The following is a 71,665-nucleotide window of genomic DNA, read 5'->3' as shown; positions in this document are numbered from 1 at the left end:
CAACTACACCTACCTGAAGCTCAAGATGCCGGGCCCCAACTGGGTCATCACCGTCGGCCCCACGTACAAACACGCGTTCGAATGTGACGTGGAGTGCGTGGAGTGCGCCGAGGCCCTCGCCGAGTCCGAGGCCCTCATCGCCGACCTGGAAAGCCTCTCCAAAGAGGTGCCAGACGTGAAGCGCCATGCCGGCAACTTCGAGCCAGTGGAGACGGTCAAGGCCGTCCCTCTCGACCCCAGTGGCGACACCTCCAAGCAGATCCGGATCGGTTCCGAGCTCGACCCCAAATAGGAAGCAGTGCTCGTCGACTTTCTCCGCGCAAACGCCGACGTCTTTGCGTGGAGTCCCTCGGACATGCCCGGCATACTGAGGGATGTCGCCGAGCACTCGCTGGATATTCGGGCCGGAGCCCGACCCGTCAAGCAGCCTCTGCGCCGATTCGACGAGGAGAAGCGCAGAGTGATAGGCGAGGAGATCCACAAGCTAATGGCAGCAGGGTTCATCACAGAGGTATTCCATCCCGAATGGCTTGCCAACCCTGTGCTTGTGAGAAAGAAAGGGGGGAAATGGCGGATGTGTGTAGACTACACTGGTCTCAACAAAGCATGTCCGAAGGTTCCCCACCCTCTGCCTCGCATCGATCAAATCGTGGATTCCACTTCTGGGTGCGAAACCCTGTCCTTCCTCGACGCCTACTCAGGGTATCACCAAATCAGGATGAAAGAGTCCGACCAGCTCGCGACTTCTTTCATCACGCCCTTCGGCATGTACTGCTATGTCACCATGCCGTTCGGTTTGAGGAATGCGGGCGCGACGTATCAGCGGTGCATGAACCATGTGTTCGGCGAACACATCGGTCGCACGGTCGAGGCCTACGTTGATGACATCGTAGTCAAGACAAGGAAAGCTTCCGACCTCCTCTCCAACCTTGAAGTGACATTCCGATGTCTCAAAGCGAAAGGCATCAAGCTCAATCCCGAGAAGTGTGTCTTCGGGGTCCCCCGGGGCATGCTCTTGGGGTTCATCGTCTCCGAGCGGGGCATCAAAGCCAACCAGGAGAAGACCCCGACCATCGCGCAGCACCCCGAGCCCTTGCTGGGGGTACCCGGGGGCTGCACGCACCTCCGGGAAAGGCCATTTGTCACCGCCGACGTTCTGGAGCCCGGAACGTACAAGCTGGCCGGCGGTCAAGGCGAGGTCTACGGCAACGCTTGGAACATCCGACAGCTACGTTGCTTCTACCCTTAAGATGTTTTCAAGCTGTTCGTATACCTCGCTCCCACACAAGTCTCAGTCGTCAAGGAAGGGTCGGCCTCGCCTCGGCAGAGCCCGACCCTCCCTCGGGGGCTAAAAAGGGGGAACCCCTCTGCGTCAAGATTGGGTGTACCTCTCCGCATCCAAAATTTTCGATCAAAAAGGCTTTTGCGTTCTCCCGGCGCGAACGTGGGTGCATGTAAGTGGCAAGGCCGACTGAGCCGAGGAACTCCTATGCCTCCGGGTTAGGGACACCTCACTCATCACCCGCCATGAAAAATGACCCTACTCGGGAAGCCACCCTATTATTGACAGGCTAAGCCGGACACGCAAAATAAAAGGAAGAAGAGTACGACTTCATGCAATGAAAACAAAGTGTTCAGGCCTTAGCGGCCGCAGTAAGACACACGCACATCCAACAGAAACTGTTCCAACAAGAGTTAGGCGTCGCCATGGGAAGGAGCCGCGCCTTCAGCTCCGTCCCCGCCTTCGGTAAGGTCCATCTCGGCTTCCGGCGACGGCGCAGGGGGAAGGATCTTCGCCTCAAAGGTGGTCGCCAGCACTGCGCTCGGACCCGCGGCGACCGTGTCGAGCCGCTGAACTTCTGCCAGGGCAGCTTCGTCTTCGTCAGGAAGACAATACCCCTCACTAACCCGCTCCAGGTCCACAACGTAGTGGGAAGCGAGCACGGCGAAGGCCCGCCTAACGCCATGGTGTAGCGCCTCGCGGACTCTGCCGCGCGCGTGATCACCCAAGGCTTGAAGGCGGCTTTGAGGGGAGCTTCCTGAAGGGACGTCGCTGGAGCCAAGGATCCGATAAACGTCCGAGACGGCCTCGGACATGGCCGCGAGGTCGGCCTCCCTCTGCTCGGCAGCTCCGGCAAGCGCCTCGGCAAGCGCCTTGGCGGACTCGTCAAGGGCAGACTCGAGCTCTGCGAACAGCCAGAAGAAAGATCTCAAACACAAGCAGAGGAAACAGACAAGAACAAGAACCAGAGACGGCCAAGGCGTACCTCCGGCTCGGGCACGCTGCTCCGAGGCCGCGACCTGGGCTGCGGCTAAGTCGGCTGCGAGGGTTTCAGCCTGGCTTTCGGCCTCGGCAGCGCGGCCCCGAGATTGGTCCCGCTCCTCGACGACCTGGACGAACTCTGACCGCTGCCGTTGCGCCTCCGCACGCGCTGCTGCCGCCTCGGCTCTCAGGTCAGTGCAGAGCAACTGGAGGTCCGCTACCTTGGCACCCTGCTGAGAAAGGCGCGCAGTAGCCCCGGCGAGCGAGGTCCTCAGGGATCGCAGCGAGCCCCAGACATCGACCTCGCGGCGGATGGACGACGACTTGGCGGCGCTCCGATCCGTCAGATCCTGGGGGAAGGAAACGGGGCGTCACGAAGAACGCCTCGTTCACAGAAAAGAAAAGGTATGCCTGAAACCGTTACCTGGAGGATTTTGGGGACGTCCCTGCAGAAAACCTCCAGCGACGACCGGAGCGACCCCACCGTTGCTTCAGCACACTCGCGGAGCTCATCCCAGGACTGGTCCTCCTGTTCATCGTCGAGAATGAAGACAGGGTCCGAGGCCTCGCGGGTCCGAAACCGGAGCAACTGGCGCCGGGCCCCGGGGCTCCGCCGCACAGCGATGAGGCTGCCGCCCGGCTGGACGGATCGCGCCTCCACGCCCACCTCTTCCGAGGCACTGGGCGCCGACGCATCAGCCGTCTCGACGCCGGCAGCAACCGGTCGCTCTCCGACTGGGACGGCGGCGACTTCGGTAGCGGCAGGCGCCAGCATGGCCGGCACGTCAGGTGGGCTCGGGACCACGTCAGCGTCAGCCGCCTCCCCTATCACGATGGCCGCCTCGGCAGAAGAGCCAGCCTCGGGAACCTGCTCCACAGCGACAGGTGCCGCACGAGCCCCCTGCGGTGAAACGCCCTGCGAGAGGGTCGGCTGAACGACAAGGCCCGGAGCGGCGCTGGCCGCACAGGCCGGCGCCGTCTTAAGGGCCTTCCGGGGTGCCAGGTCGGTCTGGCCATGGCTTCGCTTGCTGAGGGAAAAAGGAAAATCACGGCCGAGACATATGAATGGAAAGCCAGGAAGAAGACATTCCGAGATACCTACCCGCTCCGGGCCATGATCCACCGCGCCTGGGGGGAAGTTTCTTGGATCCCAGCTCCCGGAACAGCCGCCAAGGTCTGCTTCGCCGGCAACTTCGGCGCCACCCTTGCTTTGGACACCCGGGGAGCAGATTGCCCGGGCACTGTCACGATGACTTGAGGGTCACCTCCATGCGCTACCGGCACGAGCGGCGGCTCTCGGGGAGCAGACGCCCTGACCTGGCCCCCTGGAGTCACCTCAGCTCCTCCGGCCGAGCGGTCAGGTGTCCTCTCGGGTTGCCCCCGTGCCTCGGACCGAGACCCCGACGCCCCGACTCCGGGGACTGACGGCGTCGGCCCGCTCGGGGGCTGGCTTGACGGCTCCTGGCCGCACCCCAAGCCGGGGCTGAGGCCGAGACGAGTGGCCATGTCGTCCTCCTCCTCATCATCATCGTCGTCGTCGTCGGGCGTTTCCGGCGACGGCTCCCTCGGGAGTCCCTCCCTCTCCTGCTGGCGACAGAGCTTTTCCAAGGCGTCTCGAGCCCGCCTCCGCTCACGGGCCTGGGCCTTCTCCGCGTCCTTCTTCCTCTTCTCCTCCTCCGCGGCGACCCGCCACGCTGCTCGGGCCACCGCATCCTGCGGAACCTGTGGCAGGGAAGGCTTGTGCCACCCCACCTCCTGAAGAAGGGGGGAAGGAAACCCGATCGTAAGAACCAGGAGCAACCCAATGTATGAAGAAGGAAGGAGCAAACACTCACCAGAGTCACGCACCCCTGGTCAGGGCGCATCCGAAGCTGGGAGAAGGCGTGGGGGTCCGGCTTCCCCAACGCAGCGGACACCCGCCATTGGAGGGCGTCGAAGGGAAGAGGATCAGGGGACATCCGCGAGCCCTCCCAGTCAGCCTCCGGGGTCATCTCTCAAAGCGACAGCCGTCGCTCCGCCAAGGGAAGCACCCTCCGACGGTGGATGGCGGCAATCACTCCCACAGCGGTGAGTCCCCCCTCCCGCAACGCCTCCAAGGCCTGGAGAAGGGGTCCGAGGTTCTTCTGTCTTTCGTGCGGGGTCCCGTGGCGCCAGGCGTCGGTGGCGGTGGTGACTACTCGCTGGGAGAACGGCGGGAGCAACTCGCCGTCGTTCCGGAGGTTGAACCACCGGCGCTGCCACCCCTTGTTCGAGGACGCGAGGATGGCAGGAATATACTGCGACGCCCGCGACTGCCTCAGCAGGAGGGTGCAGCCGCCGGCCCGCACCGCTGCGAGGACCTTCCTCTCCCCCGTCGGCGAGGCAAAAAGCTCGGCGAAGAAGAGATGGGTCCACAAATCCCAATGGGGGGCGATCCCCAAATACCCCTCGCACACCGCTACGAAGATAGCGGCCTGCGAGATGGAGTTGGGGGTGAGGTTGTGCAACTCCACCCCATAGTGGTACAGGATCGCCCGCATAAAGCGGCCCGCCGGCACACCGAATCCCCGCTCGTGGAAGGAGACGAAGCTCAAGACGTACCCCGACGGTGGGGATGGAGCGGCTCCGCCCACGGGAGGAATCCATTCTGGTCGCTGCTCATCGGTGAGAGGGCGAAGCAAACCCTCGCCGACCAGATCCTCCAGATCGCTCGCCGTCACCATGGAAAAGGGCCATGGATCGCGCGGCGAGATGATGGTCACCCGGTCAGCCATCACCAAACGGAAGGGATGGCGGCGCAAGGGGCAGGAAGGACGGTTTTCTCTTCTCTGGCTAAAGTCTCTCGGGTTGCGAAAACCTAAGAAGGAGGCAGGAAGCGGAGCGAAGAACCATCACCAGACCCTCTCCCAGGTATATAAAGACCAAGGTGAGACCGTTTCCAACGTTCCGCCCGGACCGAATGCGGGATTCAAAAAACGCGAAGCGAAACAGCCGTTCCTCGAACGGCTCGCGCACGCGCAACGGCCGCCCTGCCAACAACTCACCCCGTCGCATTAACTCCGCGGTGGGACAGACGGCGCTTCTGGCAGGAGAAGCGGGCGACGCTTCGCCTTCGCCGTAATAACCGCGCCAAAAAAGGTACGCCGCGTCGTTCGATTTCGTATCCTTTTCCGTTTTTCCTCTTTCTCTATCTCTTGCAACAGGGACCGGGAAAGGGGGATACCCCGAAAAAGATCCTTCCCCGTGGAGGAACCAAGCTCCGAGCCTCCTTACTGATCAGAGGTTCGAAGGCTGGCCCCCCGAAGTGTTTCAACAGCCGCCTCAGATCGCGTGGGCCCTACACCCACTACTGGTCAGAGGTTCGAAGGCCGGCCCCCCGAAGGGTTCCACGGCCGCCTCAGGCTACCCGGGCTCCACGCCCATTACTGATCAGGGGTTCGAAGGCTGGCCCCCGAAGGGTTCACAGCCACCTCAGACGCCGAGCGAGGGATGACCAGGGGTACGTTCGATACATAACCAAGGCTCGGGCTGCGCTCCCGAGGTACCCTAGGACATTTCCGAGACCAGCGGGAGCGATCTTGTAACGGAATCCCATCAGAGGGAGGCATCGAGCCCTCGGACCCCGTCGCCAGGGGACCGGGTCCGACAGATCACCCGCATGTACTTTTGGGCGTGCCTCTGGGCCCCTAGCCGACCCCTAACGAACGGGGCACGGACGTCCACTCGGATTACCCGCCTGCAGCTCACTAGAGACACCATGTTCGGCGCCCATCGAGGGCAACATGGCGCTTTCCCCCCCTCCTCCTTGCGGAAAGGCGACGCAGGGGCGTATGTAAAAAAGCCGAGTCTGTCCCTGATCGCCCTCTCGCCCTGTGCAGAGGCTCGGGGGCTGCTCTCGCAAACCCGGCTCCGGCCGAACCGTTGACAGCGTCAACATACCAGCCCGAGAACTTGGGCCCCGACCGTACACCCGGGCTACGACCAGTTCGCATGAGGGAACAACCAGATCCGCCGAAGCGTTACGAAAGGCATTAAGACCTCGGAGGAGTGAAACCACTCCTCCGAGGCCTCGGGGGCTACACCCGGCGGGTGCGCTCGCGCGCACCCACCGGAACAAAATGCAACCGAGAAAGGCTGGTCCCCTTGCAAAAAAGTGCGACGAAAGCCTCCAAGCGAGTGCTAACACTCCCTTCGAGGCTCGGGGGCTACTGTCGGGGACCATAATTAGGGGTACCCTCAAGACTCCTAATTCTCAGCTGGTAACCCCCATCAGAATAAAGCTGCAAAGGCCGGATGGGTGCGATTAAGTCAGGGATCAGTCCATTCGAGCGACTCGATCATGCCTCGCCCGAGCCTAGCCTCGGACTAGGGCAGCCGACCCCGGAGGATTTCCGTCTCGCCCGAGGCCCCCCTCCAACGGCGGACACATCTCCGGCTCGCCCGAGGCCCTGCCTTCGCTAAGAAGCAACCCTGACTAAATCGCCGCACCGACCGACCGAATCGCAGGAGCATTTAACGCAAAGGTGGCCTGACACCTTTATCCTGACGCATGCCCCCCCAGCAGAGCCGAAGTGACCGCCATCACTTCACCGCTCCACTGACCGGCCTGACAGAAGGACAGCGCCGCCTGCGCCACTCCGACTGCAGTGCCACTCGACAGAGTGAGACTGGCAGGCAGTCAGGCCCTACCAAAGGCACCATAGGAAGCTCCGCTCCGCCCGACCCAGGGCTCGGACTCGGGCTAGGTCCCGGAAGACGGCGAACTCTGCTCCGCCCGACCCAGGGCTCGGACTCGGACTAGGTCCCGGAAGACGGCGAACTCCGCTCCGCCCGACCCAGGGCTCGGACTCGAGCTAAGTCCCGGAAGACGGCGAACTCCGCTCCGCCCGACCCAGGGCTCGGACTCGGGCTAAGTCCCGGAAGACGGCGAACTCCGCTCCGCCCGACCCCAGGGCTCGGACTCGGGCTTAGCCCCAGAAGACGACGAACTCCGCTCCGCCCGACCCAGGGCTCGGACTCGGGCTCAGCCCCGGAAGACGACGAACTCCGCTTCGCTCGACCCCAGGGCTCGGACTCTGCCCTGGCCTCTGCCGAACGACCTCCGCCTCGCCCGACCCAGGGGCTCGGGCTCGGCCTCGGCCATGGAAGACAGACTCGACCTCGGCTTCGGAGGAGCCTCCACGTCGCCCAACCTAGGGCGCAGGCCAGCCGCGTCAACAGGAAGCGCCATCATCACCCTACCCCGAGCTGACTCGGGCCGCAGAGAACAAGACCGGTGTCCCATCTGGCTAGCTCCGCCAGATAGGCAATGATGGCGCCCCGCATGCTCTATGACGACGGCGGCTCTCAGCTCTCTTACGGAAGCAGGAGGACGTCAGCAAGGACCCAACCGCTTCGACAGCTGTCCCTCCGCCAGGCTCCGTCGCTCCTCCGACGGCCACGACATCACACCAGCTGGGTGCCAAGATCTCTCCGGCTGCCACATCGGCATGTACTTAGGGCGCTAGCTCTCCCCCGCTAGACACGTAGCACTCTGCTACACCCCCATTGTACACCTAGATCCTCTCCTTACACCTATAAAAGGAAGGACCAGGGCCCTCTTAGAGAAGGTTGGCCGCGCGGGGACGAGGACGGGACAGGCGCTCTCTTGGGGCCACTCGCTTCCCTCTCCCGCGTGGACGCTTGTAACCCCCTACTGCAAGCGCACCCGACCTGGGCGCGGGACGAACACGAAGGCCGCGGGATTCCCACCTCTCTCACGCCGGCCGCCGGCCGCCTTGCTCCTTCCCCCCTTCGCGCTCGCCCACGCGCTCGACCCATCTGGGCTGGGGCACGCAGCGACACTCACTCGTCGGCCCGAGGGACCCCCCGGTCTCGAAACGCCGACACCACCCCACCCCTGTAAAAAGTCTCAATGGCATGTAGGTTAAAGGTCCTTATTAAATAAAATGTGGGGTCAAGGTAAGTTGTATGCCTCATAATTAGGATGTCAACCTTAAAAATTTGTAGACTGGTTCTATATCAATTACTGAACAGATATGTAGACATAAGCCTGATATTCGCGTAGAACACAGTTCAGTACTACATTGAAAAAAATGATTACTACTTGTTTAACCGGAATGTTCATATATTTTAGTTAATAAAAAGTTGTGTAAACAAAACTTCATCTGGATATGCATCAGGGCAAATGTTGAAATCTTCCATACCTCATATCGATGAATTGGTAAGGATCAACACTCACAAGAATAATTGTTGACAGCGGAAGCTCCAATTAAGCTACAATAATCATATTTTAGGCATAATAAACTGGGTAGACCTAAATATAAATCGGTTCAGAATCAATGCTACAAAGATGTGAAGTGTCCCTTTTCTTTTTCTTCAGTCATACAAATGAATGATTCCAGTAAGTAATAAAATTTGTTCAGGTTGGGCGCAAGGTATATTTTGTTCCCTTAAAAAATGTAGCATTCAGTTATCTCAAAAACAAGTACAAATTTGATTATTAGCAGACATAAAAAATCTAAAAAGTACTCATATTTGAACCATGTTTGCTACTCTACCCGCAAAGAAGAAAAATAGACGCATCAACAGAGCAAGAAAAGTAATCCACTCACCATAGTCACCCCTAGATATGGTTATCGGTAACATAAAATAATTAGGCATAATATAGTACTTTCACCAAAAATAAGAAGCATCCATATTGTATTGCAGACTGGTATCAAATAAGATCAAAAAATGGCACAAGAAAAGATTTGTATATGGCAGTGCCTTTAGCAAGTAATAACACTCTGCAAAAGATAAGAAAGAGTTAACAACATAACATTGTTCAAATTCGAATCCGCAGAGTTATGCTGTAACAGTGTATTTGTTTTTCAATCCCAAGTTTTCCCTGAAAATCCTAAAAAGGTTAGGAAGAAAATGGACTTCAAAGTGTATGTGTTCTTCCACCTTCTTTTGAAATAAATGTCCAACGTCATGCTAGGGAATGGCTGCATGTATGTGGTATCTCCTCTCACCCAACCCCACCTTTCTTCCCCAATGCTCCAGCGGCAAGCACACAGGGGCATCCCACTCGCCACCAGGTGATGCCAAACACCGGCCAAGTCCACCAGATTCTATCCTAATGTACATCACACTAGTACACAGAAGCTCTATAGTGGCGGTTCTAAACCTATTTACACTGGCGTTTTTCAGTACCGCCAGTGCTAGGGGTAGTGGAAATCAGCATTTCCACTGGCGGTTATTTTGGAACCGCCAGTGAAAAGTGCATTTTCACTGGCGGTTTTCTTAAGGAACCGCCAGTGAAAAGTGCATTTTCACTGGCGGCTGAATAAAGAAAACCGCCAGTGAAAATGCATTTCCACTGGCGGTTTTATAAAGCAAACCGCCAGTGGAAATGCACTTTTCACTGGCGGTTTTCTTTATTTAGCCGCCAGTGGAAGTTTTCCCGCCTTTTTTCAAAATTTCAAACAATACTGAATTATATATATATTTATTTACACACACAAACATATATATATATATCTATATTGATATTGAAAGCAACATGAAATTAAATTCCATCATACATTTATATACATCAAAGTATTCTGTTTACAACCATATATGCTTCATGCATTCTATACATCATAAGTTTTCACCTAAGCTCTAATAACTATCTCGGCTAAGAGATAATCTACTAATTTCTGTTAGTATTCTAAACTCTGGCAAAGCTAATGTTTCGGAAGCATCGTGATATTTTCCTTCTGCGGGAATGACCTCTTTCAATATGAATGTGCAGAGGTCCTCGACTATGCCATACAATGCAGCTTCGGTCAAGTTCTCCGGGTTTCCTCGTTGAAATTGCTGTAAAGGAATTTTATAAACATCATCTATTTATACTCAATAATAACACATTTGCATCTTTAATGACATAAATACATACTTGACTATTACTAATAATACCTTGTCAGGGTTCGTGATGTATCGTCCGTTCACTCTCATGAACTCGCACGCATAGAATCCACATAGGACCGATCCTTGTGGTTGCTTGTGGCACTACATAACGGGAGATTGGTTATTTAGTTGCAACATTGTGTATGATATGTATTCATAAAATCACATACTTACCGGCCAGTGATGATGGATGTCTAGTGGCACGAGTTTTTTCGACAGGTCGTACTTTCCACCTCTCATCTTATAGAATCTATAAGCCCTGTGATCTCAAATAGAATCACCATGTTATTCTCAAATTTTAATCGATAAAAGTATGCATGCATAGAAAAGGCTTACAGCTCTAAGATGCTGAGGAATGTTGCATATGTCGAAGGGTCGAAGTTCAAGGAGTCGAGCACCAGCACCTTTCCAACCTTAGGATAAATGAGGAAGCATATCCAGTGGTCCCTGTACGAATCAAATTTGTGATGCATGTGTATTGAAATTATTAATTTTATTTATGCAAAATCACACTTACTTAAAGTTGTACGGGGCCATTATGGCTTCCCTGTCTTGAAATTGAAGCATTGCATGTCCTATGTAGGTGGTGTATCGAGCTTCAAAATCCTTCTTCATATCCTTTATACGCTTCTCAACTTCTTCGTTCGTCTTTCCCCGTATTTCATCGTTGTCTTTCCCGATTCTAAAAGTGTGGCTTTCCTCGGATATAAGTATTGGGTTGAGATACCCAACCCTTTTACTGGCACTAGCATTGGGCTTGGTACCGTAAAGAATCTCCTGCTGATCATGTTGCATTCTGCAAGTCACACGTGCATGTCAGATATTGAAATTTTATACAGCTCACTAATAATAACACACATATGTGGAAGTATGAGCGACACTTACAATGCAAACATCGTTACAAGTTGCACGTCGAGTCTCTGAAGGTTCATCATTAACCACATGTCCTCGAATGTAACAACGGCCTTTTGGTCCGAACCAATAAAAGCATGGTCTGGTATATGCACACTGATGGTGTCGATGCCAACCGATGATGCCCGCATGTACCACTCATGCAACCTTTTAACACCAGCCGGGACCTTTCTTAGTTTCTCAAGAGGTAGCAGAGGTCTGCCCGGCACATAGTTTTTAGGCACGTTTTTGTAATCTGCCTTAGTTGGCTTCTTTATCTTTGCGGCCATTGCCTCAGCCTTTTTTGCAGACTCCTCGTGCTCGGCCAAATCAACAGTTTGTGACGTGAGGCTCCGTCCAATCCCTTTCAAAAACCGAGCTGTGCCAGCAGTAGTAGCTTTACTCTTCTTTTTCTGATACGGGGACACCAATTTTGGTATAGGAAGTTTAGATTTCTTTGATGGCCGTGGATCCTTTGATGGCTGTGGAGAAGGTGGATCCCTTGATGGTGGCGTAGACAGTGGGTCACCAAGAGGATGGGGAGGAGAAGGTGGTGGAGCCCTGAATGGTGATGCTTGTGACGGAGACGGTGGGTCAGAAAAAGGATGAGGAGCAGCATGTGAAGTTTGAGGAGGTGATGATGGATGTACAATAGGAACAACAATTTGAGAAGGCGGAGACGGTTGGGCCTGCGACGCCTGCGACGAATTCGACCAATCAAGCAATTCGACATCCCTTCGAGGCCAAAGGATAAAATTCTTGATAGCTTGTCCAAGTTTCTCGATACCTTCGGGCCCAGGGATGTCTAGCATGTCGTCCTCGGATCCTTGGACGACCGTCGTCACTTCTACTTTGCAATAATCATCTGGAATATCGTTTCCATGGAACTTGCGTCCTGGGATCGCAAGGCCTGTGGCTACTTTCTTTGTACGTTTATTGTTAATACCATATCTTATAACCAGTGTGCACGCCACAGGCCTTGTGATGTCATCAACTGGATAACGGACCTTATTTCCCGTTGAAGCAACAGAGCTTGGTAATGTCGTACAATCTGTGGAAGCCGGCGGTTGAGCTGCTGGAATTATTTGTATCTGTGGAGTGGTCATCTGTTGAACAGACATCGCACTCGCCAACTGTTGCATCAATTCTGGAGGAGGATTCGATAGCATTTGAGACATCATGGCTTTGAACTCTTTCTTGGCCTCCTCCTTAAAATAATCCGCCATCTCTTCCTTGTATCGATCACGTTTCTTGTACAGACCTTCCCACTGTGGTCCGAATCCTTCCTTCCATCCTTCCTTAGACGAGATTCCTCGTACACGACCAGGATGCTCAGGGTTACCGAGACCAGCCGTTAGGATGTCTCTTTCCCTTTGTGGCTTAAAAGTTCCTTGGCTCTGCTTAGCTGCCATTGTATATATGTTTTTTGCCGCTTCTTCGACAATGGGATCATCAAAAGATACACCGGTCTCGGTTTCCCTTGGTTTTCTAGTACGGAGCCAATTTGCCGCCCTTTCACCAAGTTGCTCGGACAGCGTCGGCAACCCTGCGGCCTTCTTCTCGGCGTCTTCTTGTGTCCATTTAGGAACCTGACGCTTGTAACCACCTGTGCCTAGGTGGTGGCGGTACTTGTTTTTCTTTGATAGTTCCGAATTTGCCTCACTTAGACATATGAAATCAGGGCTGCTCCTCTGCTCTAGAAATACTGCCCACTAACCTGCTGAGATTTTATATTTTTTGGTCGGGTCCAGACCTTTCTTTGCAAACTTTGTGTTCATCTCAGACCTCCAGTTTCGGAAATTTATTGCAAGCTGCTTCATCGTGTATTCCTTCACGAGTTCTTCTGAACCCCGAGGCAGAACGAACCTCATTAATAGCTTATTCCATATTTGATTCTTGACATCATCTGACACATCTCTCCACTGTCGTATTGTTATGTCAAGATTATCTCTAACTAAAAACCCAAGTGCATTCCGGAACTTAGGTAGTGCCTCTTCTGGAGCTAGGGGCTGACCTTTCGGGCTCACGTCTGAGATTTTGTATGTTTTGTCGGGAAACTTGTTCAGCCCCCTGTCACCTCTTTTTTGATCGCTCTGCTTCCTTTTCCTTGACGTCTCGGTTGTTGTCTTGGTCTGTTCCGGTGCGTCTTGGGTCGGCTCCGGTACGTCTTCGTATCGTGCCACGGCTTCTTCGAGTATCGCACGAAATTCAGACACGACCTCCTATTCATGTAATAAAATGCACAAGAGATCATGCATGTGAAATCAGTAGGGTACACATACGAAGCTAAAGATGCGTACTTTTACCTCAGCTTCTCGTGGATCATAAGTAGGGTCACGTTGCAACTCACGGAGAGCGGCCCTATCTATGCTAGTGGTAGGAAAAGGGTCGCTAGGCGTTTCATATCCTTCACTGCTGGATTGTTCTTGAGCAACACTCTTGTCCATGTGCTCGGGCACTAATCCTTGGTCCTTGATCGGAGAACTCATTGAGTTATATATATACAAATACATAAGCAATAATTAAATACATATTAACACATATTAACGTAAGCAATAATTAAATTCATATTAACAAATAGTATAATTAAATACATCCTCGGGCACTAAACCCTTAACCCTAACCCTAACCCAAAACCCGAACCCTAACCCTAACCCTAACCCTAAACCCTAACCCAAAACCCGAACCCTAACCCTAACCCTAACCCTAACCCTAAACCCTAACCCTAACCCTAACCCTAACCCTAAACCCTAACCCTAACCCTAACTATAACCCTTAACCCTAACCCTAACCCTTAACCCTAACCCTAAACCCTTAACCCGAACCCTTAACCCAAAACCCGAACCCTTAACCCTAAACCCTAACCCTAACCCTAACTATAACACTTAACCCTAACCCTAACCCTAACCCAAAACCCGAACCCTTAACCCAAAACCCGAACCCTTAACCCTAACCCTAACCCTAACCCTAAACCCTAACCCTTAACCCTAACCCTAACCCTAACTATAACCCTTAACCCTAACCCTAACCCTTAACCATAACCCTAACCCTAACCCTAACCCTAAACTCTAACCATATAGTATCGTATAGTCGTATAGTATCGTGTAGGACGGGGAGAGAGTCGCATAGGACGTATAAAGAGGGAGAGAGGGAGAATCGTATGGATATTATCGAGTTACATATAGAGAGGGAGAGAGGGAGAGTCGTATAGGACGAGGAGAGGGAGAGAGGGAGAGCCGCATAGGACGTATAGAGAGGGAGAGAGGGAGAGTCGTACGGAAATTATCGAGTTCAGATCGAATTCGGATCGGATCGGATACGTATATTATCGAGTTGTGACGGATAAAATTACAATGTATATATTCAACATACATTTGAACACATATGAACACACATATATATATTGAACACATACATTTGAACACATATGAACACACATATATATTGAACACATACATTTGAACACATATGAACACATATATATATATTGAACACATATGAACACACATATGAATAAAAATAAGTATTGTATGAATACTCTCATCTCCTCTCCTCTCTCTCCCTCTCCCTCCTCTCTCTATCTCTCTCCCTCTCCCTCTCTCTATCTCTATCTCTCTCCTCTCCCTCCTCTCTCTCTCACCCTCCTCTCCCTCCCTCTATCTCTCTCCTCTCCCTCCTCTCTCTCTCTCACCCTCCTCTCCATCCCTCTATCTCTCTCCCTCCCCCTCCTCTCTCTTCCCTCTCCCTCTCCTTCCTCTCTCTTCCTCCCTCTCGACGGCGGCGGCGCGTGCGCCCTCCTCTCTCCTCCCTCTCCCTCTCCCTCCTGTCTCTTCCCTCTCCCTCTCCTTCCTCTCTCTTCCTCCCTCTCGGCGGTGGCGCGTGCCCTAGGGTTTACTAAACGCGGCGGCGGCGGCTGCCGGCGCGGTAGACGGCGGCTGCCGGCGCGGTAGACGGTGGCTGCCGGCGCGGTAGACGGCGGCGGTACGGCAGATTAGGGGAAAGAGAAACAAACCTGGAGACGGCGGTGCGGGGGCGGGAATGGCGGCGTGGGGACGGGCGCGAGGACGATCGCCGACGAAACCCTCGGGGTCGAAATCCAGCAGCCTGACGGCGTCGTCTTGAAGTGAACTGGCGCCAGGGACTTGTAAATTTTTCGGCTCCCGCGCGCCACCCTTTATATAGGCGCCATTTCTACTGGCGGTTGACAACGAGAACCGCCAGTAGAAATGGCTTCCACAGACTGTAGAAGCCATTTCTACTGGCGGTTGACAACGAGAACCGCCAGTAGAAACTATTTCTACTGGCGGTTGTCATAGAGAACCGCCAGTAGAAATGGCTTCTACAGTCTGTGGAAGCCATTTCTACTGGCGGTTCTCTAAGACAACTGCCAGTAGAAATAGTATTTTATTATTATTAACATAGTTTTTTATATATTGTTTTACTTCACTTTTTATATATTATATTAAGTATACTTTTATATATTGTTTAGTATACTTTTACCTCTCTCCATCCCCTCTCTCTCTCCTCTCTCTCCATCCTCTCTCTCCCTCTACCTCTCCTCTCTTTCCTCTCCACTCTCTCTCTCCTCTCCCTCTCCATCCTCTCTCTCCTCTCCACTCTCTCTCCCCTCTCCCTCTCCATCCTCTCTCTCCTCTCCACTCTCTCTCCCCTCTCCCTCTCCCTCTCCATCCTCTCTCTCCTCTCCACTCTCTCTCCCCTCTCCCTCTCCATCCTCTCTCTCCATCCCCTCTCTCTCTCCTCTCTCTCCATCCTCTCCTCTCTTTCCATCCTCTCTCTCCTCTCCACTCTCTCTCCCCTCTCCCTCTCCATCCTCTCTCTCCTCTCCACTCTCTCTCCCCTCTCCCTCTCCATCCTCTCTCTCCATCCCCTCTCTCTCCCCTCTCCCTCTCCATCCTCTCTCTCCATCCCCTCTCTCTCTCCTCTCTCTCCATCCTCTCCTCTCTTTCCATCCTCTCTCTCCTCTCCACTCTCTCTTCCCTCTCCCTCTCCATCCTCTATCTCCTCTCCACTCTTTCTCCCCTCTCCCTCTCCATCCTCTCTCTCCATCCCCTCTCTCTCTCCTCTCTCTCCATCCTCTCTCTCTCCTCTCTCTCCATCCTCTCTCTCCTCTCCCTCTCCTCTCTCTCCTCTCTCTCTCCCTCTCCTCTCTCTCTATAAAGTCAATAGAAAGTCATGTAAAATTGTAAATGGTAGCCACGAAAATTGAATGAAGACAATTACATGCTTCAGTTTGTCGCTAACAATAATCAATTACATGACAAGTCCTAACAATAATCAATTACATGACAAGTATATAATCTAGGAAGCTATTGTTCTGCCTTGTCCATCGTGGCGTACTCAGGGCAACGAATTGCGTGGGATGCTTCGCTCAACGTTCCTTATCTTGGTTGGATGGTCTATGAAAAGAGACATGTCGTTGAACTGGTTAAAATTCTCTAAATCAGATACACCATCAACTCCTATAGCTTGTTGTTTTCCAGGAAAAACTACATGCTTCGGTTTGTCGGTGCTTTTCTTCTCATTGTTAGAAATGATCTGTTCAGCATAGAAGACCTGTGCAGCACGATTAGCAAGGATCCATGGGTCATCTTTGTAACCTACCTTACTTAGATCAAGAACTCTGACCCCATAGTTGTCTACCGTGACATGTTTGTCTTCAACCCATTGACATCGGAAAACCGAGATCTGAAATGTACCATAGTCTAGTTCCCATATGTCCTCAATAAAGCCAAAATATGTAATAATCTCACCAGTTTCATCATCTATGGCCTCGCATCGAACACCACTGTTTTGTGACATGCTCTTTTTGTCCTTGGACTTGGTACAAAATGTGAATCCACTAATGTCATAGGTTTGCCATGTTGTGACCTGGCGTGATGGTCCAGATGCCAAGCCCTTGATGGTTTGTTCTTCTATTGTTTCTCCACGTGGAATGTCCTTCACCATTAGCCATGTGTTGAACCGCTGCTTATGTTGCTTCATTACCCAATCATCCGTATGCCCAGGATTTTGCTCGCGAAGCTCATTGATGTGTTGTTGGATAAATGGCTCCATTATCGTTAGCTGATGTAGGATGCTCTGATTTGCCTCAAGTACTATATCGTAATCCGGTGGGATGAAAGATTTCCGTCCCATCCTCCCGCTTCCATACAGTCTACCCTCGTGTCGTGACGGAGGCAGACCTATTGCAACCTGGTCTTTTAGGATACTATTGCAGAATGGACCTCCGGACTCAATGGCCTCTTCGGTACAGTACCCCTCTATCATGGATGCCTCGGGACGAGCACGGGTTGATACATAGCCATTCAGTATTGACATGAAACGCTCATACGTCCACATTTCATGCAAGTACATAGGACCCAATGCCTCTATTTGTGGCACCAAGTGCACCACAAGGTGCACCATAATATCAAAGAACGATGGAGGGAAACACATCTCAAACTGTGATATTGTCTCCACTGCGAATTCCTGAAGAGATGCCAACTCATCACGGCCAATTACCTTTTGTGAAATCCTGTTGAAAAAGTAGCACAACCGTGTGATTGCCATCTTTAAAAACAAAGGATTTATAGCCCTGATGGCAATAGGTAGGAATGTAGTCAGCATGACATGGCAATCATGTGAGTTGTAGTTGGTGATTGTCAGGTCTTTCATTGACACAATACTCCGTATGCTAGAGCAGAATCCGGATGGGACTTTCAAATTCTTGAGCCAAACACACATCGCATGTTTCTCATCTACATTGAGATTGTAGCTTGCTGCTGGGAGATGGTACTTCCCATTTTCTTGAAGAACGGGGTGTAGTTCCTTTTTTATGCCTAAATCTACCAAGTCCATGCGTGAATTGAGCCCTTCTTTTGTTTTGCCCTTTATGTCTAGCAAGGTGCCCATTATGCTTTCAAACACGTTCTTCTGAACGTGCATACCATCGATTGCATGCCGCACATCTAACTCTTTCTAGTAAGGCTACAATCTCAATGACCTCTTTCTAGTACTCGAAGAAAATAGACTTCTTCTTGAATATAGCCCCCGAAGCTGGTTTGACATCCTTCCTTGTTTTTCCGTCTTTTGTCTTCTTCCCGAAAACAAACTTGATATTCCTGACTATTTCAAAAACTCTATGACCTCTATTGTTACCCGATGGAGCAGTAGAATGTAGTTCACCATTATTGTCGAAGTACTTATCCATCTTTCGCATGCCGTACCTGTGTCCTTCCAATAAAAAGCGTCTATGCCTCATGTAAACTATCTTCCTAGATGCAGCAAGGGATACGTAAGCAGTTCCATCAATGCATACTGTGCAACCAACCTTTCCCTTAAACTGGCCTGATAATGTGAAGAGAGCAGGGTAATCGTTGATCGTAACAAAAAGAATTGCTCTCGGCGTGAATGAACCTTTACGATACTCATCCAACATTTGAACACCCGTTTCCCACAATATTTTCATATCCTCCATTAAGGGCTCCAAAAATACATCCATGTCAACTCCAGGTTGTGTAGGTCCAGAAATAAGGATGGTTAGCAAAATGTACTTCCGTTTCTGCATCAACCATGGAGGAAGGTTGTATATGGTGAGGATCACCGGCCATGTGCTATGCTTGCTGCTCCTCTCAGCAAATGGGTTCATTCCATCAGTACTCAGTGCGAACCTAACATTTCTCGGTTCATCGGCAAAGTCTCGGTGGTTGTCATTGAAATCTTGCCACTGCTTCCCATCGGCTGGATGTCGAAGCTTCCCATCGTTTTTGTGCTCATCAGAAGCATGCCAGCTCATAAGTCTGGCATCCTCAGGATTAGCGAACAAACACCTCAATCGATCGACGACGGGGAGGTACCACATCACCAAAGCAGGAATCTTTTTGAGCGCATAATAGTCTACTTCTTTTTCTTTGCTCGTGGATTTTGAAGTCTTTTTTTGGGCTTTCTTTCGCTTCTTCCCTTTAGACACGGATGCAACACACTCTTCGTCCTCTCGATAGTCTTTATTCGTCTTGTACCTACTTGCACCGCACTTTGGGCAGCTCTCCAAGTCTTTATAATCATCACCTCGATAAAGGATATAGTGATTTCTACACGCGTGGATCTTCTCCACACCCATAGTGAGCGGACTGATTAGTTTCTTTGCATAGTACGTGTTAGCAGGCACATTGTTCTCCTTTGGAAGCATGTCTGCGATAATACTCAAGAACGCATCGAAGCCAGCATCAGACACACCATATTTAGCTTTTAACATCAACAGCTTTAGCACAGACCGGAGCGTCGTGAACTCTTTGGTACAACCCTTAGACTCGTCGTACAAAGGCTCTTCTGCTGCCTTCTTCAGGGACTCCATACCTTTCATTAAGAACATCGATTGATCTGTATGACGACGCAACATTGCCTCTAGCAACTCTGCATCTTCCTCATCCATAACACTTGGCAGAACATGAGGTCTATCATGTTCATTTCCTCCAGCGTAACCATGATCAGTAACATTTTGCACTACATGTTCGCTCTGTGGAAGAGGTTGGTGTGTCTCGTGAACGAATTGAAATCTGTCATCGATGTTCTCAGGGTTTCCAGTCGTATAAGGCGAAGAGCTACCCTCTCCATGCTTTGTCCAAATTGTGTAATCCTTCATAAATCCTCGGCATACCAGATGAGATATGATTTGTTCTGTGTCATTAAATACAGCAGCATTTTTGCAGTCCATGCATGGACAATATATGTGTTTTGTCTTTGTTCTCCAAGCATGGTTCGTAGCGACATCAATAAACCTATGGACCTCGGATATGTATGATGGATCTAGCCTTGATAAGTTATACATCCAGGATGTCCTCTCCATCACCACTTGTAAAAAAGTAACATAAACACACAAGAACCAACCTTTCTTAGCAACCTTCTTCCAAAAAATAAAGATAACCCCCCCCCCCCCCTTGTATTTTGTGAAATCTGGCCCTCTAATGGAAGTTGGGCTGCGAGCTATAGTTCTTGTCGGGAAGGATGAAGGGGTGAAACCCTATATCCAAAATGTGGCTAAATTTAAGGAAAATGAACAAAAATTGGCAAGAGGAACATAAAACCAAACTTTCCTAGCCATACTCTTCTCTCTAACACATGGTGAAGGCCTAGTTCCAAAATTGAGCTAAGATGAACAATAATTGGCAATTAAAACATAATTAAACCAACTTTCATAGCAACTAATAAAAACAATCTTAATTACCAAACCTATCTTCTTCTCTCTCCACACAACACATGAACCATTCATTAAACAACTTAATATGTCATGGATAAACTGATTTGAGAACTAAACATGAAAAAGGAGAGAGGATAGACAAAATCTAACCATATTAAACAACTTTATTTGAGCGAATAGAGCAAAAATGTGGCTAAAATGTGGCTAAAATTGAGAGAGGATACACTCTCTCTCAAATGGTGAAACCCTAGATCCAAAATGTGGCTAAAATTGAGCAAAAATGAATAAAAATTGACATTAGCAACATAAACCAACCTTTCTTAGCAATCTTCTTCCAAAAAATGAAGATCAAAACCTCTCCCCATGTATTTTGTGAATTCTGGACCTCCAAAATCGCCTCCAATGGAAGTTGGCTGCGAGCATACAGTTCACTGTCGGGGGAAGAAGAGGGGTATTTATAACAGACACTTCACTGGCGGTTGTCTTTAAAAACCGCCAGTGGAAACCTATTTCCACTGGCGGTTATCTTAACACAACCGCCAGTGGAAATAGGATGTTTCCACTGGCGGTTAAGTTAAGATAACCGCCAGTGGAAATCAATTTTCACTGGCGGTTTGTGTTACACAACCGCCAGTGGAAACATCCTATTTCCACTGGCGGTTGTGTTAAGATAACCGCCAGTGGAAATAGGTTTCCACTGGCGGTTTTTAAAGCCGGGCCCACCTGTTTCTTTCACTGACGTTTGATAACGGAAACCGCCAGTGAAAAGTTGAACGTGCCGCAGGCTTTGAGCTTATTTGTACTAGTGTCAGGCACCACCAACCCTTCCCAAACACATTCCCCACCCAAATTTAGACATCGGAGCCCCCACAACGCCATCCATAGGAGCCAGCCGATGATAAGAAACCTGAGCGCGAGTAGGGTGGTGGCTTGTGGCTTGTATACCTGAAACTATGGCGAGGTCGTAGCCGAGATGAGGATGGAGAAGGGTGAAACCGCAGAGCTCTGATGCACAAAAACCTGTATGGGGCTTGACGACCACAAGCCGGGAAGCGACCACGTGGGGAGAGAACGCGAAGCGCGTGACACACGATTAAAAGGAGTAGAGGGCGGCAACCGTCTCATCTCATAGATCGCGAGCGGGGCAGGGGGAGGATGGCGGTGGCGCAGATTTGGGCAGCAGGAGGACGGTGGCACGAGCTCATGTTCGGGGGAGGGAGGGGCGCCTCGCGAGCGGGGCGGTTGCGCGACGGCTTCGGGGCTGGTGGGCAGGATCAGGGAGTGGGACTGTTGTGTGGGATCGTACGGCTTAGATCACAGAAGGATAGAACATGCGGCTGAGATTGTCTAACGGCAGAACGTAAGGGAGGCAGACTATCTTTACAGCCTTAATAAGTAGTATAGATTTCTGAGGTGTCATAGGTTTGACGAGTGGTGGCAGTCATGATGTGCAATGAACTAATCACCAACTGTTTATGAAAGGAAGAGTTTCATTTTTATAAATTAAAAATTATAACCCCTTTAATATAAACCTACTATCAAACTTGGAACTGAAAAAGATAAATATTTCCCAGTTATGTATAATTTATGAGGTGCCATAGGTTTAATCTTCTGTTTATCCAAACAATGTTTTTCCATTTTTAGCTTTTAGTAAGCAGTACAAGCATGAAAATATATTTTCACTTTAATTACCTTTTTGTATGTGCTAATAGATATAAATATCTAAGTTCAGCTCATCGAGTAGCTTTCACAAGCTATCCTACCATGGAAAAGCTCGTAGAGGTACAGTGTTTAGCAAAGCAAACGAAAATGCATAACTAAATACATCATTTTAGATTTTCCAAGAGGCCGGAGGCTAGAGTCTAGAAATTCTTAACGAAGAAAAAAGAAAATTATCTTCCCCCATCCACATCGGGGAGTCTAGAAATGTTTGAACTTTGAAGGTCGTATCAAATAATCTCCACTAAGGCAGTAACATATTCACATGACCCTGTCAAGATTAGGATCAGAGCTACCTCAATATCAGCTAAACTGAATTTTTCATCCAAGGTTGGTTTGAAGAAGTAAACTGTGATAAAAATCTGCAAAGGATATTTTATTTAAGAAATGGAAATGGACAAAACATATATGTCGGGGACCATAATTAGGGGTACCCTCAAGGCTCCTAATTCTTAGCCGGTAACCCCCATCAGCATAAAGCTGCAAAGGCCTGATGGGTGCGATTAAGTTAGGGATCAGTCCATTCGAGGGACTCGATCACGCCTCGCCCGAGCCTAGCCTCGGACAAGGGCAGCCGACCCCGGAGGATTTCCGTCTCGCCCGAGGCCCCCCTCCAGCGGCGAATATATTTCCGGCTCGCCCGAGGCCCTGTCTTCGCCAAGAAGCAACCCTGACCAAATCGCCGCACCGACCGACCAAATCGCAGGAGCATTTAATGCAAAGGTGGCCTGACACCTTTATCCTGACGTGCGCCCCCCAGCCGACAGAGCCGAAGTGACCGCCGTCACTTCGCCGCTCCACTGACCGGCCTGACAGAAAGTCAGCGCCGCCTGCGCCGCTCCGACTGCGGTGCCACTTGACAGAGTGAGGCTGACAGGCAGTCAGGCCCGACCGAAGGCACCATAGGAAGCTCTGCTTCGCCCGACCCAGGGCTCGGACTCGGGCTAAGTCCTGGAAGACGGCGAACTCCACTTCGCCCGACCCAGGGCTCGGACTCGGGCTAAGTCCCGGAAGACGGCGAACTCCGCTCCGCCCGACCCAGGGCTCGGACTCGGGCTAAGTCTCGGAAGACGGCGAACTCCGCTCCGCCCGACCCAGGGCTCGGACTCGTGCTAAGTCCCGAAAGACGACGAACTCCGCTCCGCCCGACCTAGGGCTCGGACTCGGGCTCAGCCCCAGAAGACGACGAACTTCGCTTCGCCCGACCCCAGGGCTTGGACTCCGCCCTGGCCTCAGCTGACGGTCTCCACCTCGCCCGACCCAGAGGCTCGGACTCGACCTCGGCCACGGAAGACAGACTCGACCTCGGCTTCGGAGGAGCTTCCACATCGCCCAACCTAGGGCGCAGACCGGCCACGTCAACAGGAGGCGCCATCATCACCCTACCCCGGGCTGACTCGGGCCACGGGGAACAAGACCGGCGTCCCATCTGGCTCGCTCCGCCGGATGGGCAATGATGGCGCCCCGCATACTCTATGACGACGGCGGCTCTCAGCCCCCTTACGGAAGCAAGAGGACGTCAGCAAGGATTCAACAACTCCGACAGCTGTCCCTCCGCCAGGCTCCAGCACTCCTCCGACGGCCACGACATCACACCAGCTGGGTGCCAAAATCTCTCCGGCTGCCACGACGGCATGTACTTAGGGCGCTAGCTCTCCTCCGCTAGACACGTAGCACTCTGCTATACCCCCCATTGTACACCTGGATCCTCTCCTTACGCCTATAAAAGGAAGGACCAGGGCCCTCTTAGAGAGGGTTGGCCGCGCGGGGACGAGGATGAGACAGGCGCTCGCGTGAGGCCGCTCGCTCCCTCTCCAGCGTGGACGCTTGTAACCCCCTACTGCAAGCGCACCCGACCTGGGCGCGGGACGAACACGAAGGCCGCGAGATTCCCACCTCTCTCACGCCGGTCTTCGGCCGCCTCAGTTTCCCCCTTCGCGCTCGGCCCCGCGCTCGACCCATCTGGGCTGGGGCACGCAGCGACATTCACTCGTCGGCTTAGGGACCCCGCGGTCTCGAAACGCCGACAGTTGGCACGCCAGGTAGGGGACTGCTGCGTGTTGACGAACAGCTTCCCGTCAAGCTCTAGATGGGCAGTCTCTAGCAACCTCTACAACCCGGGACGGTGCTCCGTTTCGGGAGTCTTGGGTTTATGTCCCTCGACGGCAGCTACGACATGATACTCATTCCACCGCCGGGCGGCAGCGGTAACGGCGGCCGACAACCCGCCCGCCGGCGGTGGAATCGACGGCGTCTTCCCCGCGTGGTGGAAGAACAACCTTCGAGCTCATCCCGCCCTCTTCCCCGCCGACGGAGGGGAAGGCGGGGCAACCAAGGTCAAGCGGGAGGCAGCGCCTCGTCGGCTGTCGAGCGAGTCGACAGCGCCGGCACCCCAACGGGGGGCGCACCGGGCATCGACCTCGCGCTTGAGACGAAGACGAGCACCGTCTCCTCGCAACACGCCAATCCCGAGCAAACGGACGACGCCAGCACGCTCGCGAAAAGCTTGCTGGACGTCACCCTCGTACCTGAGACGACGGTGCAGTCAGTCCCCGACGTGACTTCATCACCGCCCGTCGACCAAGAGGTACCGACCAATTCCCATCCCACGTCATTTGGATTCAGCCTCAACCCGCCTAGCGGCTTCGCTTTGGCGGGCGCTCTCGTAGAGGCGAGCCCAAACCCTCTGGGGTTTCGTATGCGGTCACCTTGGGACCGGCTGACGGACGTCTCGACCTACGAGCCCTCTGGGTCCGAGGAAGACGACGAGCCCAGCTTCTGTTGGGATTTCTCTGGACTTGGCAACCCCAGTGCCATGCGGGACTTCATGATCGCATGCGACTACTGCCTTTCCGATTGTTCCGACGGTAGCTGTAGCCTCGGCGACGAGGACTGCGGCCTAAGCCGCGAATGTTTCCACGTCGATCTAGGGGGTCCCTCCGAAGGCAACCATCTCGGCATGCCGGAGGATGGTGATCTCCCTAGGCCGGTGCCTCGCGTTGACATCCCACGGGAGCTAGCTATGGTCCCCGTTCAGGCGGGGGGCCATGACCCACAGCTCGAGCAAATCCGTGGGGTGCAGGCCAGGCTCGACGAGGGAACAGGAGCGCTTGAGCTGATCCGCCGGGACGTCGGGCAGGCATGGGCGGCCCAACCTCCGGCCGGAGAAATACGTCATCTACCCCAGGGCTTCCAGCACCGCATCGCCGACGATGTCAGGGTCAGGCCGCCACCCGCATCCAGTGGGGTTGGCCAGAACCTGGCTGCAGCAGCAATGCTCCTCCGCGCGATGCCAGAGCCATCAACCACCGAGGGACGTTGAACACATATGAACACACATATATATATTGAACACATACATTTGAACACATATGAACACACATATATATTGAACACATACATTTGAACACATATGAACACATATATATATTGAACACATACATTTGAACACATATGAACACACATATGAATAAAAATAATTATTGTATGAATACTCTCATCTCCTCTCCTCTCTCTCCCTCTCCCTCCTCTCTCTATCTCTCTCCCTCTCCCTCTCTCTATCTCTATCTCTCTCCTCTCCCTCCTCTCTCTCTCTCACCCTCCTCTCCCTCCCTCTATCTCTCTCCTCTCCCTCTATCTCTCTCCCTCTCTCTATCTCTCTCCTCTCCCTCCTCTCTCTCTCTCACCCTCCTCTCCCTCCCTCTATCTCTCTCCCTCTCCCTCCTCTCTCTTCCCTCTCCCTCTCCTTCCTCTCTCTTACTCCCTCTCGGCGGCGGCGGCGCGTGCGCCCTCCTCTGTCCTCCCTCTCCCTCTCCCTCCTCTCTCTTCCCTCTCCCTCTCCTTCCTCTCTCTTCCTCCCTCTCGGCGGCGGCGCGTGCCCTAGGGTTTACTAAACGCGGCAGCTGCCGGCGCGGTAGACGGCGGCGGTACGGCAGATTAGGGGAAAGAGAAAGAAACCTGGAGACGGCGGTGCGGGGCGGGAATGGCGGCGTGGGGACGGGCGCGGGGACGATCGCCGGCGAAACCCTCGGGGTCGAAATCTAGCAGCCTGACGGCGTCGTCTTGAAGTGAACTGGCGCCAGGGACTTGTAAATTTTTCGGCTCCCGCGCGCCACCCTTTATATAGGCGCCATTTCTACTGGCGGTTGACAACGAGAACCGCCAGTAGAAATGGCTTCCACAGACTGTAGAAGCCATTTCTACTGGCGGTTGACAACGAGAACCGCCAGTAGAAACTATTTCTACTGGCGGTTGTCATAGAGAACCGCTAGTAGAAATGGCTTCTACAGTCTGTGGAAGCCATTTCTACTGGCGGTTCTCTAAGACAACCACCAGTAGAAATAGTATTTTATTATTATTAACATAGTTTTTTATATATTGTTTTACTTCACTTTTTATATACTATATTAAGTATACTTTTATATATTGTTTAGTATACTTTTACCTCTCTCCATCCCCTCTCTCTCTCCTCTCTCTCCATCCTCTCTCTCCCTCTACCTCTCCTCTCTTTCCTCTCCACTCTCTCTCCCCTCTCCCTCTCCATCCTCTCTCTCCTCTCCACTCTCTCACCCCTCTCCCTCTCCATCCTCTCTCTCCTCTCCACTCTCTCTCCCCTCTCCCTCTCCCTCTCCATCCTCTCTCTCCTCTCCACTCTCTCTCCCCTCTCCCTCTCCATCCTCTCTCTCCATCCCCTCTCTCTCTCCTCTCTCTCCATCCTCTCCTCTCTTTCCATCCTCTCTCTCCTCTCCACTCTCTCTCCCCTCTCCCTCTCCATCCTCTCTCTCCTGTCCACTCTCTCTCCCCTCTCCCTCTCCATCCTCTCTCTCCATCCCCTCTCTCTCCCCTCTCCCTCTCCATCCTCTCTCTCCATCCCCTCTCTCTCTCCTCTCTCTCCATCCTCTCCTCTCTTTCCATCCTCTCTCTCCTCTCCACTCTCTCTTCCCTCTCCCTCTCCATCCTCTATCTCCTCTCCACTCTCTCTCCCCTCTCCCTCTCCATCCTCTCTCTCCATCCCCTCTCTCTCTCCTCTCTCTCCATCCTCTCTCTCTCCACTCTCTCCATCCTCTCTCTCTCCTCTCCCTCTCCTCTCTCTCCTCTCTCTCTCCCTCTCCTCTCTCTCTATAAAGTCAATAGAAAGTCATGTAAAATTGTAAATGGTAGCCACGAAAATTGAATGAAGACAATTACATGCTTCGGTTTGTCGCTAACAATAATCAATTACATGACAAGTCCTAACAATAATCAATTACATGACAAGTATATAATCTAGGAAGCTATTGTTCTGCCTTGTCCATCGTGGCGTACCCAGGGCAACGAATTGCGTGGGATGCTTCGCTCAACGTTCCTTATCTTGGTTGGATGGTCTATGAAAAGAGACATGTCGTTGAACTGGTTAAAATTCTCTAAATCAGATACACCATCAACTCCTATAGCTTGTTGTTTTCCAGGAAAAACTACATGCTTCGGTTTGTCGGTGCTTTTCTTCTCATTGTTAGAAATGATCTGTTCAGCATAGAAGACCTGTGCAGCACGATTAGCAAGGATCCATGGGTCATCTTTGTAACCTACCTTACTTAGATCAAGAACTCTGACCTCATAGTTGTCTACCGTGACATGTTTGTCTTCAACCCATTTACATCGGAAAACCGAGATCTGAAATGTACCATAGTCTAGTTCCCATATGTCCTCAATAAAGCCAAAATATGTAATAATCTCACCAGTTTCATCATCTATGGCCTCGCATCGAACACCACTGTTTTGTGACATGCTCTTTTTGTCCTTGGACTTGGTACAAAATGTGAATCCACTAATGTCATAGGTTTGCCATGTTGTGACCTGGCGTGATGGTCCAGATGCCAAGCCCTTGATGGTTTGTTCTTCTATTGTTTCTCCACGTGGAATGTCCTTCACCATTAGCCATGTGTTGAACCGCTGCTTATGTTGCTTCATTACCCAATCATCCGTATGCCCAGGATTTTGCTCGCGAAGCTCATTGATGTGTTGTTGGATAAATGGCTCCATTATCGTTAGCTGATGTAGGATGCTCTGATGTGCCTCAAGTACTATATCGTAATCTGGTGGGATGAAAGATTTCCATCCCATCCTCCCGCTTCCATACAGTCTACCCTCGTGTCGTGACAGAGGCAGACCTATTGCAACCTGGTCTTTTAGGATACTATTGCAGAATGGACCTCCGGACTCAATGGCCTCTTCGGTACAGTACCCCTCTATCATGGATGCCTCGGGACGAGCACGGGTTGATACATAGCCATTCAGTATTGACATGAAACGCTCATACGTCCACATTTCATGCAAGTACATAGGACCCAATGCCTCTATTTGTGGCACCAAGTGCACCACAAGGTGCACCATAATATCAAAGAACGATGGAGGGAAACACATCTCAAACTGTGATATTGTCTCCACTACGAATTCCTGAAGAGATGCCAACTCATCACGGCCAATTACCTTTTGTGAAATCCTGTTGAAAAAGTAGCACAACCGTGTGATTGCCATCTTTAAAAACAAAGGATTTATAGCCCTGATGGCAATAGGTAGGAATGTAGTCAGCATGAAATGGCAATCATGTGAGTTGTAGTTGGTGATTGTCAGGTCTTTCATTGACACAATACTTCGTATGCTAGAGCAGAATCCGGATGGGACTTTCAAATTCTTGAGCCAAACACACATCGCATGTTTCTCATCTACATTGAGATTGTAGCTTGCTGCTGGGAGATGGTACTTCCCATTTTCTTGAAGAACGGGATGTAGTTCCTTTTTTATGCCTAAATCTACCAAGTCCATGCGTGAATTGAGCCCTTCTTTTGTTTTGCCCTTTATGTCTAGCAAGGTGCCCATTATGCTTTCAAACACGTTCTTCTGAACGTGCATACCATCGATCGCATGCCGCACATCTAACTCTTTCCAGTAAGGCAAGTACTCAAAGAAAATAGACTTCTTCTTGAATATAGCCCCCGAAGCTGGTTTGACATCCTTCCTTGTTTTTCCGTCTTTTGTCTTCTTCCCGAAAACAAACATGATATTCCTGACTATTTCAAAAACTCTATGACCTCTATTGTTACCCGATGGAGCAGTAGAATGTAGTTCACCATTATTGTCGAAGTACTTATCCATCTTTCGCATGCGGTACCTGTGTCCTTCCAATAAAAAGCGTATGTGCCTCATGTAAACTATCTTCCTAGATGCAGCAAGGGATACGTAAGCAGTTCCATCAATGCATACTGTGCAACCAACCTTTCCCTTAAACTGGCCTGATAATGTGAAGAGAGCAGGGTAATCGTTGATCGTAACAAAAAGAATTGCTCTCAGCGTGAATGAACCTTTACGATACTCATCCAACATTTGAACACCCGTTTCCCACAATATTTTCATATCCTCCATTAAGGGCTCCAAAAATACATCCATGTCAACTCCAGGTTGTGTAGGTCCAGAAATAAGGATGGTTAGCAAAATGTACTTCCGTTTCTGCATCAACCATGGAGGAAGGTTGTATATGGTGAGGATCACCGTCCATGTGCTATGCTTGCTGCTCCTCTCAGCAAATGGGTTCATTCCATCAGTACTCAGTGCGAACCTAACATTTCTCGGTTCATCGGCAAAGTCTCGGTGGTTGTCATTGAAATCTTGCCACTGCTTCCCATCGGCTGGATGTCGAAGCTTCCCATCGTTTTTGTGCTCATCAGAAGCATGCCAGCTCATAAGTCTGGCATCCTCAGGATTAGCGAACAAACACCTCAATCGATCGACGACGGGGAGGTACCACATCACCAAAGCAGGAATCTTTTTGAGCGCATAATAGTCTACTTCTTTTTCTTTGCTCGTGGATTTTGAAGTCTTTTTTTGGGCTTTCTTTCGCTTCTTCCCTTTAGACACGGATGCAACACACTCTTCGTCCTCTCGATAGTCTTTATTCGTCTTGTACCTACTTGCACCGCACTTTGGGCAGCTCTCCAAGTCTTTATAATCATCACCTCGATAAAGGATACAGTGATTTCTACACGCGTGGATCTTTTCCACACCCATAGTGAGCGGACTGATTAGTTTCTTTGCATAGTACGTGTTAGCAGGCACATTGTTCTCCTTTGGAAGCATGTCTGCGATAATACTCAAGAACGCATCGAAGCCAGCATCAGACACACCATATTTAGCTTTTAACATCAACAGCTTTAGCACAGACCGGAGCGTCGTGAACTCTTTGGTACAACCCTTAGACTCGTCGTACAAAGGCTCTTGTGCTGCCTTCTTCAGGGACTCCATACCTTTCATTAAGAACATCGATTGATCTGTATGACGACGCAACATTGCCTCTAGCAACTCTGCATCTTCCTCATCCATAACACTTGGCAGAACATGAGGTCTATCATGTTCATTTCCTCCAGCGTAACCATGATCAGTAACATTTTGCACTACATGTTCGCTCTGTGGAAGAGGTTGGTGTGTCTCGTGAACGAACTGAAATCTGTCGTCGATGTTCTCAGGGTTTCCAGTCGTATAAGGCGAAGAGCTACCCTCTCCATGCTTTGTCCAAATTGTGTAATCCTTCATAAATCCTCGGCATACCAGATGAGATATGATTTGTTCTGTGTCATTAAATACAGCAGCATTTTTTGCAGTCCATGCATGGACAATATATGTGTTTTGTCTTTGTTCTCCAAGCATGGTTCGTAGCGACATCAATAAACCTATGGACCTCGGATATGTATGATGGATCTAGCCTTGATAAGTTATACATCCAGGATGTCCTCTCCATCACCACCTGTAAAAAAGTAACATAAACACACAAGAACCAACCTTTCTTAGCAACCTTCTTCCAAAAAATAAAGATAAACCCCCCCTTGTATTTTGTGAAATCTGGCCCTCTAATGGAAGTTGGGCTGCGAGCTATAGTTCTTGTCGGGAAGGATGAAGGGGTGAAACCCTATATCCAAAATGTGGCTAAATTTAAGGAAAATGAACAAAAATTGGCAAGAGGAACATAAAACCAAACTTTCCTAGCCATACTCTTCTCTCTAACACATGGTGAAGGCCTAGTTCCAAAATTGAGCAAAGATGAACAATAATTGGCAATTAAAACATAATTAAACCAACTTTCATAGCAACTAATAAAAACAATCTTAATTACCAAACCTATCTTCTTCTCTCTCCACACAACACATGAACCATTCATTAAACAACTTAATATGTCATGGATAAACTGATTTGAGAACTAAACATGAAAAAGGAGAGAGGATAGACAAAATCTAACCATATTAAACAACTTTATTTGAGCGAATAGAGCAAAAATGTGGCTAAAATTGAGAGAGGATACACTCTCTCTCAAATGGTGAAACCCTAGATCCAAAATGTGGCTAAAATTGAGCAAAAATGAATAAAAATTGACATTAGCAACATAAACCAACCTTTCTTAGCAATCTTCTTCCAAAAAATGAAGATCAAAACCTCTCCCCATGTATTTTGTGAATTCTGGACCTCCAAAATCGCCTCCAATGGAAGTTGGCTGCGAGCATACAGTTCACTGTCGGGGGAAGAAGAGGGGTATTTATAACAGACACTTCACTGGCGGTTGTCTTTAAAAACCGCCAGTGGAAACCTATTTCCACTGGCGGTTATCTTAACACAACCGCCAGTGGAAATAGGATGTTTCCACTGGCGGTTAAGTTAAGATAACCGCCAGTGGAAATCAATTTTCACTGGCGGTTTGTGTTACACAACCGCCAGTGGAAACATCCTATTTCCACTGGCGGTTGTGTTAAGATAACCGCCAGTGGAAATAGGTTTCCACTGGCGGTTTTTAAAGCCGGGCCCACCTGTTTCTTTCACTGACGTTTGATAACGGAAACCGCCAGTGAAAAGTTGAACGTGCCGCAGGCTTTGAGCTTATTTGTACTAGTGTCAGGCACCACCAACCCTTCCCAAACACATTCCCCACCCAAATTTAGACATCGGAGCCCCCACAACGCCATCCATAGGAGCCAGCCGATGATAAGAAACCTGAGCGCGAGTAGGGTGGTGGCTTGTGGCTTGTATACCTGAAACTATGGCGAGGTCGTAGCCGAGATGAGGATGGAGAAGGGTGAAACCGCAGAGCTCTGATGCACAAAAACCTGTATGGGGCTTGACGACCACAAGCCGGGAAGCGACCACGTGGGGAGAGAACGCGAAGCGCGTGACACACGATTAAAAGGAGTAGAGGGCGGCAACCGTCTCATCTCATAGATCGCGAGCGGGGCAGGGGGAGGATGGCGGTGGCGCAGATTTGGGCAGCAGGAGGACGGTGGCACGAGCTCATGTTCGGGGGAGGGAGGGGCGCCTCGCGAGCGGGGCGGTTGCGCGACGGCTTCGGGGCTGGTGGGCAGGATCAGGGAGTGGGACTGTTGTGTGGGATCGTACGGCTTAGATCACAGAAGGATAGAACATGCGGCTGAGATTGTCTAACGGCAGAACGTAAGGGAGGCAGACTATCTTTACAGCCTTAATAAGTAGTATAGATTTCTGAGGTGTCATAGGTTTGACGAGTGGTGGCAGTCATGATGTGCAATGAACTAATCACCAACTGTTTATGAAAGGAAGAGTTTCATTTTTATAAATTAAAAATTATAACCCCTTTAATATAAACCTACTATCAAACTTGGAACTGAAAAAGATAAATATTTCCCAGTTATGTATAATTTATGAGGTGCCATAGGTTTAATCTTCTGTTTATCCAAACAATGTTTTTCCATTTTTAGCTTTTAGTAAGCAGTACAAGCATGAAAATATATTTTCACTTTAATTACCTTTTTGTATGTGCTAATAGATATAAATATCTAAGTTCAGCTCATCGAGTAGCTTTCACAAGCTATCCTACCATGGAAAAGCTCGTAGAGGTACAGTGTTTAGCAAAGCAAACGAAAATGCATAACTAAATACATCATTTTAGATTTTCCAAGAGGCCGGAGGCTAGAGTCTAGAAATTCTTAACGAAGAAAAAAGAAAATTATCTTCCCCCATCCACATCGGGGAGTCTAGAAATGTTTGAACTTTGAAGGTCGTATCAAATAATCTCCACTAAGGCAGTAACATATTCACATGACCCTGTCAAGATTAGGATCAGAGCTACCTCAATATCAGCTAAACTGAATTTTTCATCCAAGGTTGGTTTGAAGAAGTAAACTGTGATAAAAATCTGCAAAGGATATTTTATTTAAGAAATGGAAATGGACAAAACATATATGTCGGGGACCATAATTAGGGGTACCCTCAAGGCTCCTAATTCTCAGCTGGTAACCCCCATCAGCATAAAGCTGCAAAGGCCTGATGGGTGCGATTAAGTCAGGGATCAGTCCATTCGAGGGACTCGATCACGCCTCGCCCGAGCCTAGCCTCGGACAAGGGCAGCCGACCCCGGAGGATTTTCGTCTCGCCCGAGGCCCCCCTCCAGCGGCGAATATATTTCCGGCTCGCCCGAGGCCCTGTCTTCGCCAAGAAGCAACCCTGACCAAATCGCCGCACCGACCGACCAAATCGCAGGAGCATTTAATGCAAAGGTGGCCTGACACCTTTATCCTGACGCGCGCCCCCCAGCCGACAGAGCCAAAGTGACCGCCGTCACTTCGCCGCTCCACTAACCGGCCTGACAGAAAGACAGCGCCGCCTGCGCCGCTCTGACTGCGGTGCCACTTGACAGAGTGAGGCTAACAGGCAGTCAGGCCCGGCCGAAGGCACCATAGGAAGCTCTGCTTCGCCCGACCCAGGGCTCGGACTCGGGCTAAGTCCTGGAAGACGGCGAACTCCACTTCGCCCGACCCAGGGCTCGGACTCGGGCTAAGTCCCGGAAGACGGCGAACTCCGCTCCGCCCGACCCAGGGCTCGGACTCGGGCTAAGTCCCGGAAGACGGCGAACTCCGCTCCGCCCGACCCAGGGCTCGGACTCGTGCTAAGTCCCGGAAGACGACGAACTCCGCTCCGCCCGACCCAGGGCTCGGACTCGGGCTCAGCCCCAGAAGACGACGAACTCCGCTTCGCTCAACCCCAGGGCTCGGACTCCGCCCTGGCCTCAGCTGACGGTCTCCGCCTCGCCCGACCCAGGGGCTCGGACTCGACCTCGGCCACGAAAGATAGACTCGACCTCGGCTTCGGAGGAGCTTCCACATCGCCCAACCTAGGGCGCAGACCAGCCACGTCAACAGGAGGCGCCATCATCACCCTACCCCGGGCTGACTCGGGCCACGGGGAACAAGACCGGCGTCCCATCTGGCTCGCTCCGCCGGATGGGCAATGATGGCGCCCCGCATACTCTATGACGACGGCGGCTCTCAGCCCCCTTACGGAAGCAAGAGGACGTCAGCAAGGATTCAACAGCTCCGACAGCTGTCCCTCCGCCAGGCTCCAGCACTCCTCCGACGGCCACGACATCACACCAGCTGGGTGCCAAAATCTCTCCGGCTGCCACGACGGCATGTACTTAGGGCGCTAGCTCTCCTCGCTAGACACGTAGCACTCTGCTATACCCCCCATTGTACACCTGGATCCTCTCCTTACGCCTATAAAAGGAAGGACCAGGGCCCTCTTAGAGAGGGTTGGCCGCGCGGGGACGAGGACGAGACAGGCGCTCGCGTGAGGCCGCTCACTCCCTCTCCAGCGTGGACGCTTGTAACCCCCTACTGCAAGCGCACCCGACCTGGGCGCGGGACGAACACGAAGGCCGCGAGATTCCCACCTCTCTCACGCCGGTCTTCGGCCGCCTCAGTTTCCCCCCTTCGCGCTCGGCCCCGCGCTCGACCCATCTGGGCTGGGGCACGCAGCGACATTCACTCGTCGGCTTAGGGACCCCCCGGTCTCGAAACGCCGACAGTTGGCGCGCCAGGTAGGGGACTGCTGCGTGTTGACGAACAGCTTCCCGTCAAGCTCCAGATGGGCAGTCTCTAGCAACCTCTACAACCCGGGACGGTGCTCCGTTTCGGGAGTCTTGGGTTCATGTCCCTCGACGGCAGCTACGACATGATACTCATTCCACCGCCGGGCGGCAGCGGTAACGGCGGCCGACAACCCGCCCGCCGGCGGCGGAATCGACGGCGTCTTGCCCGCGTGGTGGAAGAACAACCTTCGAGCTCATCCCGCCCTCTTCCCCGCCGACGGAGGGGAAGGCGGGGCAACCAAGGCCAAGCGGGAGGCAGCGCCTCGTCGGCTGTCGAGCGAGTCGACAGCGCCGGCACCCCAACGGGGGGCGCACCGGGCATCGACCTCACGCTTGAGACGAAGACGAGCGCCGTCTCCCCGCAACACGCCAATCTCGAGCAAACGTACGACGCCAACACGCTCGCGAAAAGCTTGCTGGACGTCACCCTCGTACCTGAGACGACGGTGCAGTCAGTCCCCGACGTGACTTCATCACCGCCCGTCGACCAAGAGGTACCGACCAATTCCCATCCCACGTCATTTGGATTCAGCCTCAACCCGCCTAGCGGCTTCGCTTTGGCGGGCGCTCTCATAGAGGCGAGCCCAAACCCTCTGGGGTTTCGTATGCGGTCACCTTGGGACCAGCTGACGGACGTCTCGACCTACGGGCCCTCTGGGTCCGAGGAAGACGACGAGCCCAGCTTCTGTTGGGATTTCTCTGGACTTGGCAACCCCAGTGCCATGCGGGACATCATGATCGCATGCGACTACTGCCTTTCCGATTGTTCCGACGGTAGCTGTAGCCTCGGCGACGAGGACTGCGGCCTAAGCCGCGAATGTTTCCACGTCGATCTAGGGGGTCCCTCCGAAGGCAACCATCTCGGCATGCCGGAGGATGGTGATCTCCCTAGGCCGGTGCCTCGCGTTGACATCCCACGGGAGCTAGCTATGGTCCCCGTTTAGGCGGGGGGCCATGACCCACAGCTCGAGCAAATCCGTGGGGTGCAGGCCAGGCTCGACGAGGGAACAGGAGCGCTTGAGCCGATCCGCCGGGACGTCGGGCAGGCATGGGCGGCCCAACCTCCGGCCGGAGAAATACGTCATCTACCCCAGGGCTTCCAGCACCGCATCGCCGACGATGTCAGGGTCAGGACGCCACCCGCATCCAGTGGGGTTGGCCAGAACCTGGCTGCAGCAGCAATGCTCCTCCGCGCGATGCCAGAGCCATCAACCATCGAGGGGCGGCGAATCCAGGGAGAGCTCAAGAATCTCCTGGAAGGCGCCGCGGTCCGACGGGCCGAGAGCTCCGCCTCCCGAAGGCAGGGGTACCCCTCGGAACCTCATGCCGCGACTTCCCGATTCATGCGGGAAGCCTCGGTCTGCCCCGAGCGCACGCGCAACACAGCGCCTGCGGCCCCGGATCGCCTCGGCAACGAGCACCATCACCGCGACCGTCGAGCCCACCTCGATGAGAGGGTGTGCCGAGGCTACCACCCCAGGCGTGGGGGACGCTACGACAGCGGGGAGGATCGGAGTCCTTCGCCCGAACCACCCGGTCCGCAGGCCTTCAGCCGAGCCATACGACGGGCACCGTTCCCGACCCGGTTCCGACCCCCGACTACTATCACAAAGTACTCGGGGGAGACGAGACCGGAACTGTGGCTTGCGGACTACCGTCTGGCCTGCCAACTGGGTGGAACGGACGATGACAACCTCATCATCCGCAACCTCCCCCTGTTTCTCTCCGACACCGCCCGCGCCTGGTTGGAGCACCTGCCTCCGGGGCAGATCTCCAACTGGGACGACCTAGTCCAAGCTTTCGCCGGCAATTTCCAGGGCACGTACGTGCGCCCCGGGAATTCCTGGGACCTCCGAAGCTGCCGACAGCAGCCGGGAGAGACTCTCCGGGACTACATCCGGCGATTCTCGAAGCAGCGCACCGAGCTGCCCAACATCACCGACTCGGATGTCATCGGCGCGTTCCTTGCTGGCACCACCTGCCGCGACCTGGTGAGCAAGCTGGGTCGCAAGACCCCCACCAGGGCGAGCGAGCTGATGGACATCACCACCAAGTCCGCCTCCGGCCAGGAGGCGGTCGAGGCTATCTTCCGAAAGGACAAGCAGCCCCAGGGCCGCCCATCGGAGGATGCCCCCGAGGCGTCAACTCAGCGCGACGCCAAGAAGAAAGGCAAGAAGAAGTCGCAAGCGAAACACGACGCCTCTGACGCGGACCTTGTCGCCGCCGCCGAGTACAAAAACCCTCGGAAGCCCCCCTGAGGTGCCAACCTCTTCGACAAGATGCTCAAGGAGTCGTGCCCCTATCATCAGGGGCCCGTCAAGCACACCCTTGAGGAGTGCGTCATGCTTCGGCGCCACTTCCACAGGGCCGGGCCACCCGCGGAGGGTGGCAGGGCCCGCGACGATGACAAGAAGGAAGATCACCAGGCAGGAGAGTTCCCCGAGGTCCGCGACTGCTTCATGATCTACGGTGGGCAAGCGGCGAATGCCTCGGCTCGGCACCGCAAGCAAGAGCGCCAGGAGGTCTGCTCGGTGAAGTTGGCGGCGCCAGTCTATCTAGACTGGTCCGACAAGCCCATCACCTTCGACCGAGCTGACCACCCCGACCATGTGCCGAGCCCGGGGAAATACCCGCTGGTCGTCGACCCCGTCATCGGCGACGTCAGGCTCACCAAAGTCCTCATGGACGGAGGCAGCAGCCTCAACATCATCTACGCCGAGACCCTCGGGCTCCTGCGTGTCGATCTGTCCTCCGTCCGGGCAGGCGCTGCACCCTTCCATGGGATCATCCCCGGGAAGCGCGTCCAGCCCCTCGGACAACTCGACCTTCCCGTCTGCTTAGGAACACCCTCCAACTTCCGAATGGAGACCCTGACGTTCGAGGTGGTCGGGTTCCGAGGAGCCTACCACGCGGTGCTGGGAAGACCATGCTACGCGAAGTTCATGGCCGTCCCCAACTACACCTACCTGAAGCTCAAGATGTCGGGCCCCAACGGGGTCATCACCGTCGGCCCCACGTACAAACACGCGTTCGAATGCAACATGGAGTCCGAGGCCCTCATCGCCGACCTGGAGAACCTCTCTAAGGAGGTGCCAGACGTGAAACGTCATGCCGGCAGCTTCGAGCCAGAGGAGACGGTTAAGGCCGTCCCCCTCGACCCCAGCGGCGACGCCTCCAAGCAGATCCGGATCGGCTCCGGGCTCGATCCCAAATAGGAAGCAGTGCTCGTCGACTTTCTCCGTGCAAACGCCGACGTCTTCGCGTGGAGTCCCTCGGACATGCCCGGCATACCGAGGGATGTCGCCGAGCACTCGTTGGACATCCGAGCCGGAGCCCGACCCGTCAAGCAGCCTCTACGCCGATTCGACGAGGAGAAGCGCAGAGCCATAGGCGAGGAGATCCACAAGCTAATGGCGGCAGGGTTCATCAAAGAGGTATTCCATCCCGAATGGCTTGCCAACCCTGTGCTTGTGAGAAAGAAAGGGGGGAAAAAGGCGGATGTGTGTAGACTACACTGGTCTGAACAAAGCATGTCCGAAGGTTCCCTACCCTCTGCCTCGCATCGATCAAATCGTGGATTCCACTGCTGGGTGTGAAACCCTGTCTTTCCTCGATGCCTACTCAGGGTATCATAAAATCAGGATGAAAGAGTCCGACCAGCTCGCGACTTCTTTCATCACACCCTTCGGCATGTACTGCTATGTCACCATGCCGTTCGGCTTGAGGAATGCGGGCGCGACGTACCAGCGGTGCATGAACCATGTGTTCGGCGAACACATTGGCCGCACGGTTGAGGCCTACGTCGATGACATCGTAGTCAAGACGAGGAAAGCCTCCGACCTCCTTTCCGACCTTGAAGTTACATTCCGATGTCTCAAGGCGAAAGGCGTCAAGCTCAATCCCGAGAAGTGTGTCTTCGGGGTGCCCCGAGGCATGCTCTTGGGGTTCATCGTCTTCGAGCGGGGCATCGAAGCCAACCCGGAGAAGATCGCAGCCATCACCAGCATGGGGCCCATCAAGGACTTGAAAGGCGTACAGGGGGTCATGGGATGTCTCGCGGCTCTGAGCCGCTTCATCTCACGCCTCGGCGAAAGAGGTCTACCTCTGTACCGCCTCTTAAGGAAGGCCGAGTGCTTCACTTGGACCCCTGAGGTCGAGGAAGCCCTCGGGAACCTGAAGGCACTCCTCACGAAGGCGCCTATCTTGGTGCCCCCGGCTGCCGGAGAAGCCCTCTTGGTCTACGTCGCCGCGACCACTTAGGTGGTTAGCGCCGTGATAGTGGTCGAGAGGCAAGAAGAGGGGCATACATTGCCCGTTCAGAGGCTAGTCTACTTCGTCAGCGAGGTACTGTCCGAAACCAAGATCCGCTACCCACAAGTTCAGAAGCTGTTGTATGCGGTGATCCTGACACGACGGAAGTTGCGACACTACTTCGAGTCTCATCCGGTAACTGTGGTGTCATCCTTCCCCCTGGGGGAGATCATCCAGTGCCGGGAGGCCTCGGGTAGGATTGCAAAGTGGGCGGTGGAAATCATGGGCGAGACGATCTCGTTTCGCTCCTCGGAAGGCCATCAAGTCCCAGGTCTTGGCGGACTTCGTGGCTGAATGGGTCGACACTCAGCTACCGACAGCTCCGATCCAACCGGAGCTCTGGATCATGTTCTTCGACGGGTCGCTGATGAAGACAGGAGCCGGCGCAGGCCTACTCTTCATCTCGCCCCTCGGGAAGCACCTACGCTACGTGCTACGCCTCCATTTCCCGGCGTCCAACAATGTGGCCGAGTATGAGGCTCTGGTCAACAGATTGTGGATCGCCATCGAGCTAGGGGTCCGACGCCTCGATGCTCGCGGTGACTCTCAGCTCGTCATCGACCAAGTCATGAAGAACTCCCACTGCCGCGACCCGAAGATGGAGCCCTACTGCGATGAGGTTCGGCGCCTGGAAGACAAGTTCTACGGGCTCGAGCTCAACCACATCGCCCGGCGCTAAAACGAGACTGCGGATGAGCTGGCTAAAATAGCCTTGGGGCGAACAACGGTTCCCCCGGACGTCTTCTCCCGGGATCTGCATCAACCCTCCGTCAAGATCGACGACACGCCCGAGCCTGAGGCACCCTCGGCCTAGCCCGAGGTACCCTCGGCATAGCCCGAGGCACCCTCGGCTCGGCCCGAGGCACCCTCGGTTCGGCCCGAGGTACCCTCGGCCCCCGAGGGCGATACGCTGCGCGTCGAGGGGGAGCAAAGCGGGGTCACACCTGATCAAAACTGGCAGACCCCGTACCTACAATATCTCCACCGAGGAGAGCTACCCCTCAACCGAGCCGAAGCTCGGCGGTTGGCGTGGCGCGCCAAGTTGTTCGTCTTGCTGGGAGATGGGAAGGAGCTCTACCACCGCAGCCCCTCAGGCATCCTCCAGCGATGCATCTCCATCACCGAAGGTCAGGAACTCCTTCGAGAGATACACTCGGGGGCTTGCGGCCATCACGCAGCACCTCGAGCCCTCATCGGGAATGCTTTCCGACAAGACTTCTACTGGCCGACGGCGGTGGCCGACGCCACTAGAATTGTCCGCACCTGCGAAGGGTGTCAGTTCTACGCAAGGCAGACCCACCTGCCCGCTCAGGCTCTGCAGACAATACCCATCACCTGGCCCTTTGCTGTGTGGGGTCTAGACCTCGTCGGCCCCTTGCAGAAGGCACCCGGGGGCTACACGCACCTGTTGGTCGCCATCGACAAATTCTCCAAGTGGGTCGAGGTCCAACCCCTAAACAGCATCAGGTCTGAGTAGGCGGTGGCGTTCTTCACCAACATCATCCATCGTTTCGGGGTCCCGAACTTCATCATCACCGACAACGGCACCCAGTTCACCGACAGAAAGTTCCTGGACTTCTGCGAGGATCACCACATCCGGGTGGACTGGGCCGCCGTAGCTCACCCCATGTCAAATGGGCAAGTAGAGCGTGCCAACGACATGATTCTACAAGGGCTCAAGCCTCGGATCTACAACGACCTCAACAAGTTCGGCAAGCGATGGATGAAGGAACTCCCCTCGGTGGTCTGGAGTCTGAGGACAACGCCGAGCCGAGCCACGGGCTTCACGCCGTTCTTCCTAGTCTACGGGGCCGAGGCCGTCTTGCCCACAGACCTGGAATACGGCTCCCCGAGGACAAGGGCCTACACCGACCAAAGCAACCAAGCTAGTCGAGAGGACTCGTTGGACCAGCTGGAGGAGGCTCAGGACAAGGCCTTACTACACTCGGCGCGGTACCAGCAGTCCCTGCGACGCTACCACGCCCGAGGGGTCCGGTCCCGAGACCTCTAGGTGGGCGACCTGGTGCTTCGGCTGCGACAAGACGCCCGAGGGTGGCACAAGCTCACGCCCCCCTGGGAGGGGCCGTTCGTCATCACCAAAGTTCTGAAGCCCAGAACATACAAGCTGGCCAACAGTCAAGGCGAGGTCTACAGCAACGCTTGGAACATCCAACAGCTACGTCGCTTCTACCCTTAAGATGTTTTCAAGTTGTTCATATACCTCGCTCCCACGCAAAGTTTAGTCATCAAGGAAGGGTCGGCCTCGCCTTGGCAAAGCTCGACCCTCCCTCGGGGGCTAAAAGGGGGGAACCCCCTCTGCGTCGAAATTTTCCTCGAAAAAAGATCTTTTCTGCCAGAATGTCTTTCGTGCTTTTTGACTACTTCGAAAGTGGATCCTGAAAACGACGGAGTACACGTAAGCAGCCAAGGCTGACCGAGCCGAGGGACTCCTACGCCTCCGAGATACGGATACCTCACTCATCACCTTCTGCGATAAGTAACTCACGTTCGGATAAGTGATTCCGCGGACCGAACAAGTCTTCACGTTCGGAAGCTCTTCTGCCGAAGCGATTCTTCGAGCCTTCTCGACTGCGTCGGTGACCGAGCCCCATGGACGGGTAAGAGTGCGCGTAAGCGGCAAGGCCGACCGAGCCGGGGGACTCCTACGCCTCCGGGATACAGATACCTCACTCATCACCTTCCGTGAGAAGCAACTCTCGCTCGCACAAACATTTCTGTTACCGACAAAAAAGTCCAGATACTCGAAACAAGAGGAAAAGAGACGTAGCTTTGCAACACGGTGAGGGTGTGTTTTGGCCTCGGCGGCCGCAGGAAACACACGCTACAAGACAATCCGATCCTGCAGGCTCGGATCCTGACGCTTGAAGGGAGCAGCAGCACCCTCGGCGTCGACAACACCTTCGGCGAGGTCCGACCTAGCCTCGGACGGCGACGCGGTCCGAAGATCTCCACTCTGAAGGACGACGTCATCGCCACGCCCGGGCCATCGCCGCCAGGGTCTTCTCCGAGAATCCGGCTCGGCTGGTCACCCCGAGGCCTCGGCCGGCTGTCCACCGCGGACATCAGCCCGACCCGAGGCCTCGGCAGGTCAATTCCGGCGTCGGTCCCGCTAACGGGCAACCCGGCCAGGCTCCGGCCGACCAGGTCTTCTTTTCGGGCCAACTCTGCCTCTGTTCGCGCTGACACCGCTACCCCCGGCCTCGGCTCATCGAAGGGCGGCCCAGGGGTTCCTTTAACTGAGCAAGAGAAGCCTCGGGCAACAAGGCCGACCGAGCCGAGGTACTCCTACGCCTCCGGGATATGGATACCTCACTCGTCACCTTTGCACGAGGCGACTCACGCTTGGTGAAGCGGTTCAGACAACCAACAGGCGAGTCTTAGTGCTCGAAAATGAGGAAAAAACACAGCTCCGTGCCAAAATCACATACATGTTCAGGCCTCGACAGCCACAATGAACAAAAACACTGGCATTCGAAGTGCCATTACAGACGGAACTCTGGTTCCGTCCCCGCCGGGTGGAGCCCTCCGGCGGCCGCGTCCGTCCTGGGACCATGGCTGCTGCTGCAGAGGTCGTTGGCGGGTCCCCGGTGCTCGTCGCCCCGCAGGCTCCCCAGTGTGGAGGTAGAGCCCCGGCTCGCCTCGCTCCCCGCCCCAGCGAGGATGACGAACACCCTCGAGGCTGAGGGCGGGACCAAGATCACAGGCCGGCTTGCCTCTCCCCATCCAGGGGCTGGAGGTCACCGTTTTGGGTGACCGCCAGCGGAGGGGCGCAACCGGGCTGTGTGATGAAAATCCTTGAAGCCGAACGATGGCTGAAAGGTACCAACTCCCACGGAGTTGCGTTCCTCCAACGACGAGGCGGAAAGACGGCGGGTATCCCCCATCCGGGGGCTTGGAAGGTGGAAAGACACAATGCATAAGGGAGCGCGAAGACATGGTCGCCTTCCAAGGGGGTCACCCTCCTTTTAAAGGCGGCTCTCCCTACTTGCGTCCCCAGCCGTCGTGGGCTGAGTCTTCTCTAACACGCTCCAAGGTCTTCCCCTACGGCGCGGGGGCTGGGTCCCACACGTCATGCAAGCCGGCTCAAAGCAGAAGAAACCAAATCGCCGTGCGCGGTGCGTACAACCGCCCAGCGATTACAAGCGACTCTCCACTTTTGCCCAGACCAGCGGGCGAAAGGGCGGGCAGTCATGCAGGCGGCTTGCAACCGCGCCAAGTGGGCGCACTTCTCCGACTCCCAACACGCCCGGCATGGAGGCCCAGGCCCACGCGTCATGCAACCGGCGCGCCGAGTGCTTCGTGCATGCAACTGCACCGCCACTTGCGCCACCACAGCGCCTCCTCGACTGCGGAACTGATACCGCGACTCGAGGCGACCCAGAGCACGACCCAGCGGCGCCAGCCTGGCGCGACGGTCAATGCGGCCAAAAATGGGCCGGCAGTAATGGCGGTGGCAGGCGGGCAGGAGCAGCGGTCACGTCGCCAGCCAAGCCTACGTCCCATCCGGGGGCAGCGAGAGAACCCTCTCTCACGGTGTGAAGACAACGCGCCCGTGTTCCGTTCCTCGAATGGCTCACGCACGCGCAACGACCGCCCCGCCAACCACTCGCCCCGTCGCATTAACTCCGCGGCGGGACAGGCGGCGCCTCTGGCAGGAGAAGCGGGCGACGCTTCGCCTTCGCCATAATGACCGCGTCAAAAAAGGTACGCCGCGTCGTTCGATTTCGTATCCTTTTCCTTTTTTCCTCTTTCTCTCTCTTGCAACAGGGACCGGGAAAGGGGGATACCCCGAAAAGGATCCTTCCCCGTGAAGGAACCAGGCTCCGAGCCTCCCTACTGATCAGAGGTTCGAAGGCTAGCCCCTCGGAAGGGTTCGACAGCCGCCTCAGATCACGTGGGCCCTACACCCACTACTGGTCAGAGGTTCGAAGGCCGGCCCCTCGGAAGGGTTCAACGACCGCCTTAGGCTACTCGGGCTCCGCGCCCACTACTGATCAGGGGTTCGAAGGCTGGCCCCCGAAGGGTTCACAGTCGCCTCAGACACAGAGCGAGGGATGACCATGGGTACATTCGATACATAACCAAGGCTCGGGCTGCGCTCCGGAGGTACCCTATGACATTCCGAGACCAGCGGGAACGATCTTGTAACGGAATCCCATCAGAGGGAGGCATCGAGCCCTCGGACCCCGTCGCCAGGGGACCGGGTCCGGCAGATCACCCGCAGGTACTTTTGGGCGTGCCTCTGGGCCCCTAGCCGACCCCTAACGAACGGGGCACGAACGTCCACTCGGATTACCCGCCTGCAGCTCACCGGAGACACCATGTTCGGCGCCCATCGAGGGCAACATGGCGCTTTCCCCTCTCCTCCTTGCGGAAAGCCGACGCAGGGGCGTATATAAAAAAGTCGAGTTTGTTCCTGATCGCCCTCTCGCCCTGTGCAGAGGCTCAGGGGCTGCTCTCGCAAACCCGGCTCCGGCCGAACCGTTGACAGCATCAACATACCAGCCCGAGAACTTGGGACCCGACCGTACACCCGGGCTACGGCCAGCTCGCATGAGGGAACGACCAGACCAGCCGAAGCATTACGCGAGGCAATAAGACCTCGGAGGAGTGAAACCACTCCTCCGAGGCCTCGGGGGCTACACCCGGCGGGTGCGCTCGCGCGCACCCACCGGAACAAAACACAACCGAGAAAGGCTGGTCCCCTTGCAAAAAAGTGCGATGAAAGCCTCCAAGCGAGTGCTAACACTCCCTTCGAGGCTCGGGGGCTACTGTCGGGGACCATAATTAGGGGTACCCTTAAGGCTCCTAATTCTCAGCTGGTAACCCCCATCAGCATAAAGCTGCAAAGGCCTGATGGGTGCGATTAAGTCAGGGATCAGTCCATTCGAGGGACTCGATCATGCCTCGCCCGAGCCTAGCCTCGGACAAGGGCAGCCGACCCCAGAGGATTTCCGTCTCGCTCGAGGCCCCCCTCCAGCGGCGAATATATTTCCGGCTCACCCGAGGCCCTGTCTTCGCCAAGAAGCAACCCTGACCAAATCGCCGTACCGACCGACCAAATCGCAGGAGCATTTAATGCAAAGGTGGCCTGACACCTTTATCCTGACGCGCGCCCCCAGCCGACAGAGCCGAAGTGACCGCCGTCACTTCGCCGCTCCACTGACCGGCCTGACAGAAAGACAGTGCCGCCTGTGCCGCTCCGACTGCGGTGCCACTTGACAGAGTGAGGCTGACAGGCAGTCAGGCCCGGCCGAAGGCACCATAGGAAGCTCCGCTTCGCCCGACCCAGGGCTCGGACTCGGGCTAAGTCCCGGAAGACGGCAAACTCCGCTCCGCCCGACCCAGGGCTCGGACTCGGGCTAAGTCCTGGAAGACGGCGAACTCCGCTCCGCCCGACCCAGGGCTCGGACTCGGGCTAAGTCCCGGAAGACGGCGAACTCCGCTCCGCCCGACCTAGGGCTCGGACTCGGGCTAAGTCCCGGAAGACGGCGAACTCCGCTCCGCCCGACCCAGGGTTCGGACTCGGGCTAAGTCCCGGAAGACGGCGAACTCTGCTCCGCCCGACCCAGGGCTCAGACTCGGGCTAAGTCCCGGAAGTCGACGAACTCCGCTCCGCCCGACCCAGGGCTCGGACTCGGGCTCAGCCCCAGAAGACGACGAACTCCGCTTCGCCCGACCCCAGGGCTCAGACTCCACCCTGGCCTCAGCTGACGGTCTCCGCCTCGCCCGACCCAGGGGCTCGGACTCGACCTCGGCCACGGAAGACAGACTCAACCTCGGCTTCGGTGGAGCTTCCACATCGCCCAACCTAGGGCGCAGACCAGCCACGTCAACAGGAGGCGCCATCATCACCCTACCCCGGGCTGACTTGGGCCACGGGGAACAAGACTGGCGTCCCATCTGGCTTGCTCTACCAGATGGGCAATGATGGCGCCCCGCATACTCTGTGACGACAGCGGCTCTCAGCCCCCTTACGGAAGCAAGAGGACGTCAGCAAGGATTCAACAGCTCCAACAGCTGTCCCTCCGCCAGGCTCCAGCACTCCTCCGACGGCCACGACATCACACCAGCTGGGTGCCAAAATCTCTCTGGCTGCCACGACGGCATGTACTTAGGGCGCTAGCTCTCCTCCGCTAGACACGTAGCACTCTGCTATACCCCCCATTGTACACCTGGATCCTCTCCTTACGCCTATAAAAGGAAGGACCAGGGCCCTCTTAGAGAGGGTTGGCCGCGCGGGGACGAGGACGAGACAGGCGCTCGCGTGAGGCCGCTCGCTCCCTCTCCAGCGTGGACGCTTGTAACCCCCTACTGCAAGCGCACCCGACCTGGGCGCGGGACGAACACGAAGGCCGCGGGATTCCCACCTCTCTCATGCCGGTCTCCGGCCGCCTCACTTTCCCCCCTTCGCGCTCGGCCCCGCGCTCGACCCATCTGGGCTGGGGCACGCGGCGACATTCACTCGTCGGCTTAGGGACCCCCCGGTCTCGAAACGCCGACAATATACAAATGTAAATGCCATGTGTAATCTCAACAAGTTAGCACATCCCCTTTTCAGTAAAACAATACGGACCATGGATTCTTCCTAGAGAGAGGTTAAAAAACAGAACAGTGGACTCACACAATACTCAAGTCGAGCTTGCGTACGAAAACAGCGGTTCAGTATGCCTTACAGTTCTGCGAGTGAACTGAGGCTTCCAAACAGTTCTCCGATTTCCTGAAACAACGAGTTGTGGCTGAGGTTGCTGAAGGCAGTGGTTCACTGCAGTTAGATTGTGCTAACCAAAAAAATCATCACTGAACAAATCTCATCTTTACCAATGGAATAGTAACTTACAGGTACTCAAGCGAGGCCAAGTTGGATATGGAGTACGGAAGATTACCAGAGAAGTTGTTTTTCGCCAGGTTCCTGCGTTCGCTTTGGATTCAAATCTCAAGAATCAAATAGCATGAACAAAACATGTACAGGTTGGGGGCGCATTACAAATAGGTAAGGTTTGATGGCAGCTGGTAAGGAATTGAATCGTGCAAGTAGTTGTTGCTCAAGTCCCTGCAAGTTTAGAGCCAGGAGGATATGAATGATGAAAAGGACACCCATAACTGAAGAACTATATTGTATAATAAAAAAGCGTTAGCTCATACATCGTTTTCAGAGCCTGCAGACTTGACAACTGATAGCCAAGAGTGCTGTTCAGCTCCATACCAGAAAGCTTGCTGCAAGGCGTGGAGAGAGACAGAACAGAATACTCCAGTTAACAGGTGAATTCACATAGCCGTGACTGTAAACAGAAAAGAAGAAAAAAAATGAATATGACAAGGTCCACAAGTGAGGAACATGTTGTGTTAGCCATTGACTACAGTATTTGCAGAGTTCCTCGAAACATGCATTTAGAGTAGAAGCAACAAATAAAGCATGAATTTTTTAAAAATGCATAAACAAGTCCTAGGCTTCACTTATACACTGCTCCAAAACCACCATGGCCAATGCAATTCAACATGTAAAAGTTTTGTGTGGCAGCCTTCAACTCGTTTAGGGAGAATACATGCACATCATTTCCAGGTCTTGATAATAAATGACCTACACTTGTTATGAGAGTTGCATCATCAGTTGTTGTTAAGCAAAAGAACACAGACATGAAAGATATGACAACCCAAAATATGACGAGAGCACTGGAGACGTTACAGTAGATCCAGGAAACGCTAGCCGAGATCAAGGAGGGGGGATTCACCTTGCTGCTGTTGAAGAGGAGCTCCTCACCGCGGTTGTTCCTCCGTGTGTCGATCTGACCGCCGTACAGGCTCTTCTGCAAAGTAAATCTAGATCTAGGGCAAGGGGAGGAAGACATTGAAGCGTGGGGGTTGTGAGGACACAAGGGGGGCATGCGGTGTAGAGGAGACAACCGTTGTGGCGGCACCACGGGCGGCGCGGCTGCGGGCGGGCACGGAGGGATGCGCGGCTGCGGGGCCTGGGAGCGGGGGTCTGGGTGGTTTCCGACGTCGATGGTGACGGAGGCGCTGAGGAAACGAGGTGAACGGGGCCACGGGGGGCGGTGCTGGCGGAGCGGTTGAGGCCGTGGTCGTGGGGGAGGAGGTCGAGGTCGTGGGCAGCGCGCCGTCGCTGGAGTGGAGGCTCCCGTTGCAATGCCTAGGCAACATCAGGGCGTCGTAGGCTGGGCAGTAGCGGCAGGCGCCGTAGGATGGGCTGCAGAATGGGCCGCACCCACCGCTCGGACACAGGCACTGGTATGGTGTTATTTCATTATAGTACCATACCGGCCACCGAGAGCGTCGAAATGTGACTTATAAGCATTGGTGTGTGTTGCTCGTTGCTCAGATGTGTTGGTGTGTGTTGTTTGTTGCTCAGACGTTAGACTCAGAATGAGTCAGAGGCCACAGCAAAACGATTTTTTGGCGCGGAGGACTGTACGTCGGGGCAGAACGGGTCAGAGGCAGAACAGGTCAATGACAGACTACTATTGCTTACTTAATAAGTAGTAGAGATATGTAGGTATGGCTTGAGCTATAGGTGTACATTCGGGCCGCCCGGCCCGGCCCGGCCCAAGCCCGAAAAGGCCCGTATTGTTTGAATTTTGGGCCGGCCCGTTTGAATTTCGGGCCGTGCCGGGCCGGCCATGGGCCTAGCCCTCGGCCCACGACCCGGCCCGTAATTGCTTAAACGTGCCGGGCTCATTTCGGGCGGCCCGAAATTCACATTACGGCCCGAAATTCAATTTTTGGCCCGAAATTCAATTTTTGGCCCAAAATTCACATTAGAGCCCTAAATTCAAAAAAATAATAAAACAAATAAAAGATAAGACAAATAAATTTGAACAAAATCAAACTTAATATTTGTATTAAAGTTACCACAGCTATGCAATGACTACCTTGTTTATAAATCATTTTGTTAGAAGGAAAAATAGTATAATCAGCTCTATACAAAGTTCGTAAGTTCAGTTTATTGTCTAATGTTCATAACAAAAGCAAAATTACATCACACACTCTAATTCAAAGCTACAAAAAACATCTAACTAGCATTATCTCTAGCTTTGTGTTCTTTATCAAGTATATGAAAGTGTGGAATGAAGTGTGATTTTATTACATATATGGGCCTTTTCGTGCCTCTATATGAGTCATTTCGTGCTTGCCTTAAACGGGTCGTGCTCGTGCCCGCCCATGGGCCGTGACCTCGGCCTAAACCTGGCCCGATATAACGGGCCGTGCCGGTCCGGCACTAAATTATTTCGGGTCGTGCCGTGCCTGGACCGTGCTTTTTTTCCGTGCTTCGAGCCGGCCCACCAGGCCCGGCCCAAATGTACACCTATAGCTTGAGCTATACTTAGTCATAATGGCTCCTCCGCCCCTGGGTGCTCCACCACCGTCGGCCAGGGGTTATCACAGCGTTCTAGAGTGCTGGGCGACTTTGTGACGCCGACGTGTGGCTCCACTGTTTCAACGGTAGGGCGTGGCACTAACCTTGACGCGCTCCCTCTCGTGTTGTCCTAGTGTCCCACGAACTGGCGGCGGCGGTTCATACGCTCGCGAAGAGAACTAGGGCTGCGGGCGTGGCAACACCTAGCAGAAGCAAATTGGCGTGGCGTGGCACCCGCCGGGCGTCGCTCCCTGCCATGGTCCTAGGTCATCTGAACTATGCGGACTGCGGTTCCACCTCGCCACGGTCGCCGCCCTCGCCCACACCGCTGTTCTCTCCCCTAGGTGCCCGTAACCCCCTCCTCCGTGCCATCGTCGATCGGCGTAACCATCTCCGCTGCGGGGACAAGGTACCTAGCAAGCAGGAAGCAGCCGAGCATCTTGCTAGGTAATTTCTTTTTCTTAATTACCTAGAATCACTCAAGTCTTGCAACGTTATTTTTCAAACATTCAACAGCGACTGACATTTTGATTTAGGGAGCATGAACCATAATCCGAAATCATTTTCATTGCATCTTTAACAGGGTTGCACTGAAGAGAACCAATAATTTTATATTACAAAATATGCTCAGTAATTATTTTAGTTGTGTGTCCCTTATTTTTATCTACATTCACGGATATTATATGCATGTCGAGGTGGCATTGCCGATGAAGGTGAAGTTAGGAGGCTTGAATGCACCAAATCTGCACTAAATTGGCAGATATTCCTCTCTAAGCTACCCATGGTTTTTAAAGCGGTAAGGCGGTCCAAGGCGTTGGACCACTGCCTGGACACCTAGGTGAGGTAGGCGGGCAAGGCGCCTAGGCGTCAGAGTTCAGACCACCGCCCGGACGCCTAGGCGACGCCTTAAGAACAGTGAAGCTACCCCCACCAACCGCTGCTGAAGCAGCAATCACTGACTTCTTCAGTCAAATCAGCCATGTTAGCGCCACCCTGTGAAACTAATATTAGTTTGTCTTTGGCTCATTTCAATTTTCTTTGTGTGAAGGACAATGAAGTACTGGCCGCCAGCTCCCAATCTTCCAAACAGGACTTGAAAGGCTTGTTGATGTGAAACATAGTTCATTTAAAAAGGCAAGAACAATTTTGGGGGATGGAGATGTTAAAAGAAGTGGTAAAAACACTCATTCAAGCTTATTATTTACTTATTTATATAAAGTTTATTTCCCTTTGTGAGATTTAGGTAATGGACATACCAAGGTTTGTACAACAACTTTTCAATTTGAAACACCAAAATCCGTTTTAATGAGTGGCAGTTTGATTATGAATGGCATGCCAGTTACACTAGAGAAAAATACCGCAGTGCAAGGTATATGCCTGATTTCACTGTGATTTTTTTTCTCTTTTGTGACATCATGTGTACCATCTGTTCAATTTATTTACTGTACAAAAATTATCACTATTAGTACAATCTAGATGTTTCTCACTTGATAATCTTTGTTTTCCAGCAAAAAATGTTTTCAATGTTGATGACCAATTGTCGTTGTTTCAGACTGGGTCAGTACTCTGCTATAAATACACTATTTTCTACAAACGTTCCTTTACCGTATCAACACTTTCTACATAGAAATATTGTCCAACTTTTAATCTATTGTTATCAGTTATTCTCTTAAGGAAGTTAAACATATTCAGTTAGTTTCATATTCTTCCTGTGTACCTTTCATATTCTTCTTGGGGCGTAACCCTCTTAGCGACGCGCCATATCGGAACCCGGGTATGGTGTTAAATGAGCAAGGGCCTGGCCGTCACCCCTTAAGTGACGCGCCGTCTCTTGATCTGGAGCCGGTGATAAGTGAGCAAGGATCAGGTCGTCGCATCCTTAGTGGCGTGCTACATCGGCGCCCGTGTGTAGTGGAAAATGAGCAAGGGTCTTTGCATCTTCCTCGGCGGGTGCGAAGGGTAAGGAAGCTAGTCGAGCCAACTAGGGTCCGTGTAGGTAGTTGGAACGTAGGTTCCTTAACAGGTAAGTTACGAGAAATAGTCGACGTTGCGGTGAGGAGACGGGTAAATATTTTATGCGTTCAAGAGACCAAGTGGAAAGGACAAAAGGCGAAGGAAGTGGAAGGTACAGGCTTCAAGTTGTGGTACACGAGGACTGCAACAAACAAGAATGGAGTAGGCGTCTTGATCGACAAGAGCCTTAAAGATGGGGTAGTAGATGTTAAGAGGCTAGGAGATAGAATCATCCTAGTCAAACTGGTCATTGGGGACTTGGTTCTCAATGTTATCAGCGCGTATGCTCCTCAAGTAGGCCTTAATGAGAACTCAAAGAGGGAGTTCTGGGAAGGCCTGGAGGACATGGTTAGTAGTGTGCCAGTTGGCGAGAAGCTCTTCATAGGAGGAGATCTCAATGGCCATGTGGGTACATCTAGCACCAGTTTCGAGGGTGTGCATGGAGGCTTCAGCTTTGGGACTAGGAATCAAGAAGGAGAGGAAATCCTGAACTTTGCTCTAGCCTATGACATGTTTATAGCAAACACTTTCTTTAGGAAGAGGAAATCCCACCTGGTGACATTCAGTAGTGGCCAATGCACTAGCCAGATTGATTTCGTCCTCTTGAGAAAAGAGGACATGCATGCCTGCTTAGATTGCAAGGTTATACCTGGAGAGTGTGTGGTAACCCAACATAAGCTTGTCGTAGCTGACTTCCGTTTTAAGATTCGTTTACAACGGAATAAGCATAACAAGGTCACTAGAACAAAGTGGTGGAAGCTTAAAGGGGATGTGGCCCAAACTTTCAAGGAGAGAGTTATCGAGGAGGGCCCTTGGGCAGAAGAGGGAGACACAAACATCATGTGGAGGAAGATGGCGACATGCATCCGAAAGATAACTTCAGAAGAGTTTGGGTTGAGTCAATGAAACAGAAGGGAAGTTAAAGACACTTGGTGGTGGAACGAAGATGTCCAAAAGGCTATCAAGGAGAAGAAAGATTGCTACAAACGCTTACATCATGACAAGTGTGCAGACAACATAGAGAAGTACAGGATAGCGAAGAAGTCTGCAAAGCGAGGGGTTAGTAGAGCCCGGGGTCAAGCCTATGACGACCTTTATCAACGGTTGGACACAAAGCAGGGAGAAAAGGATATCTATAGGATGGCCAAGATTCGTCAAAGGAAGACAAGGGATGTCAACCAAGTCAAATGCATCAAGGATGAAGCAAACCAACTATTAGTGAAGAATGAAGAGATCAAGAACAGATGGAAGGAGTACTTCAACAAATTGTTCAATGGAGGGAATGAGAGTTCTACAATAGAATTGGACGAACCATTCGATGACAACAACAGGGGTTTTGTACGAAGGATACAAGAATATGAAGTTAAGGAGGCACTAAAAAGGATGAAGGTAGGAAAGGCGATGGGCCCTGATGGTATCACTATCGAGGTATGGAGATGCCTTGGTGTCATGGGCATCATAGGGAGCGGTCACTCATGTGGGGTCGCACCTATGTGCGCCAAAAGCGAGAGGCCGCAGGTGGCGCTGGCAGCAGCGCGCGCAAGGAAGGCACGAGCGCTGGCAGTAGCGCGCGCAAGGAAGGCATGGCAAAGAAAAGCGCGCACAAGGAAGGCATGGCAAAGGAAAGCGCGCGCAAGGAAGGCATGGCAAAGGAAAGTGACTGATTTGGTGGCTAAATTGATAGACCTAAATTTAGGGGAGATAATTTCAATTAGTCACTTGCCTAATTAGTGGTTGCCTAGTTGGTCAACCGGTGGCCTATATATAGGCCTGTACGCAGGAGACAAAGGAAGAAGGAATACATTATCAAACCAATCTCTCTCTCTCTTGCAATGACCCTCAAGCGCCTAGGGCTGCTACCCTAGAACCAAGCCTGCGGCAGAGGGGTATAACCTCGCCGGAGAAGACAACTATCCCCATGGACTGAAGGTCCATGACACCTGCGGCAGAGGGGTATAACCTCGCCGGAGAAGACAACTATCCCCATGGACCGAAGGTCCATGACACCTGGTATCAGAGGCAGGTTATCCTCACCACCACCAGCCGCCCATCCCTCACCACCACCAGCCGCCGCGCCATCAGCCGTCGCAACGCCCTCCCACCCGCCCTCTCCAACTCTAGATGCATTCACTCGGCTCAAAGAGAGTTTTGGCCACTTCGCAGAGCAGTGGGATTAGTTCGTTGTGATGTTCCACCGCTACAAGGAGAAGACAGAGAAGGAACTCCAAGCAGCGGTGCGGCTTCAGACGGCAGCGCGAGGGTTCCTGGCACGCCGCCAGTGTCACACCCGGCTTTAAGGAACAAAGCTAGGTGCATCTCATACATGCGCCAAGAAGACAACATATATAATAACAGAGTGTATAGAGATAAATGTCACAATAACATCAGAGTATTTATTACATAGCGGAAGACTTATTACAAAATAAAAGAGTAAATATAAAACGAACTAAGGATCGTCGGCGCAAATGTCAACTGAGAATCGCCACCTAGATCAAATCAAACTCCTCGCCTTGTGGCTCCTCCTGAACCACCTGTTCTTCTCCTGTGGGGGGGTGTGAGACAGCAAGAGTGAGCTCACATATGTTCATAGCTCAACAAGTCGTGGGGAATAATGTGGCATGAACTCACCGAAGGTGGGAGTTCATGAAGTGTAAGGCTGATCAATGGAATAAAGGCTGAAGCTGAGCATTGCTTTTATAAGTTGGTCAAAATTTTATTAGCAATTACTAAGTGTAAGTAAATACCAAACCTTAATAATAATAAATAAAGTAATAGTAAAATAATCCCAAATGCGATGCAAATGTCAAATTGAATTTAAGTTCTATAAATTAATCATGTGAGGGTCCGAGCCGCTCATGACCGTGAGCACGGCTAGTATACCAGTTTTACACTCTGCAGAGGTTGCGCATCTTTACCCACAAGTCATGTTACCCATCTGCCAAGAGATGGCCAATCCCATACACCTCTACCGAGGAGGCGAGGCAGGGTAACACTACGAGGCCTTTACAAAGTTCCACTAGCTTCAGAAATCCCGCTACAGTTTATAGGAAGCTCTAGTGCAGGGTTCTTGCCTGACCGCCATCGCAGCAAAATCAACCAAGGACCTCCCTACACTGACCACTCCCCTACTGCCCTTGCCCCTTTCGGGTAAGGAAGACCTCCACTAGCTTTCCTAGTTAATCAGCCAAGGGCGTCCCATTATACCCTTGTGGTAGCACTGTTTTCCCGGGTGGTCGCTCCATGTTCCCATTAATTTAATGATCTTAACATGAACAATAATAATAACAAGATAATAACAGAATAATCATGATTAGTGTATCTCCATACCCAATCCACATAAAGCAATAGCAAGTACTACCCAAAAATATTTCAGGGGTGAACAAGGTATAGAGGTAATCAAAACTGGGGTAACATAAAGGCTCCCATCAAAATTAACCTATGCAGATCATTAAAATTAATAAGAACATGGCTGGGAAAAGTAAGTGATCAAGGGCACAACTTGCCTGGCACTTGAGATTCCAGGTACCAACTTGCTCTTCAAGTAACTCGTAACCTCGCTGCTAGTCGTAGCAATACAAACAAACATGGTATAGATAAAATTAACATCACACCAAACATAGAAACAAACTGAATAATAATGATCTACACATTTCTATGAGACTAACGCAACTTGAACGGATCAAATCGGAGTTAAAACGAAGGAGTTATGACTTTTCTATGGTTTTATGTATTTGATACAAGATTATTTAGGATATAAATTTAATGTGACTTTTATGTCAAAACAGAGGTACTATGTGATAAAAAAAAATAATATTATAGAATTATAGGAATTAGAATGAACTAATTTGGACATCATATGAAATTTCTATGATTTAAACACATTCTAGCATTTATTTTTTTGCATTAAATATCATTTTCTAATCCCATTTATCTAATTTCTTAGCTTCCTGGACTAGGCACACTAATACAGAGAAGTGCAGGGGCCTCGGAGCAAAAACCCCGCAGACTCAGACTACCTTCAATGTGGACGGCGGGTTGATTAATGGATTCTACAGGGGCTCTTTTACAAAATCAAACGGCGAAGGGGTATCGTGATCTCAGGGCCGTCCGATCAACACCGGACGCGCCAGATTAAATCGCGAGGGTTTGAATCGGTACGCGCCGTGAGCAGTCTGATCACGATCCGACGGTGGACACCCTAGCTCCAGGAAAACCGTTCGATCGCCAATCGACGACCGCGATCGATCCCCAAAACGCTACAGCCCAACTAAATCTCCTCCACACGCTAATAGATCAACGGCCCCAGAGCATCCTCTCCCCAACTCTAGTCCTAGCCGCACATGACTCATCCAATGCCCCACCGATCGCCTTCCTCCCCAGGCAGACCCCGGTCAGCGGCAAGCGATCCCCACGGCGGAGATCCACCGACGACAACTCGTTCTTCGCCCAGTGAACTAACCTTCGATTGGAGACACACAACACGATGCAAGAGCGGAGGCAAGGACAACGGGTAAGGTATTACCGACGGAGGTGTTGCAGTGATGCCGGTCCGCAGCATGAAGCGGAGCTGCGGCGAAGCTAGAGCTCCGATGAGGAATTATGGCGCCACCATAATGCCCCGCACCCGGACCGACTGCCGGTGAGATTCCTTGAGCACCAGAGACGATCCTCGCGAACTCTCCATGACGTTAGCGACGACGAGCAGTAATTCATAGGTGGCGGCCCTCTCTCTTCTCAGGCACTCCTCCCAGAGCGGCGGCAAAGCTTAGCGGCGCAACTAGTGATGGCTCATGGACTTGATGCCAGCGCCGTGGGTACTGCATGGTGGAGACGAAGGAGGGGCGCAGGACCCGGCCTGGCTTCCTTATAACGGCTGAAGGGGAAAAACGAAAGGAGAGTCCGCACGGATCGCGCGATCTCCGGCGGTAGCTGCGTTGGCCGTTGACGAAGAAAGGAGGAGATGAGCTGACCGGTGGGTCCCGCAAATCAGTGAGGCGCGCGCGAACCACCGAAGAAACCCGAGCGACTGACCCTGGGCCCTTCCTGTCAGCGCATAAATTCCTTGCTTCCGCTGTGCGTGCAACAACACAGGATGCGCCTGACGACGTGGGGCCACCATGTCATACCCCCCATGCGCCTGGTGCATCATCTGGGCCGTGCGGTTGGTGATGGAGTAATGGGCCGAAAACGAAGTTGGGGCCCAGTTAGGGTAGCTTTGTTTTATTCTTTTCTTTTCCCCTTTTTTTCTCCATTTTCAAATCCAATTTGAATTCAAGTTTAAATTCAAAATTTGTGAATAACTTGTCCTCAGTTTGAAATGTATAGTTTAATAATATAAGTGTGAAAGGTATTTATTCTGATTTTTATTTTTATTTTATGTAGTATTTTTCTCAGTTCTTCCCTTTTCTTAATTCAAACCCAAATTCTCAATTTAGGATTCAAGCTTTCTAGTAATTATTATCTTATTATCATTAACGTTATTATTTCATTTAATGCACAAACATATAAACTCCAGCATGATGCAATTTTTTATCGTTTGCTTGACTTAATCTCTAAATTGTGTGTGTGCTCTTTTCTTATGATGCAAATGAGGCACATAGGATTGAGGATAACTCTCTATTATTCTTGGTATACAACTTGGAGTATTACAAATCCTACCCCCCTTAAAAATAATCTCGTCCTCGAGATTTAGGAAGATCTAGAGAAAAGGTGGGGAAAATCTATACGAAGCTCTTCTTCTCTTTCCCAAGTTGCTTCATCTTCACCGTGGTGGCTCCATTGCACTTTACACATCTTTATAACCTTATTCCTTGTAACTCGAGTCAAAGTATCCAAAATCTTGATGGGGTACTCAGCATAAGTTAGGTCATCTTGAACACTAAGGTCCTCCATTGGTAATTGCTCCTCAGGTACCCTGAGACATTTCTTCAGCTGAGATACATGAAAAACATCATGAACATCCGCAAGATGATCCGATAGCTCCAATTGATATGCAACCTCTCCCACTCGCTTTAAGATAAAGAAGGGTCCAATGAAACGAGGGGACAACTTCCCTTTGACTTTAAATCTTCTCATACCCCGGAGTGGTGACACCTTCAAATAGACATAATCTCCCTCCTTAAACTCAAACAGTCTTCTCCGGGTATCAGCATAGCTTTTCTTTCTTGACTGCGCAGTTCTCAAATTCTCCCTTATTTGCTGGACTTGTTCTTCTGCTTCTTGTATAATCTCAGGTCCAAACAACTGCCTTTCACCAGTTTGATCCCAATACAATGGAGTCCTGCACTTTCTGCCATACAAAGCTTCAAACGGTGACATCTTCAAACTGGCCTGATAGCTATTATTATAAGAGAACTCAGCATATGGTAGACTCTTGTCCCAACTACTACAATGCTGAAGGGCACAAGCTCTCAACATGTCTTCCAATACTAGATTAGTCCTTTTAGTTTGTCCATCAGTCTGAGGATGGTAGGCCAAACTAAAATTCAACTTCGTATCCATATTCTCATGAAAACTTTTCCAAAATATGGAGGTAAACTATGATCCTCTATCCAAAATGATCTTCTTCGGTACACCGTGTTAAGCCACATTCCGAGCTATATATAACTCTACCAATTGACATCCCTTATAAGTAGTCTTGACCAGAATGAAGTGAGCCACTTTGGTCAGTCTTTCCACAATCACCCATATCGAATCATATCCTTTCGGGGTGTGAGGCAAACCAGTAATGAAGTCCATACCAATCTCTTTCCACTTCCACTCGGGTATCTTTAATGGGTATAATAGTCCAACTGGCCTCTCGTGTTCAGCCTTAACTCTTTGACTCACATCGCACATAGCCACATGTGCAACCACATCTCTCTTCAATCCATATCACCAATATTTCTGCTTCAAATCCTGATACATCTTGGTACTACCAGGATGAATAGAATAATCCGAGTCATGGGCTTCCTTCAATATAGTCTCACGAAGGCTATCAATCTTGGGGACTCATATCCGCTCCTTGAACCATATTGTGCCTTGCTCCTCTTCCGTGAATTCCGGACCTCGACCTTTAGTAATCAGATCCCTAATCTCTTGTATCTAGCATCACCAATCTGTCCTTCTGCGGATTTCTTGCTCCAAGGTAAGTTCCACATCATTAATAACTCCTTTAGTGTGAGCAACTATCCCCAGGTTAAGTCTCCTGAAATCCTCAACAATCTCATCGGGTAGCTGGACAACGAAAGCGGAGTGAACATGCTCCTTCCGACTCAAGGCATCTGCAACCAAATTTGTCTTGCCTTGGTGGTAATGAATCTCCAAATCATAATCCTTAATGAGCTCCAACCAACGGCGTTGCCTAAGGTTGAGATCCTTCTGAGTGAATATGTACTTCGAACTCTTATGATCCGTGTATACTTGGCACTTAGTTCCCATAATGTAGTGCCTCCAAATCTTATGTGCATGCACAACGGCTGCCAGTTACAAGTCATGAGTGGGGTAGTTCAACTCGTGTTTCCACAACTGACGAGACGCATAGGCGATCACATGCCCTTCTTGCATGAGCACACATCCTAAGCCTTGGCCACATGCATCACAATAAATATCAAATCCTTTCTGTAGGTCTGGCATAACCAATACTGGTGGTGACATCAATCTCTCCTTCAATTCATCAAAGCTTTCTTGGCATTTCTCATCCCACTTGAATTCTCTTCCTTTCTCCAAAAGCGAGGTCATAGGCTTGGCAATCTTAGAGAATCGTTCAATAAATCTCCGATAATATCCTGCAAGTCCCAAGAAACTCCGAATCTCAGTAACTGTAGTGGACACTCTCCACTCCATTATCTCCTTCACTTTAGCAGGATCCACTGCTATTCCTCCATTAGAAATAATATGACCAAGGAATGGCACCTTGTCAATCCAAAACTTACACTTGCTGAACTTAGCATAGAGTTGATTATCTCGCAGCTTCTGTAGCACCAACATTAGATGTTGTTCATGATCACTTTCATTCTTAGAATAGATAAGAATATCGTCGATAAACACCACGACGAATCTGTCCAAATACTCCATAAACACCTTGTTCATCAAATTCATGAAATAAGCCGGTGCATTGGTTAATCCAAATGACATAACAGTAAACTCATATAATCCATATCGGGTTGAGAAAGCCGTCTTAGGAATATCTGAGGGTCTAATCTTCATCTGATGGTATCCCGATCGGAGATCAATCTTCGAGAATACCCTGGCTCCTCTCATCTGATCAAACAAATCCTCAATACGGGGTAATGGATACTTGTTCCTCACCGTGACATCATTGAGTGATCTATAGTCCACACACATCCGTTGCGATCCATCCTTCTTCTGCACAAATAACACCGGTGCTCCCCAAGGTGAGGAACTCGGACGAATATACCCAACCTCTTGCAACTCTGTTAACTGTTTCTTAAGCTCCTTTAATTCTTCTATGGACATCCTATATGGCCGTTTAGAAATAGGAGCAGCCCCAGGTAAGAGATCAATGACCAACTCAACTTCCATATCTGGTGGCATCCTTGGTAACTCCTCTAGAAAGACATCCGGAAAATCTCTAACCACCCGGATGTTATCACCAACAAACTTCTCATCTACTAAGAATGCTGCTAGTCTGATGGTGGTAGTTACTGCAACTTCAACTTCAAATCTTTGTCCCTTGGAACTGGTGAGTTCTACGGTTCCCTTAGCACAGTGTATATACTGCCTTTGCCTTTCTTAACCATGATATACCAGGGATCAAGTCTATAGTGCTCTCTTCTAACACTATAGGGGTATAGCCCATCTGGGTTAGAAACACAGGATAAGAAGGGAAGAATTGTAGACAAGGCGAGTAATTACGAGGAATGTTACTGCGGTAGATTTATTAGCTAAGTAGATTAGTGTTTTATCCACTAAAGCTAATACATTACCTTATGGTGGTACATGCTAAGATGCCCAACTATAATGTTTCAATCAATCAAAGAAGCAAATCAAGCATTTATCATCAGAACAATCATCCAACATTTTTAATAGAGAAAATAATTTTAATTTCGTCTTAGGTCTCCTATCTCTTAAAAAAAAGTTCATAAATGTAGGATTCCAAGGTGTGAAATCCATCTTGTCTTAGAATAGAAAAGGTAAGAATCATCAGAGTAGAACAGTAGAAGGTGAGACATGATCAAGATAAGTATAGAGAGAATCAGAGTAAGGTAAGTAGGAAAGGTTTGTCCATTTCTATCTAGGTTTCGTCCTACAGTCAACATTTCCTCTGATACCACTTCTGTCACACCCGGCTTTAAGGAACAAAGCCAGGTGCATCTCATACATGCGCCAAGAAGACAACATATATAATAACAGAGTGTATAGAGATAAATGTCACAATAACATCAGAGTATTTATTACATAGCGGAAGACTTATTACAAAATAAAAGAGTAAATATAAAACGAACTAAGGATCGTCGGCGCAAATGTCAACTGAGAATCGCCACCTAGATCAGATCAAACTCCTCGCCTTGTGGCTCCTCCTGAACCACCTGTTCTTCTCCTATGGGGGGGTGTGAGACAGCAAGAGTGAGCTCACATATGTTCATAGCTCAACAAGTCGTGGGGAATAATGTGGCATGAACTCACCGAAGGTGGGAGTTCATGAAGTGTAAGGCTGATCAATGGAATAAAGGCTGAAGCTGAGCATTGCTTTTATAAGTTGGTCAAAATTTTATTAGCAATTACTAAGTGTAAGTAAATACCAAACCTTAATAATAATAAATAAAGTAATAGTAAAATAATCCCAAATGCGATGCAAATGTCAAATTGAATTTAAGTTCCATAAATTAATCATGTGAGGGTCCGAGCCGCTCATGACCGTGAGCACGGCTAGTATACCAGTTTTACACTCTGCAGAGGTTGCGCATCTTTACCCACAAGTCATGTTACCCATCTGCCAAGAGATGGCCAATCCCATACACCTCTACCGAGGAGGCGAGGCAGGGTAACACTACGAGGCCTTTACAAAGTTCCACTAGCTTCAGAAATCCCGCTACAGTTTATACGAAGCTCTAGTGCAGGGTTCTTGCCTGACCGCCATCGCAGCAAAATCAACCAAGGACCTCCCTACACTGACCACTCCCCTACTGCCCTTGCCCCTTTCGGGTAAGGAAGACCTCCACTAGCTTTCCTAGTTAATCAGCCAAGGGCGTCCCATTATACCCTTGTGGTAGCACTGTTTTCCCGGGTGGTCGCTCCATGTTCCCATTAATTTAATGATCTTAACATGAACAATAATAATAACAAGATAATAACAGAATAATCATGATTAGTGTATCTCCATACCCAATCCACATAAAGCAATAGCAAGTACTACCCAAAAATATTTCAGGGGTGAACAAGGTATAGAGGTAATCAAAACTGGGGTAACATAAAGGCTCCCATCAAAATTAACCTATGCAGATCATTAAAATTAATAAGAACATGGCTGGGAAAAGTAAGTGATCAAGGGCACAACTTGCCTGGCACTTGAGATTCCAGGTACCAACTTGCTCTTCAAGTAACTCGTAACCTCGCTGCTAGTCGTAGCAATACAAACAAACATGGTATAGATAAAATTAACATCACACCAAACATAGAAACAAACTGAATAATAATGATCTACACATTTCTATGAGACTAACGCAACTTGAACGGATCAAATCGGAGTTAAAACGAAGGAGTTATGACTTTTCTATGGTTTTATGTATTTGATACAAGATTATTTAGGATATAAATTTAATGTGACTTTTATGTCAAAACAGAGGTACTATGTGATAAAAAAAAATAATATTATAGAATTATAGGAATTAGAATGAACTAATTTGGACATCATATGAAATTTCTATGATTTAAACACATTCTAGCATTTATTTTTTTGCATTAAATATCATTTTCTAATCCCATTTATCTAATTTCTTAGCTTCCTGGACTAGGCACACTAATACAGAGAAGTGCAGGGGCCTCGGAGCAAAAACCCCGCAGACTCAGACTACCTTCAATGTGGACGGCGGGTTGATTAATGGATTCTACAGGGGCTCTTTTACAAAATCAAACGGCGAAGGGGTATCGTGATCTCAGGGCCGTCCGATCAACACCGGACGCGCCAGATTAAATCGCGAGGGTTTGAATCGGTACGCGCCGTGAGCAGTCTGATCACGATCCGACGGTGGACACCCTAGCTCCAGGAAAACCGTTCGATCGCCAATCGACGACCGCGATCGATCCCCAAAACGCTACAGCCCAACTAAATCTCCTCCACACGCTAATAGATCAACGGCCCCAGAGCATCCTCTCCCCAACTCTAGTCCTAGCCGCACATGACTCATCCAATGCCCCACCGATCGCCTTCCTCCCCAGGCAGACCCCGGTCAGCGGCAAGCGATCCCCACGGCGGAGATCCACCGACGACAACTCGTTCTTCGCCCAGTGAACTAACCTTCGATTGGAGACACACAACACGATGCAAGAGCGGAGGCAAGGACAACGGGTAAGGTATTACCGACGGAGGTGTTGCAGTGATGCCGGTCCGCAGCATGAAGCGGAGCTGCGACGAAGCTAGAGCTCCGATGAGGAATTATGGCGCCACCATAATGCCCCGCACCCGGACCGACTGCCGGTGAGATTCCTTGAGCACCAGAGACGATCCTCGCGAACTCTCCATGACGTTAGCGACGACGAGCAGTAATTCATAGGTGGCGGCCCTCTCTCTTCTCAGGCACTCCTCCCAGAGCGGCGGCAAAGCTTAGCGGCGCAACTAGTGATGGCTCATGGACTTGATGCCAGCACCGTGGGTACTGCATGGTGGAGACGAAGGAGGGGCGCAGGACCCGGCCTGGCTTCCTTATAACGGCTGAAGGGGAAAAACGAAAGGAGAGTCCGCACGGATCGCGCGATCTCCGGCGGTAGCTGCGTTGGCCGTTGACGAAGAAAGGAGGAGATGAGCTGACCGGTGGGTCCCGCAAATCAGTGAGGCGCGCGCGAACCACCGAAGAAACCCGAGCGACTGACCCTGGGCCCTTCCTGTCAGCGCATAAATTCCTTGCTTCCGCTGTGCGTGCAACAACACAGGATGCGCCTGACGACGTGGGGCCACCATGTCATACCCCCCATGCGCCTGGTGCATCATCTGGGCCGTGCGGTTGGTGATGGAGTAATGGGCCGAAAACGAAGTTGGGGCCCAGTTAGGGTAGCTTTGTTTTATTCTTTTCTTTTCCCCTTTTTTTCTCCATTTTCAAATCCAATTTGAATTCAAGTTTAAATTCAAACTTTGTGAATAACTTGTCCTCAGTTTGAAATGTATAGTTTAATAATATAAGTGTGAAAGGTATTTATTCTGATTTTTATTTTTATTTTATGTAGTATTTTTCTCAGTTCTTCCCTTTTCTTAATTCAAACCCAAATTCTCAATTTAGGATTCAAGCTTTCTAGTAATTATTATCTTATTATCATTAACGTTATTATTTCATTTAATGCACAAACATATAAACTCCAGCATGATGCAATTTTTTATCGTTTGCTTGACTTAATCTCTAAATTGTGTGTGTGCTCTTTTCTTATGATGCAAATGAGGCACATAGGATTGAGGATAACTCTCTATTATTCTTGGTATACAACTTGGAGTATTACAGCCAGGTACAGTCCCTTCGTGGGGGAAGCACCTTGCTGTGGCCTCCCGGGCCACCCCATGGCCGTCATCACATGAGCAGGTTGTGGTGCGCCTGCAAGCCGCAGTGCGCGGCTTCCTTGTTAGGCGGGCGGTGCGGAAGCTGCACTTGCTGATCAGCTCATCGCTGCACCAACTCGCAGCCTGCGTGCCCAACCACCAGGTCTCATCTATACTTTTTGAACCCCCTGCAGAAGTCGAGATCTAGGTATGCAGCCCCCCTGCACTGCCAAAGAGGGTCGTCTCCTTCATTCGGGCACCTGCCTTGGTGTTGGACAGACCCAACATAAGAACGGGCTGGTTCCTCCTCCACCTTTCATCCAACGTGAAGGCCGCAGTTCAGCTCTTTCCTTGGGATCCAGGAGGACAGGAGGACATAGCTGCAGTTCAAATTTATATTTTAGTTCCACAATTATTTTGTATTTTCGTCTTAAATAATAAAGGTAAGCCGAGATGTAAAAGGCTTAACCTTAAGTCGTGTCAGGTAAGTCTATGGCAGCTCGAGGACGAGCTGGTCCTCAAGGGAGGGGGAGATGTCATGGGCATCATAGGGAGCGGTCACTCATGTGGGGTCGCACCTATGTGCGCCAAAAGCGAGAGGCCGCAGGTGGCGCTGGCAGCAGCGCGCGCAAGGAAGGCACGAGCGCTGGCAGCAGCGCGCGCAAGGAAGGCATGGCAAAGGAAAGCGCGCACAAGGAAGGCATGGCAAAGGAAAGCGTGCGCAAGGAAGGCATGGCAAAGGAAAGTGACTGATTTGGTGGCTAAATTGATAGACCTAAATTTAGGGGAGATAATTTCAATTAGTCACTTGCCTAATTAGTGGTTGCCTAGTTGGTCAACCGGTGGCCTATATATAGGCCTGTACGCAGGAGACAAAGGAAGAAGGAATACATTATCAAACCAATCTCTCTCTCTCTCTCTTGCAATGACCCTCAAGCGCCTAGGGCTGCTACCCTAGAACCAAGCCTGCGGCAGAGGGGTATAACCTCGCCGGAGAAGACAACTATCCCCATGGACCGAAGGTCCATGACACTTGGAGACATAGCGATAGTATGGCTGACTAAGCTTTTCAACACCATCTTTCGGACAAACAGAATGCCCGACGAGTGGCGGCGAAGTACGTTAGTACCAATCTTCAAAAACAAAGGAGATGTTCAGAATTGTACTAATTATCGTGGAATTAAGCTCATGAGCCATACAATGAAGCTATGTGAGAGTCATTGAACACCGTCTGTGGAAGATGACGAGTGTGACCCAAAATCAGTTTGATTTCATGCCTGGGAGATCAAGTATGGAGGCCATCTTCTTACTAAGACAACTTATGGAGAGATTCAGAGAACAAAAGAAAGACCTGCATATGGTCTTCATAGACTTGGAGAAGGCTTATGACAAAGTACGTAGGAGTGTAATGTGGTGGGCCTTGGAAAAACACAAAGTATCAACAAAGTACATTAATCTTATTAAAGATATGTACATTAATGTTGTGACAAGTGTCCGAACAAGTGATGGAGACACCGACGACTTTTCAATTAACATAGGACTACATCAAGGGTCGGCTTTGAGCCCTTATCTTTTCGCTTTGGTGATAGATGAGGTCACAAGGGACATACAAGGAGATATACCGTGGTGTATGCTTTTTGCCGATGATGTGGTACTTATTGAGGAGAGTAGGAGTGGTGTTCCGCAAAAGTTGGAATTGTGGAGGCAGACGCTGGAAGCAAAAGATTTTAGGCTTAGTAGGTCTAAAACAGAGTATATGAAGTATGATTTCAGTGCCATGGGGTATGAGGATGGCGATGTTAGTCTTGATGGGCAAGTGGTACCCAAGAAAGACACTTTTCGTTACTTAGGATCAATGCTTTAGAAGGAGGGAGACATCGATGAGGATGTCAGTCATAGAATTAAAGCTGGATGGTTGAAGTGGCGGCAAGCTGCGGGTGTCTTATGCGACCCCCGGGTGCCACACAAACTAAAAGGCAAATTCTACAGGACAACAATCCGGCCGGCTATGTTGTATGGAGCAGAATGTTGGCCCACTAAAAGACGACATGTCCAACAACTAAGTGTAACAGAGATGCGTATGTTGCGCTGGATATGTGTCCACACAAGGAGAGATCGAGTCCGGAATGATGATATACGAGAGAGAGTAGGAGTGACGCCAATTGAGGAGAAGCTTATGCAACATCGTTTGATATGGTTTGGACATATCCAACGAAGACCTGAAGAGGCACCAGTGCATATCGGAATAATTAGGCGCCCCGAGAATGTGACATAGGCTGTGAAGAGGGACCTGAAGGAGTGGAATATTGATAATGAGCTCGTCGTGGATAGGAAGGGGTGGAAGTGTGCAATTCACGTGCCAGAACCATGATTTGTAGTTTCGCTTTTCCTCCTTAATCGTTTGACCTTTTCTTGTGCCCCTTTAGATCTTGCTGGTTCTTGCGGGTTTTATCCCTTTTTATGTGTTTCCCCGTTTCGTCGTTTTTCGGTTCTCCTTTGCCTTTGACTCCTTTTTCTTTTCTTTGGGGGTTGAGCTCTGAGGTTTTCATATGGGGTTTCATCTCTAGCCTACTCCAACGTGCTTGGGACATAAAGGCTTTGTTGTTGTTGTACCTTTGATTTTTGTTGCCCCAAGCACTGATCTGATGTTGTAATAGAGAGTAGCATGTGTTCAGATCAGTTAGGATAGGAAGCTGAGCTCGCTGCCAACTAGGCGAACACTAGCATTATCAGTTATTCTCTTAAGGAAGTTAAACATATTCAGTTAGTTTTATATTCTTCCTGTATACCTTTGATTTTTGTTGCCCTAAGCACTGATCTGATGTTGTAATAGAGAGTAGCATGTGTTCAGATCAGTTAGGATAGGAAGCTGAGCTCGCTGCTAACTAGGCCAACACTAGCATCCATTTTTTTTTCCAAACTGACACTACAACTGTTATAAAGTTCTCCAAATCTGATGCCAATTGCCAAGGCTCAGGAGGAGAGCCGATGTCGAGGATGACTTGATACAAATGTTTTTTAAATGACATATAGATGCTGATGCTACTTTCAGTTCTGTGTGTTATGGATACCATTCTATGATTTACAGAATACTTCAAATCACAACACTCTGACTCTTCTGAATATAAAAGTGTGCTACTGATCTTAATAGCAACTTATACATTTCATTCTCTACAACCTTGAGAGGAGCTTAAAGAAAACTAGCTTTCAGAACAAGTGCATAGAAACTTCTACTCTTAGTACTTATGAATTTGTTTGTTGTGAGGCCTTCATATAAAAAAATGAATCTGGTAAGTCCTTTGAGTATACTAATTTTTCTTTAGTTCCTTCTTTTTTGTTATGGATTATTCTGAAACGTTTACTTGGATTAAGTAGTGAACACTTACATGTTTATTGATATTTTTGCCACAAAATGTAATGAGGAAGGTACTGACAGAAATGTGCAGTGTTTGGTATTCTGAAAACATGTTAAATCAGTTCTAATATATTGAGAAAGGTCGAATTATAAATGTTTTGATGCCAGACCATCTCAAATGATGCAGATACCATTCAACTCATGTTGTGGCTTAGTAAATTACCGAGCTGCTCTGAACTGTCCATGATAATACCATGCATTGTGTGATTTGTTCCCTTAAACTTATCTATCTTGGTAAAAAATGGAAGGCAACCTATCCGGTGCAAATTGAGTTTCCGTGCAAACTAACTAACAAAAGTCATAAAATTTTTTCAAAAAATTATAGATATACTTCATTGCTTACTCTAGCACTGTATAAAATTTCAAGTACAAATTCATCATATGTTAAGACAGATAAAAAAGAAAAAGAAAAAAATCTGAGATACAAAAAAGTGAAAATTATCTTTTTTATCTTTTAACATATAATGAATGTTAGACTACCCGTCTAGGGTTTGTGGTGTCCCTCTTGTAATGACCGTCATACCCCCTGTGTATACACAGGGGGTATGACGGTCATTACAAGAGGGACACCACAAACCCTAGACGGGTAGTCTAACACTCCCCCGCAGTCACAACTCTATCCTGTACAGATGTTGAGATTGGATCGAAAATCTAAAAAGACACTCGACGGTAACCCCTTGGTGAAGATGTCGGCGAACTGAAGCGTGGTGGGGACGCTGAGAACCCGAACGTCACCGGCAGCGACACGCTCGCGGACAAAGTGCAGGTCGATCTCCACATGCTTCGTGCGCTGATGCTGCACGGGGTTGGTGGAGAGGTAGACCGCGCTGACGTTGTCGCAGTAGACGAGGGTGGCGCGCTGGAGGGGACTATGGAGCTCGTGGAGGAGCTGGCGCAGCCAGGAGGCCTCGGCCATGCCGTTGGCCACGGCACGGTACTCGGCCTCAGCGCTGGAGCGAGAGACGACGGGCTGACGCTTAGCGGCCCAAGAGACTAGGTTGGCACCCAGGAACACGGCGTAACTGGAGGTGGACCGGCGCGTGTCGGGATAGCCAGCCCAGTCAGCGTAGGTGTAGACCACGAGCTCCGACGTCGGGGACGGTCGGAGGAGAAGGCCATAGTCGAGGGAGCCACGGAGGTAGCGCGGAATGCGCTTGAGCGCGGTGAGATGGGGCTCCCGCGGAGTGTGCATATGCAGGCACACCTGCTGGACGGCATATGCGATGTCGGGCCTGGAGAAGGTGAGGTACTGGAGCGCGCCGGTCAGGCTCCGGTAGGACGTCGCGTCGGCGACCGGAGGTCCGTCGTCCTCAGAGAGCTTTGCCTGAGTGTCGACAGGCGTGGAGCAGGGCTTGCAGTCAGACATGCCAGCCCGCTCCAGGATGTCGATGGCGTACTGGCGCTGGTGGAGGAAGAGACCCTGGGGCCGACGCTCGGCGGTGATGCCGAGGAAGTGGTGGAGGGGCCCCAGGTCCTTCATCACGAACTCCCGCTGAAGGGCGACGATCGTGCGGTGTAGAAGGTCGGCGGTGGATGTCGTGAGTACAATGTCGTCGACGTAGAGCAGGAGGTAGACGGTATCGTCGCCGCGCCGGTAGATGAACAGGGACGTGTCCGACTTGGCCTCAATGAAGCCGATGGAGGCCAGGTAGGAGGCAAAGCGACTGTACCAAGCCCGTGGCGCCTGCTTGAGGCCGTATAGGGACCGGTTCAACCGGCAGACCAGATCCGGACGGTCGGCGTCGACGAAGCCGGTGGGCTGGCTGCAGTAGACAGTCTCTGTCAGAGTGCCATGGAGGAAGGCATTCTTGACATCGAGCTGATGAATCGCCCAGTCGCGGGAGAGGGCGAGGGAGAGGACGACGCGAACAGTGGCGAACTTGACGACGGGGCTGAAGGTCTCGTCATAGTCCACTCCGTGGCGCTGTGTGAAACCCCGAAGGACCCAACGGGCCTTGTAGCGGTCGAGGGAGCCATCCGAGGTCAGCTTGTGGCGGAATAGCCACTTGCCGGTGACCACATTGGTGCCTGGTGGACGAGGCACCAAGTCCCAGGTGTGGTTGGCCAAGAGGGCCGCGTACTCCTCCTCCATAGCCCGACGCCAATGTGGGTCGGCGAGGGCAGTGCGAACGGAGGAGGGCACCGGGGAAGCGTCGGGGGGGGGGGGGTGCTGGACGTAGTAGCTGCCAGGATCAGCCGGTCGACGGGGCGGAGAACGCCGGCTGCGCGCCGAGTCACCATCGGGTGGACGTGCCCGGGGTTGCGGTGGATGGCGACCGGGTGGTATATGGGTGACTCGGAGCGCACCGCCGGGACGTCGAGAGCGTCGGGTATGGTCGGCTCGCGGCGGTGGTAGACGACGGCGGGGTCGGCGAATCGGGCCGCGCTCATCGACGGGCCCGAGTCGGGATGTGCCGAGGGAGTGGCAGGACCACGGCGATGGTAGACGAGGGCGGGGTTGGCGAAGCGAGCCGTGGTCGGCGGAGCCGCGCGTGGCGCAGGCGGGGTCGACAGGGCCGCGCGTGGCGCAGGCGGGGTCGACGGGGCCGCGCGTGGCGCAGGCGTGGTCGACAGGGCCGCGCGTGGCGCAGGCGGGGTCGACGGGGCCGCGCGTGGTGTAGGCGTGGTCGACGGGGCCGCGCGTGGCGCAGGCGTGGTCGACGGGGCCGCGCGTGGCGCAGGCGGGGTCGACGGAGCCGCGCGTGGCGCGACAGAGGTCGTAGTGGCCGCACGAGGAGCAGGTAACGGCGCAAGACGGGGAGCCTGTAATACCCAAAAATGTAAATAGTGAAAATAGAGGAGAGCCCGATATTTTGTGATCTATACTTATCATGACATGTGAACACCTCATTTAAAAAAAATATAACTAAAAGATATGCCACAAAATTTTGCATCATGCTGGATTTTATTGGGTGTGCATTTTATGACAATATAATAAAAATATATATATATTGTAAAGAAAAAAAATATGTTAGTACCTCAAATTGGAATTTAGGAGAATTAGCAAAATAGGAAAAAAAGTGGAAAGGAAAAAGGAAAGGAGAACTCTATATTCACTATAAAGAAAATATACATAGGTGTGCCTTCTCATACTAGCATCATTGATTTGAATATTTAACCTAAGTTACAAATTCACAACAAAGATTTGAATTCAGTGGATTATTTGAATTCAATTTGAATCCTTGTAAAATTGGAAAGAGAAAGAAAAGGGAAACAAAATAAAAAAAGGAAAATCGCCGTCTGGGCCGAATCCCCCTTGCGCTGGCCCATCTCCATTTTTTTTTCTTTCACTGCGCTGGCCATTGTCGCGCCTTACCCTAGCGCCGCCAGCCACCTTCCTGTGCGCTCGCGTTTGTAACTCTGCCCGAGGGGTGGGCCCACTTGTCATCGTTTTCGTCCGCTTCCAACGCTGCTTCAACGGCGAAGCCACCGCGCGATCTCCTCTCACCTGGCGCGCGCATCTCGCTCCACGGCCGAGTCTAACGCCCTCGCATGCAGCTAGTTGTCATATCTGCGGTGTCTACCATGTGGGCCCAGCACGCGATGACTCCTTCGCTCCCTCAGCCTCCCGCCGAAGTCGCCGCGCCCAACTACCATCACCGTATTTGCCGCCGGCGATCCCAGTGACAGTACCGGCCGAAGCGTGGGGCTCCAACCCTGCGGGTATTAACTGGGACTTGCCTCGTGCTATAAAATCGGGAACCGCCCCTCTCGCCCTCATACCTCGCCCCATCTCCATTGCTGTCGTGGGGGAGGAAGGGAAGAAGCGCCGTCGTGGGCAATCCATACTCTCGTCGTTGCCCAGCCCTCAATAAGCCACTCGGCGATTCACTGGCGTGTGCGGATCGCGTTGGGGGTGGTTGCGGGGTTCGTGGACCTCTGCTGCCGGCTGAATTTCTCGCCGGTGACCATCGTCCCACCACGAGCCGCCCTTCATCGTGGCCTGGCC

The 71,665-nt window shown here is 51.6% G+C and overlaps 2 protein-coding genes across 4 annotated transcripts; one reads left to right on the top strand and one right to left on the bottom strand.

Moving 5' to 3' along the window:
- Window positions 1-46,733: 46,733 nt before the first annotated feature.
- LOC103632367 (protein STRUBBELIG-RECEPTOR FAMILY 8) lies at window positions 46,734-48,198 on the bottom strand. 3 transcript variants are annotated; one of them, XM_008654186.3, is made up of 4 exons: window positions 47,377-48,198; window positions 47,219-47,284; window positions 47,072-47,143; window positions 46,734-46,951 (listed from the first exon to the last, which is right to left on the bottom strand). In XM_008654186.3, the coding sequence occupies exons 1-4, from the start codon at window positions 47,433-47,435 to the stop codon at window positions 46,894-46,896; spliced, it is 255 nt and encodes an 84-aa protein (XP_008652408.1). In that variant the 5' UTR covers window positions 47,436-48,198; the 3' UTR covers window positions 46,734-46,893. The 3 variants fall into 3 exon arrangements, 2 of the variants coding, with proteins under 2 accessions (XP_008652408.1, XP_020397031.1); XR_002263832.2 differs by having other exon boundaries at window positions 46,763-46,951; window positions 47,053-47,143; XM_020541442.2 differs by having other exon boundaries at window positions 46,763-46,951; window positions 47,118-47,143.
- Window positions 48,199-49,587: 1,389 nt separating this feature from the next.
- Window positions 49,588-52,680, top strand: LOC103632366 (craniofacial development protein 2-like). Its single transcript, XM_008654184.3, has 2 exons — window positions 49,588-50,050; window positions 50,652-52,680. Exon 2 carries the CDS (start codon window positions 51,380-51,382, stop codon window positions 52,520-52,522), a length of 1,143 nt encoding a protein of 380 aa, XP_008652406.1. The 5' UTR covers window positions 49,588-50,050; window positions 50,652-51,379; the 3' UTR covers window positions 52,523-52,680.
- Window positions 52,681-71,665: the final 18,985 nt, after the last annotated feature.

This window comes from Zea mays, chromosome 7, assembly GCF_902167145.1.
Source record: "Zea mays cultivar B73 chromosome 7, Zm-B73-REFERENCE-NAM-5.0, whole genome shotgun sequence".
Taxonomy (NCBI): domain Eukaryota; kingdom Viridiplantae; phylum Streptophyta; class Magnoliopsida; order Poales; family Poaceae; genus Zea; species Zea mays.
The sequence above is the reverse complement of the archived record's forward strand: the minus strand, read 5'-3'. Positions and strand labels throughout refer to the sequence as shown.

Coding starts and splice junctions, on each gene's coding strand:
- LOC103632367 (XM_008654186.3), bottom strand. CDS start 47,435: ATGGAGCTGAACAGCACTCTTGGCTATCAGTTGTCAAGTCTGCAGGCT. Junction 47,285..47,376: donor CTGCAGGCTCTGAAAACGAT/GTATGAGCTAAC, acceptor CTAAACTTGCAG/GGACTTGAGCAACAACTACT. Junction 46,952..47,071: donor TTGGCCTCGCTTGAGTACCT/GTAAGTTACTAT, acceptor TCGTTGTTTCAG/GAAATCGGAGAACTGTTTGG.
- LOC103632366 (XM_008654184.3), top strand. CDS start 51,380: ATGGTGTTAAATGAGCAAGGGCCTGGCCGTCACCCCTTAAGTGACGCG.